General features: G+C 39.6%; 5 protein-coding genes across 7 annotated transcripts in view; 2 read left to right on the top strand and 3 right to left on the bottom strand.

Moving 5' to 3' along the window:
- Positions 1-10,621: 10,621 nt before the first annotated feature.
- LOC105034116 (uncharacterized) lies at positions 10,622-26,276 on the bottom strand. The gene is made up of 6 exons (XM_010909147.4): positions 25,983-26,276; positions 25,687-25,877; positions 25,542-25,587; positions 14,127-14,209; positions 13,926-14,042; positions 10,622-10,873 (listed from the first exon to the last, which is right to left on the bottom strand). Exons 1-6 carry the CDS (start codon positions 26,164-26,166, stop codon positions 10,802-10,804), a joined length of 693 nt encoding a protein of 230 aa, XP_010907449.1. The 5' UTR covers positions 26,167-26,276; the 3' UTR covers positions 10,622-10,801.
- A 5,897-nt stretch (positions 26,277-32,173) lies between these two features.
- LOC105034117 (cyclin-dependent kinases regulatory subunit 1) lies at positions 32,174-42,174 on the bottom strand. Its single transcript, XM_073245934.1, is given in 5 exon segments — positions 32,174-32,595; positions 32,736-32,785; positions 32,788-32,795; positions 32,910-32,997; positions 42,059-42,174. Coding segments are annotated over 4 exon segments (276 nt in total). The 5' UTR covers positions 32,963-32,997; positions 42,059-42,174; the 3' UTR covers positions 32,174-32,430.
- LOC140852557 (cyclin-dependent kinases regulatory subunit 1) lies at positions 41,163-42,196 on the bottom strand. Its single transcript, XM_073245933.1, has 4 exons — positions 42,059-42,196; positions 41,884-41,971; positions 41,699-41,759; positions 41,163-41,557 (listed from the first exon to the last, which is right to left on the bottom strand). The coding sequence occupies exons 2-4, from the start codon at positions 41,934-41,936 to the stop codon at positions 41,393-41,395; spliced, it is 279 nt and encodes a 92-aa protein (XP_073102034.1). The 5' UTR covers positions 41,937-41,971; positions 42,059-42,196; the 3' UTR covers positions 41,163-41,392.
- A 5,085-nt stretch (positions 42,197-47,281) lies between these two features.
- On the top strand, positions 47,282-57,863 carry LOC105034118 (ubiquitin carboxyl-terminal hydrolase 2). The gene is given in 7 exon segments (XM_010909152.4): positions 47,282-47,408; positions 48,910-48,959; positions 53,500-53,546; positions 56,589-56,635; positions 56,729-56,831; positions 56,916-57,102; positions 57,105-57,863. Coding segments are annotated over 6 exon segments (1,002 nt in total). The 5' UTR covers positions 47,282-47,408; positions 48,910-48,928; the 3' UTR covers positions 57,692-57,863.
- Positions 57,864-59,295: 1,432 nt separating this feature from the next.
- LOC105034119 (protein BTR1) overlaps positions 59,296-72,089 on the top strand; it is an 18,128-nt gene continuing 5,334 nt past the window's right edge. Inside the window, exons 1-5 of one of the 3 annotated variants that reach the window (XM_073245548.1) lie at positions 59,296-59,671; positions 66,588-66,826; positions 66,914-67,014; positions 68,547-68,740; positions 69,323-69,381. In XM_073245548.1, the coding sequence (XP_073101649.1) occupies positions 59,587-59,671; positions 66,588-66,826; positions 66,914-67,014; positions 68,547-68,740; positions 69,323-69,381 (678 nt within the window). In that variant the 5' untranslated portion in view covers positions 59,296-59,586. Of the gene's footprint in view, positions 59,672-66,587; positions 66,827-66,913; positions 67,015-68,546; positions 68,741-69,268; positions 69,382-72,089 lie in introns of all 3 variants that reach the window. The other 2 variants (XM_010909155.4, XM_010909154.4) reach the window with 2 other exon arrangements.

Consider the following 72,089-nt stretch of genomic DNA (forward strand, 5'->3'; position numbering starts at 1 on the left):
CTTTATCGCTTTATCTTATTTCTTTATTATATCCTTGCAATACTGCTTTAGGTAATTAATATTGATTTAAAGCCATTGTTTTGTTCTTCATAAGTTATCTGTTGGGCTTAAAATTTTTAGAAACCCAATTCACCCCCCCCTCTTGGGTTGCATAGCTGGGCAACATGCGACCCACGTGGGCAGGCGGTCCAGGCGGGCGCACGGCCCAGTCGGGCGTGCGGCCCAAGCGCGTGCAGGCCCGCGTGCGGGAGCAGGCCGACCCAGGCCCAGCGGCCTGCTAGCCCTTTGCCCCGGTCCACCGTGGATCGGGCGGTCCACGACTGGGCCTGTGGACCTCGCGGGCATTTCCCACGCATTTCGCACGGTCCACGATACTATTTCATGAACCGATCGCGATCGGAGGGTGTGGGTTGATCTATTTTTTGATCCGACGGTTCAGAACCTGATTTGGGTTGATTAAGGACTCTTAAACCTAATCTAATTAGGTTTTAAACCCTACTTAAGCCTTTAAAAAGGCCTGTGACAACAGAGAGAGGAGGGGGTTCGGATTTTTTGTGCCGTACGAAGCCCGTACGGAACCCAAGAGAAGAGAGAGGCAGAAGCGCTGAGAGAGAAGGAGCAGAAGGCTCCTGAACAGCGATCGTCAGGCACTTCAGGGGTTCAGGAGGTCTTCCAAGAGAGAGAGTGAGCTTTTGTGAGGAAAACTTCAGGTGAGAGAGAATTGGGTGTACAAGGGTGAGGTCTCCTCTTGTAAATTTTTTTTTTCATAGTGAAGTTTGCATGCCCCGTGGAGATGAGCCCTTTTGTGGCTGATCCACGTATTTTGATTATTTTTCTCTTTATTTTATTTCTTCTTTCTTCCTACTGCATCGTGTGGTACTGAAAGGATCTTGAGAGGTGGTGTCCTGGCCAGGCATCCACCCTACATAGCGAGTCAGAGGATGATGTTCTGATGATATTTGATGAGGTATCTATTTTTTTTCAACAGTAGATTTTAGATTCTACATGCATCTATCATGTATGTTGCTGAGATGAGCTGTTTGACTCCCTGGAGAGCAGAGAAAATATTGTTCATTTGTCGAATCAATTGAGCTGAGCAATCAGGGGCATCGAAACGGTCAGCTCTAGGACACATAATGGTGCAGTGAGGAGATTGGGGGAGGTTTGATACATATCCGATTTTAGAGAAAATCTTATCTCACTAAGTAGACTGAATTCAACTAACTACAGGTGGAGAGCTGATACAGGAATCCTAAAAATTTTGCATGACGATAAAGTGATATTGGAGGGGAAGAAGAGGATGAGAAGACATTACTATCTGATGGAGAGTCCAGTGCAAGGTAGAGCTTTAGGAGCCAAGGAGAATCCAGAGCGAGATAGAGCTCCATATGGAGATGGATCAGGCATGAGATACAAGACTCAAGAGGATGAGAGGCAATATCACAAGGTGAAGTTTCTATTGTCATAGGAGACTATCTCGAACAGATTTTAGGTTAGGAGGAGTATAACCAATGATAGAGATGGGATCGAGTAGTCTGCCTCAACTCTCATGTTTGCCTATCCATTATCAGCAGGCATTTATCCCAGGATATGGGGGCGAGAAGATCCAAAAGCTTTCAAAGTTAGAAGGAGACTGAATATTGAGTCGAGATGAAGATTGTTGAGAAAAATATCTTAAGATTCAATCTATAATAAGCTCGAAATGAGGTCTAGGATGACGAATGAAGTTCAACAAGCCCAAGAACAGCCCAAACAGAGTCCAAACGGAAGAAATACGTGCGAGAGAAGGTTAGGCTGCAGGAGGGGGCCTACGGGCAGTGCAGGCCAGCAACAGAGCGGGCCAGGCCCAACCGCGCTGGCGCATGCGGGCCGATCATGGACCCGACCCAGGTGCGGCCCGCAGCTCTTCATGCAGTCCATCAAAGATCGTCGATCCATGGGAGGAATGGAGCGAGTGATCGTTTCCCTTATGGTTCTCGCGGTCCATGGTGGATCAGAGAACATTTCCCAGTATTTCTTAAGGCGATGGTGCGATTAGACGGACAAGCATCGATCTAGGAGGTGATCCAATGGCCAGGGAAGGTTTCGATCTTGATCTAAAGGCTGGAAAGCTTGATCGGGTGTGATCAAGCAGCTAAGAAGGCTTGCGTCATGGATCGGACGGTTCAGATGTTTATGGAGTCCGATCTGGAGTTTGATTCCGATACAGTCTAACTTTTGGGGCCTTTAAAATTCTAAGGGCGAAACAGAGAGCAGCTCGATGGTAGCAATCAGCAGAGACCTTGGAGCAGGCAGAGGCTGAGCAGTAAAGTAAGCCATGAGGGGCCTTGGCAGCCATTGGGAGAATGTCTGGTGAGTGCCAAAGGTGTGCAGCAAACAGAGCAGATGCAAGCAAAGCATCAAGATAGAGCAAAGCGTCAGGTAGAGTAGCTGCAAAGGCATGATGTGGTGGTTTGCTCCACAGAAAGCATCCAGGGACGTCGAGGATCCTAATATTGGCAGGCCTATGAGAGGGTCTCCTTGAGAGATTTGAGAGAGCTTTTGTGAGAATAGCTTCTAGTTGAGAGAGATTTGTGTATTGAGAATTGAGAGTATGAGGATCTTCTTTTGTACTTATTTTTTTCTTTCATAGTGAGCTTGCATATTCTGTAGAAGTAGTACTTGGGCTATTCCATGTACTTGATTGTGTTCTTATTTTTATTTTTTTTTTCTTTCTGCTGCAATGGATGGTACCAGATCTGCAACAAGTGATATCAGAGCAAGTGATATCGCGATATTATTGAAGTTCCTTTGATCGAAACTGACTTTACAAGGGTTTCTTTGATCGAAATCATCTTTGTTGAAGTTTCTTTGATCAGAACTAATCTTACTGAGGTTTCTTTATTTGGAACTAAAGTTTTTTTATTCAGAATCAAAATTTCTCTGATTGAAACCATCCTTGCTAAAGTTTCTTTGAACAAAACTAACCTTACTAAGGTTTCTTTATTCGAAACCAAATTTTATTTATTCAGAACTAAAGTTTTTTTGATCGAAACTACTCTTGTTGAAGTTCCTTTGATCGAAACTGATCTTACAAGGGTTTCTTTAATCGAAATCATTCTTGCCAAAATTTTTTTGATCAAAACTGACCTTATAGGAGTTTCTTTGATCGAAATCATCCTTACTGAAGTTCTTTTGATCAGAACTGACCTTACTAAGGTTTCTTTATTTGGAGCCAAAGTTTTTTTGTTTAAAATCAAAGTTTTTTTGATCAAAATTATTCTTGTTGAAGTTTCTTTGATCGAAACTGACCTTATAGGGGTTCCTTTGATTGACCTTTGATTGAAACCATCTTTGCTGAAGTTTTTTTGATTGAAACTGATCTTACTGAGATTTCTTTGTTCGAAATCGAAGTTTTTTTATTCGAAATCGAAGTTTCTCTGATCAGAACCATTCTTGCTGAAATTTTTTTGATCGAAACTGACCTTACTGAGGCTCCTTTGTTCAGAACCAAAGTTTCTTTGATCAGAACTATTCTTATTGAACTTTTTTTTATCAGAACTGACCTTACAGGGGTTCCTTTGATCGGAACCATCCTTGCTGAAGTTTTTTTGATCGAAACTGACCTTACTGAGGTTTCTTTATTTAGAACCAAAGTTCTTTTGTTCGAAACTGTCCTTACTGAAATTAATTATCCTTGCTAAATTTCTTTCATCAAAACCATTTTCATTGAAGTTTCTTCACTTGGAATAGTTCTACTTAATTTCCTAAGGTCGGAACTAAGTTCGTAGCAAAGCTCAGAGTCCTTTAAGTCAAAATAGATTCATCTAAATTCTCAAGGTCGGAATTGAATTAGATATCCTTTTGGTTAGGATAACTATGAGTTCTTTGGATCAAAACTAGTCCTTACGTATTGAATAAAAATATGCAAGCATAATCCATTAAAAATAATGAAAATATAGATGGTACGAAGAAGTACAAACTTCATTCATTTTTTTAAAATTCTTTACAATGACTTCGAAAGGTCCAAGTACAAAAAGAAAAGAAAATAAAAAAGTCTAAGGGGCAGCATCTGGTATGGAAGCATTTATTGTGGGTGCATCGGTTGCAGTGGGCTTCCAAACTTCATCCAAAAAGTCCAAATCTAATTCTGGGTACTAGGCGACAATCCTGTGCCAAACCAACTATTTCCCACTGATGCAAGTGTCAGTGGCAAACTTGACTTTCTCGTCATGATATTCCTCTGACGTTCGAAAGTCCTCGACAGCCTTGGAGGCAACGGCCCTGATCCGTGCCTCAGCATCGCTCTCCACCTCTACTATCTTCTTCTCTGCTGCCTCGACTATAGTTTTATTCTTCTTCAGTAGGACCTCAAGCTCCTTTATTCTCGCAGCCCGTGCTTCTTGGATGCTTAGCAGTCGAGAGTTTTCCTCTACCATCCCTCTCAGGGCCACTTCAGCATCTTTAGCTCTCCTTACAGTAGCGTCAAGCCTCATGGAGGCTTCTCTAGCCTCCTTATTTACCTTGTTCTTTGTCACCTTGAGTGTTTCGGCATCAGTTTTGTGCTTTCTCGCCTCCATCGAAAGCTCACGAGAGTGCTCTATGTACCCATTCAGATAATGAGCGAGTTGTTGAAAAATCTCTTATCAATAATGTAACAAGTGTATGTTTAGAATAAATAAAACTACAGGAGCTTCAGCTTATTCAGATAAAGCACTCCACAACTCCTTTCCTTACCGTCCCACGTGATTCGACCAGCAATTCATTTGCATCGATTGGGAGAGCATCTCGATAAATAATTCATGTGCCAACTTGTAATCTCTCAAGGCTGAAGCCTCAAGCTCCAAACCAGTCGATGCAATCCTAGAAGTCCTAGCTGCCTCGGCTGGTTCGTCTTCTAAGAAAAAGTCAACAACTTGGAGGGCCAGCAGGCTCAGAATTATTTCTTCAGGAGCTCGACCTGTTTGGCTTCTTCGATTTCCATCAGAAGCCAAAGAAGTCGAGCCAAACCAAACCCTTATAGCTCTGAAGTCAGCGGTGCAGAGAGATTTGGGTCCCTTTGACCCAGAAGTCGGTGGTGTGGGGGGACTTCTAATTCTGATGCGAGTGCTCCAGCCACCCGTTGGCCTTGCTGCCCTTTTTTGGTGGGCCTTCTACTCCAACTTCTTCGATAAATTTGGATCTATTTCTGCAACCAAAGCAACTAAGTGGTCAGCATAAAAGCAAAGTATGAATCAAAGAATACATGACCCTGAGGTAGGCGACCCGTGCGCACCTTGGGGATCGACCTAGCTGATGCCGACATTAAACAATGTCTACTCTGATAGAAGCTCCTTCAGCATTGAGACCTTAAAGCTGCACAAGGTTTCCAGCTCTTACCTCAGATGCTGATCTAATGAGGGCTCCCTCAGCATGGCTTCTTGGGGTTTATCCCAATCAACGAACCCCCAATCCTCGTCTGACATCTGAGAGGTGAATAGAAAGCGCTCTTTCCAGTCGTGGACAGTGAAAGGAGCATCCCAGATCAACGAATGAGCATCTTTCTTTTTTCGAAGTGTCACATACCACCACCCACATGATCTGAGATGTTTCTTGAAGGTAAAGAAGGAACAAAAAAGTATGATGCTAGGATCAATCCCAACCAATACGTACACTGTGGTAAAATCGCAGATATGTCATCATGAATTCAAAACTACCGAACATGATGACATCTCAAGAAATCAAAAAAAAAAAGCTACAGAGAAAGGATGAATGGGAAGCCTCAGTCCAACCTAGAAGTATTCCTCATAGAGGCTCATCCAGTCTGGGGGAGGTTGGCAAACTTGATCATTCGGCCCCGAGATTTCTAGTAGGAACTCCAAAGGGATTTGAAACTACTCATGGAGCAATACCGCATCCATCTCCGTTCGTTCATATTGGAATGCCAGTTAGGCAAAATCAAAATCTCTAGAAGAACCCATTCCCCTTGCAGAAAGAAACTCTGGAAGTGAAAGATGAAGAAGAAGAAGAACCTACACAAAAGAAAACAAGGATGATTGGAAACTCTAGAAACCTGTGTCCAATCTCGTCTGGGGTTTAAATAAATCTAAGTTCAAAAAATCTCCTAATGATACTTCTTCTCAAAGCATTGATTACTGGAGGTGTGAACCGACGAGGTTTGAATGGATGCTTGATGCATGGCAACCACTGATTGGGTACAACTCCTACCACTGATATGGTAGTTAATGCTAGCGACAGGCAAATCATCCCTGCCCATTTTCAAAGAGACGTGCAGGGACGTGCGATGGTACCTGTCATGTGGAGGTGATTTGAATTCTGATCCTTTCAAAACCTACACAATAGATGATACTTCGGTATAATTCATATAGCTCAGATTATAGCTCAAATTATGGCTCAAATCATGCCTTAACAGTTAAATGCTTAGCTAATGTAGATCGAAATTCAGCCAATACAGCTTGGAATATGATTCACATTTATCCATTCAAACACAGCAAACACCAATGATAAAAATAAATTTATTCATTTGCATGAAAATTTGATTACAAAGCTTGGATTACAAAAAAAAAAAAGAAAGATACATATCATTGCCTTGGAGCACTATTAAGGCGACTTGCTTCGAAACAGCTTTTCTCAGTGCCAATAGTCCTTCTGTCTGGGTGGCCGCATCAACTTTATTCATCTCAATAATGCATTGGGATACTTTTGTGAATCTCTCTATGCTATCTTCCATCACAGCCTTCAGACTTTCATCCAAAAAGTTGGCTTGTAGAAGCTCGGCACTGTCAGCAAGAAGGTGCACCCGGGCCATTATCTTGCACCTTTCGAAGCCTGTGGAAATGCTATCTTGCAGCCTGGCTTATAATTTTGGCTCCTCTTCTCGCCAACCGATCTATCCTTTTGAAAGCGTTCGTAGTTAGAAGCTCCTGATTTGAGAGCAGCGATAGAGGAGAGCCTTGCCTTCTCTTTCTTCCTTCAACTTCTCCTTCAAATGCTCCATTTTTGACAGAGCCTCCTAAGATTCAGTCTGAGGTGCAGACAGCTCCTGAGTCACTTGAATCCCCTTGGAAGCAGAGCCTTCACCCCTCTGAGGTGTCTTCTCTCTGTAGTTGCTCTATCTAAGGTTGTGGCCCTCTTAGTTGAGCTCCTGCTGAGACGTTAGGATTTGACACCTCAAGATTCGATCTACACTGAGCCCACAATGAGGTCTACGATGACGAATAGAGTCCAACGAGTCTAAGATCAATCCAAACAGAGTCCAAATGGAAAGTTACGTATGGAAGAAGTTCGGAGGAGGTGGCATGGCCCATAAGGCGGCGAAGGCCGACGGCGGGCCAGTGGAGGCTGCGGCGGTGCGAGCACGTGCGTGGCATGCAGCCCATCGCAATGACGTGCGGGTGTGCGGTCCAGGCCCAGGCAGGCGCACACAGGGCACATTCATGCGGTCCATTGTGGACCGTCGATCCACAGAAGGAGGCGTGGACCGCAAGAACATTTCCCTCACATTCCTCGTAGTCCACCATAAATCAAAGGTAGGTTCCCTACATTTTCTATTATTTTTGCACGATCTGACAATGGTTGGGGGCTTGCAAGCTCGATCCAATGCTTCAGAGGCATGTTTGGGTGATCTGAGGAGTCCTAATTTGCATTGGAGTCGGAATTGGATCGATCTGAGGTCTTTAAAGAGACCCTGTGGCAACAGAGAGCGGTATGGTAGCAGTGGGCGATCGGTAGGATCCTGTGCATGAAATTGAGGGTGGTTTAGCAGCAACAGATCCTGAAGAGAGCTCCGGCAGAGAGAAAAAGCAAGGAAGCTTCAAGCAGACTGTCAGGCAACGGACAGCGATCGCTTCAGGGATTCAGGGGATCTTCCTAGAGAGAGCTTTTGTGAAGGCGAGCTTCTTGTGAGGAGAGATTGGATGTACAAGGATTGAGAGTGTGATTTTCTCTTGTAATTTTTTTTTTTCTCATAGTAAACTTGCATGCTCCATGGAGACTAGCCTTTTGGCTGATCCACGTATTTGATTGTTTCTATTTTATTTCTTCTTTCTTTCTACTACGATACATGATATCGAAAAGATCCTGTGAGGTGGTATCCTGCCAGACATCTCCAATAGAGGCTCCTTTGAGGATGAACCTCGAAGGGGTAAAATCTTGACTCTTTTTTCCTTTGAGTGTCCTCCTTAGGCACTATATATCATTCGGGCTCAACAGTAGTTTCTCTCAGCGCCAGACCTCTGCCTCTCAAGATCTTCGATCTTTGTTTTAACCCTCCTTATTCGTCATCTCGACGATTGATCATCTCTTGAGCTTCTCAAAGGGTCTTTTTAAAAAGATCGACTTCTTTGATCAACTCGATATTAGTCGATTTTTCCTACTCCAAAAGGTAGTCCAGCCAATCTATCTTTTCCTTCATTGCTGTAAGCTCCAATACCGAAACCTCCAAGGTGGAACCGACGAAGCTGGCCAAATAATGCCCTATCTGTATAAAATTTACACAAAGCCATGTGAGATTAAATGCTGCAAGTTGGAGGAGATCAAAAGAAGGGATCCAAAGATTCCCTACCTGAGTAAGAGACCTCAGGGCCCCAATCATCCGATGTTGAGCCCTTGTCTGTCCAAGTATTGTTTCTCACCAGATAAAAAAAACTTTTCAGAAACTCCATTGCGGTCTTGAGATTCTCTATTATGGGCGGAGCAGAAGGCGCTGGTTGTGAAGGGCTCGCTTGGAAAATAGCTGGGGGAAGGAATTGGGTAGGAATCGCCTGCTCCAAAGATCCCCAGTATCCGCTGTCGTCGTCAGAATTTTTTCTGGATGACCGACCACATCTATTGCCTATGTCTCCTCCACTGGGGTCTCCTTTGTTGAAATCTCCTCTGATAGAGCTTTTATCGTGGCCTCCAATGATGAAACTGTGGACTCGGCAACCAAAGGGCGATTCTCATTTTTCGTGACCGCGGTAGCTGATTCGGTGGTCGGAACCTTGTCTTCGCCACCTACTGGAGCAGAGGACCAACGAATGAAACTTTAGCCTACGTTCTTCGGGCTGATGCCAGTTTAAGCTTCATCCGGAGTTTCGAATTCATCCTGCTCTGAGAGTCGCAATGAGAATCTGAAGCAAAAGGGGTTGCAATCGCCTTCCCAATGCACTCGAAAAGCAAATTTAAAAGAGAGCGAAGGAAAAGACAAAGAGCTACCACTGGAAAAGCTAAATTTTTTAGAAGACTGCCAGCTGAGTGATCCCATCGTTCGTGATCATTTACAACAATCCTGCCTGTCAGGCTGACGTCATCAATCTTAAATGCTAGAGATACATGTGAAAACGTGAGAGCATATATCCAGATCCGAAGTACGACTTTAGAAGTACTCCTTTCGCCTGATTCTCAGATAAAGAGTAAGAGGTAGTGTTACAGTGGTATTATAGATACCTCGGATCAGTGTGCTATCATAATACCTCAAATCAGTAAGCTATCTTCAAGATTGCCGACCCAAACACCAAACTGAGGTACATAGAACTGAACTATTTGCATCCAATCTAATTTGCGGCCCATCTGACACATGAGCTTCCTCCATTATCTCGATCAGCCAATTTTCTGACATATGCATTAGCTATCCACCCTAAATAGATAAACTCATATATAACTAACTCTTCATAATCCGCAGGAGCAGATAAGGAGTAGAATATCTGACCCATAACGGCACGTCCAACAGCCCAATAACCTCGAAACTGTACATTTCCATAATTATTCAACCATATTCTCTATTAATTACCAAAGTCCCGAAGATTCAATATATAATCCATCTCATAGAATCACTTACAGCTTCTACTGTTCTCCGATTTCTGATTTGAATGTCAGATCCTCGCCAAAACAAAACTATCGATCCAAATTTTATTTTGTACGTCACTTCAACACCCCTGCACAAGATCCGATTGCTCACCTTCTAACTTCGACGGAAACCAGCAGCAATAAATAGGATCGAAGTTTCAATCTCAAACACTGAATTTATGACAAAACATTTCAAGGAAAAGTCAGCCCTCACTTGGTCCTGCTTGTTATATGGGACATGTTACCACGTTCCATGAATAATGCTAGAGGTGTCAAGTGTCACGCACACGAAAAGTCCTACTGTAGGAATTCATTGAACTCTAATTCACCAGAAAGATACTCCTAACATATAGCAAATGCACTCTCCACCTCTGTTTAGTTTTGCAATGGCAAAGTCACTGGTGACTGCATATTGTCCTGCTACCGTGGAAGAAACTGAAGATATATTACAGGCTGTACAAACTACCTATCAATAGCTGGGATGATAATGCCTGTCATTGCAGAAAGCACTTCATTGAAGCAGGCATTGAGGTTGTTGTCAATAAAAGAATCGAACAGAATCCCAGCCAACAATAGAGCTGAGCTTCTATCTAGCCTTATCACAGTGCAGCTTCCAAAGTGACCGGGCACCAATTGAAATAAATGCCAGCCCTTAAAAAATATGGGTCATCTTATTGGACAGTTCATGGCTAGTCAAGTAATTACAGCTCAGTCCACGGTAGTAGCTTTGATTTGCTGATTTTGGGAAAGACTCATTTCTCAAAAAAAAAAAAAAAAATTAAATTAAATAAAATTAAAAAAAATCTGGAAATTCTCATGTCCAAAGCAAAGCCCTGAAAACTGAGTACTTGCATGTTGTTCCAATTTCAGTTGGAGGTCATTAAAACATATAGATAACCAACTAGATAAAGAGAATATGGACACTGAAGCCCAACCAAACAAGAGCAAATTAATTCTACAGAGAAGAGGTTCGTGCCACCATTTTCTTCTGGCTGCTTCAAAGTTCACCTGTTCCCAGAGGCTGCCTTGAGGTGTCGCCTGAAGCCCAAGCTTGGTAGTCCTTAACAAGCTGAAAGCAGTTCAGTATCACCATTAGATTTCTAGCACACTAAAACAAAGATGAGTGGAAGTATGTTGCAGAAACTTCAGTACCAGCATCACTTTATGGTTTAGACACCTGGTATATTGAGAACCATTATATGAAATAGAAAGTTCAACTATAACCGAGGAGCTATCAAGGCAGCAGAAACTGATTTTAACGAATATATGGACAAATTTTCCTTCAGTAATTGCTAGGTCATACAGAAGGATATAATCTAAATAACAACAAAAGGATTTCTCAAAGAAGGAATACAATATCATGCAAAAGATTCAAAACAATATGAAGAAAATAGACAAGTTCTGAGTCTTTCATATTTATGGATTTGTGTTCTAGGTGACATGGATGGGTTGCTCTATCTCATTTAGCAATAGTGATTTTTCTTAATAATGATATGCTGCAGTTATAATTGTTTAACATTCAGGCAAATTGTGTCCTAAAATTTCCAATAATAAGTGTACGATCTACTTAATCACCAATGATATCATATGCAGATCTGAAAGCAGTGCATCTTGGTAACTACTGAAGGTAATCGTGTCCTAAAATCATCACTGAAACAAATTATCACATGATCACATCATTAGAAAGATATAATGTTAGATTAATTACACAGTTGAGTGAAACCATGCAAAGATAGAGCAATCTAATGATAAAAAATGATAAAGGATGGTGTTGGTGCAGTAAAGAAGAGTACTTGATTTTGATATTCATCTACATCACAGTGTATAAACAGTGCACCAATGGAAAGAAGAGTTGCACAAAAGTGTCTTTTCACCACAGAAATAGCAGTCCTAACATCACAATGATTGCAGGAGGGTGTAAAAGGGGCAGAACTAGATATGTACCTTCAAGGGCTTAGAAAGATATTACACATAATCATCGTCTAACACCAGCAATCTGGTGAGAAAGGAAGAACATACCATGATCCAAAGATTTCAGATTATGATATTTATTTTGACTATTCTATTAATGCTCATCATTATTATTAATATTATGAAAGAAGTGTGTGTATTTTTTTTATTCTAATTTTACTGAGAAGTGCCAATGTGGATCACAATATCATGAAGATCAGGGTCATACTATAAATCATAGAGGGGGCTGGATCACATCAGATCGGAGATTCTAAGATTTCTTCCAATTTCATCAAGCAATAATTAAAAAATGTAAAACTATATGATAAGAAACATGACAAAACATTCATGCAAATGAATAATAAAAAGACATCATGATCTCAGGACGTAAGAAGTTCACTTTTCAGCAAACATAAGCTCATAAAGAATTTGCCCAAGATACAAAAGCATTATTTAATTATTCAATATAGCTATATGCCACCATATAAGTTCATATAGCATCTTAATTTGACCCAGAAAATGTACACATGCACATATGCTTGCAAAACAAAGAAAACAATACACAATATGTTCCCACCATCACCGCCACCACCATCATCATCAAAACTGAGACATGAAATTGCCTTACATGCACATATGCTTGCAAAACAAAGAAAACAATACACAATATGTTCCCACTATCACCACCACCACCACCACCATCATCAAAACTGAGACATGAAATTGCCTCCTTTGGTTGAATGATAATTTCTTCATCATCTACTATTTGAAATGTAATGCAGCAACTTGACAAAGAGTTTTCTTGCCTTTAAGCTAATTAATTTTACTTTTAACATAACCAACAAAGCATGTTTTGCCCCTCCAAACGTGCTAATTATCTTTTGACCTAGAATATGTTAGAAGGAATTGGATTTTTAACCGCAGTAGAAGAGTAGCAAAAATTAACCCTAAGTCTCAAGTCCAAAAGAAATAAATCTTTTCATTACTCTTAAAGGTTGAAAACTCTAAGGAGATAGCTAATCTTATGTTTTGGGAGCTTAACAATAATCAGGTGGTTATTGTAGAAGTCAAGATAAATTTGTAAAAGTCAAGAGATGAATGGAACTTAAATGATGGCACTCTAAATGCTTTATTATGTAACTCTCTGACCTTTTTTTGGATCTTATAATCCAAAGGATTGTACAATCCCAAATCCGGCTCTTAAAGAACATAATGTGGATCTTACAATACAAACTCATCCCACCCAGGGATCCTATCTGCACCATTAATGGCAATTTTTGATCCAGATGGTGGATTGTAAGGTCCATAAAACAATAATGGATTACGTCGTTTCAAAAAGTGTGGCAAATGTGAAACATTACCTCCACATCATATTCTTATTTGTCCGGCATGGTATATACCATGGACAACAGACTGATACAGTGTGATATTAATCCTTGATTTATTCAAAAGGGAGGTTTTGAGGACGGGTAAAAGAACGAAACTTTCTAAACAGAATGGGAAATGACAAGGAAAGTAGCATCATAACTCTTGTTTGGTTTTCCATAGTGGCACATCATAGGTATCACTTTGAGTGCTTACTAAAATCTCTTTTGGCTGATCCTTTTACATCTCCCGCAGGTATTTTTAATTGGTTTTTTTCAGTAAATTCCTGATGTCATTTCTTAATTATTTACTATGTTGTATACTTTAAGAGGCTTTATGATCTTCAGAAAACGAGTGGTTCGTTCACCAGAAAAAAAAAAAAAAAAAAAAGAAACAAAAAAGAAAAGAAGCCATTTTCCTACCTGACGGATTTGCCCTTTCCAATAGGGAAAGTCTTGTAAAGGCTAAAACTTATCAACCTATTTCAATGAAGCAAAATGTTTTGGCCCCTTTATCTTATTGATGTCACTGAATTCAGGAAAAGGCATGCAGAAGTCCTCTTTTTGTTTGGTTTGTTTCCTTTTTTCTTTTTCCCCACATTTCTTACGTGTTTGCAGAACCATGGTGATTCTTGGATGTGACTAGAGCTAGAAGCAATGGCATGAAACGAATAGAAAACTATTGGACAAACATCACATTTCTTCAGACAATATATAGAGCTAAACTTCTAGTTAGTGGCTTATGCCGTGTTCTTTTAAGAACCATAAGAGGATGTGCAAAAAGCAATTAACAGAACTTCAACTGACCTGCCTCAAAAATCGTGGAAGCATTATTCTTAACAACTGCTCAAGCACCTGGGTACCAGTGGATTCAATGGCTTCCACAGGTATAGCTCGAAATGCAAAAGGAATTTCAATAAAGACCTGAGCATCATGGCATTTATAAAACAAGTTCAGAGTATAAATCTCGATGATGCATAATGTTAACAGTCACAGCGATTGGGCAACCTCAATAGTTGTATCTGTTGTAAGCTGCTGCATTCCCGAGTTTTGCATACCACCATTGCAGGAAACTCTATTCACCATCGAAGCTGCATTTCCCATACCAAATCAATGTCAAAGGAGTCCTGAAAAAGCATTGAATGGTTCAACTCAGATTTAAAGCTTACAAACTTTATTCAGAACATGATAAATCAAACACAAAAAAGAAATGCTCAGATTCACGTCAATTGGCCAGTAGGATATTTCAAAAACAAATTATCTCTAACATTTGACTTCTGACTTCCTTTAAATATGAAGACAAATAAACAACATTATCTTATAGTCTAAGTCGCTCTTAAAGCAAAATATCACCCTTAAACTCAACCAGAAACTTCTAATATTACTAAATCATTTATGTAATAATGCCTAAGTTGCCATAAAAATATCACCCTTATTGTCGATAGAGTTCTCGAACAGAAAGCTTCAGTCGCCATCCAATAGACTTAAGCTTACCCCTTCTGATCCTTACCTTTAATTTGCACTTTTTCTTCTCTTCAATCTTTTCGCATGACCATGTAGAATCGTAGATATTCTCAATCTAATTGGGTTAACATAGATATTCAATTGGATCAAGAGAGACATCAATGATATAAAGAAACCATATGCAATTTACCAGAATAAAACTTCCAGTTTAAGTATTTCAATAATGATAAAGTCAATGACCATTTTGAAAAAATGTGTCTGGGCATATACATAACTAGCTGTTTTTTTCTTTCTTTCTTTCTTTCTTCTTCTTTTTTTTTTTTTTTTTTGTTGCTATATGCAGCAACTACAGCACAACCCACAATAAAGAAAGTAACAATAAGAAACATGTCATTCAATAACTATGAGCTTCAGCATGTAGCCTAAATAATACATATACTATAAGGGGCTCTTTAAAACTATAGCTGCTGTAAGCAAGAACAAAATTAGGAGAGAGACTGATTACACCTACCACATTATGGCAGTTCATAGAAATGATGATAGGAACCATGGGTGCATGAGAAATATTTATAGAAAAACTATCTGGGTGAATAAGCAAACTAATATTCTCATCCTCAACAAGATAAGGAGTTATTCTATCCAAATGAGCCAAAGTAAAATAATATTGTTACATATTCACAGCTGCAGTAGAACTAGTACAACCATAAAAAAACCTAAAATGATAGATGAAGTGAGAGCTAAACAATAGCGCATGTATAGAGGAGGCACAACAAACTAACAAAAAAAAAAAAAACTAAAAGCAAGAGATCAAGTGAGAGCTAAAAAACAGAGCATGAATAGAGGAGGCACAACAAACTAATGTTTTACAGCAAAATGATGAAATGCAGGAGCATCACTAGACCCACTGTAAATCAGCTTGAACACCTCGATAAGGGTCTGGACTTTAGAAAAGGTTTGGCGGCAAGATCTACCACATTTGATATAGAATTGTGCATCGAAATTTCCGAAGGCCATAACTTCCTCATATGGTGTCCAACTTTTGTGCTATTTTCTTGAATTGGGTAATTCTGCAAGATCTACAAGGGTGCGACTTACCCAAGAGGTTCATGGCACTGTGTTGAAATAGGAAATATGATGATATTTGCACCTCGACATAGGCCGGTCCAAGTAAAAGCTTTCTGTTCGTGTAAGATTTTGACTAGATGTACGGGAGGAATTAGGCAACACGGTTAAAAAAAAGGGGTTGATGTAGGAGTCGGGATCTAGATCAAAATGATTTTTAGATTTAACATATTTTTCTTGCTAGTCACTTACTATTTTATAAAAAATTTATCTTATAACTAGAAGAGGAATCCATCAAAATAGGGGCTCAGTCCTCACTAGTATAAAATGAGGTTGCATAAATCAGCTATATCATATGAAAAGCCAAAAGAGTCTAGAGCCCTACTTGTGCCACTCTGTTATTTTATTAGTTATTTTTCTTGAAAGGTTCGAAATGAGCAGATTGGAAGAATGCTTCCTCCTCTCTCTAATCAGATCAAGAAATTCCCACCATTGTCTTTGAAATGCAGCTCAGCTGGCTGACCAGCTGGTTCAATGCAACAAGAGCCTGTCTATTCAGCAATATGGTTGCTGATGCAGCAATTTATTCAGCCTAGATATGCTAAATTATCCAACTTATCATGAATTATCATCACCAATAAAGTCCTCAGTAATCCAACCAACTAATCACAATTGCATCTCATTTATAGCTAAAAGGATTAGCCTATCAATTTAGACCACCAATCCAAGCCCAACCTACTAAACCATTGCTCAGCCAATCTTCAATCTGTAATGTGACCCTTCAACTTCCAAGCTTGGTTACTCCTTTCGATCACTCCCTAGAAAATGAAAAATTTAACTATCACCGACTTTCTTCCTAGTTAAATTAGATATGGACTTCAACATTCGGATAAATGAAGATAGTTTGGTTTTCTCATGCATCTGATTAGCCTAATAGATTTTGACTGCACTGCACCTCCATAAATAGTGAAAAGAAAGGTAAGATGCATTTTGTGGTACTGTGATTTTAATAGTTTTCAGCTTTAGCTGAAGTGGAGCGGAGTCATCCTTGTGAACAAATGATTGAGTGATCAGCCAAACTCTAATCCAGGAAGGCCCAAGCATTTTCTGGATTAACTTTAAATCACATCCAATTGTTATGCACTAATAAGCAGGTCTGCATATAGCATACCATGAAGTTCCAACTTTGTAGAGATTATCTTAATTATTTTGTAGGACAAAAGGCACGAACACTCGAATGGAATCTTGAAACTTGATTTAATTGTAAAATGTATGCTGTCTTAACAACACATCATTGAAGATTTATTAGTTGAAATTATATTTGATCATGCTTTCATGATCCTGTTTCAGAATCAACAGGATCAAATTTAATGTCTTATATAATTGGGATTTGACATGCCTATTAAGTGTGGTTGAACATATCATCCAGCCTAAGCCATCATGATAGTTGATTTTGCTAATCAACCTGCTTTTATAACGTCTGACTCTGACATCCAGTTCATGCTGTTATTGGCTTGCACTGCTCAGTCTCATACAGATTTTTTACTTGGTTAACACTATCGGTCAAATGGATTATTCTGATGCTACCAGTTCTATTTGATGCTTCTTGCAGCAATCAGACTTTGTATGTTCTAATATTTATCATATGAACAACGAAGAAGCATCGATACAAACAAGGATATCAATACAACATAATATGGATACGCTAAGTTGTTAATATGGTAAATATTGGAAAGTATGATGCAACAATGAATAAATATATAATACACACTAACAAAGAATAGAGGTTTTGAAATTAACATAGTCCCTAGTTTATATGCTAGCATTTACATCTATAAAATCTATCATTCAATTATTTAAATAGACCATGTTATGGGCAGGAAATCCTTTCCTTAGACAAAGTTGACGCACTAAGGAGCTGAGCACTCAGCTCATAGAAGCAACCGACTTAAGGGTCAGCTACCGATCTGAATACTGGCCGCCAGCCAACACGTCGACTACAGGCCTTTGTCCCCTCCGGCCCCGGCGTCGACTACCAATCTCAATTTTGGCCACTGTCACGGCCATCATTCTAAAACGGTTGGCTGGGGATGCCTGCACACCTATTGTTATAGATATACCACCAGTACCCAACTTGGATAAGCCAACCAACCACCTCAACCCATGAGCCCCATGTTAGCCCCGAACCCCACATTGGCTACCGACCTACCTATAAGTTCCCAATTCTTCATCAGCATCATCACCCTTAGACCGCTAAACCCTGTTCATGTTACTGACCTCCTATCTCGGTCGTCGGTCCTGATGTCAACGCCCGACCCCCTCATGGAGCGCCCAACTGCTGACCTACCCATTAGACCACCAAAATTGTCCCTGATATTGGCCGCGACTTGGGCGTTCACCCCAGCTTCGCTACCCTACGACGCACAACGGGCCCCCGAGGTCCACTTGCTTCTTAGTTCGATCGCCGCGCCTAGCGATGTACACAAGAGGCCTCTGTGCAACCGTCAAATCAAGCCATTAAAGGCCACGACTAGCCATGACGATTCCAGGAACCCCCACACAGCCCGATCACATCACCCATTAAGGGTAGTGGCTCGCCATGATGTTCACGAGAGACCCTTATGTGGCCCAATCACATCAACTCATTAATGGAATGCGGCCAGCCACGCACCGGATTGAGTCACATCAACAATCCGGCCCATTAGGGACATTGATAGAAACGACCGACCACGTGCCAAATAAGGTGCCGCCACCTGTTGGATTTGCAAAAATCAAGGGCACACCCTACGGGGGGCCAAGTGACCTCCTGTAATTATTTCCTTCCACGGCTCTATAAATTAGGGAAATGAGGGACCCTCAAAGGTATGCCAAAAAGAACTCTCACACGCTCTTTCTCCTCTATTTCAGATTTCTAACTTGAGCGTCAGAGGGTTCCATCGAAGCCACCGTCGGCCAAAGACTTCTTTTGCAGGTCCAACCGTCATCATCTTTGCCGGACCTCAATCTATTCCAACCACTCCAACGCAAGCCAGAAATCTGCAGTGATAGATTGACACTAGAGGAAGGTCCGCAGCTCGGGTTCCGGGAGAGAGCACACCACACCGGTCCACTACCCCCTGACAGGGGTATGACTGAACCATCTATTTATTCACCCCATTCACCCCACGCCAGCTGGCGGAATCGAAGCAATCGTCGTGGACAACAGGATTCCAATGGAATCACCACTCGACCCACCGGATTCGAGCGCGGGTAGGTGCCACCCTATGTCTGCGATAAACTACAGAACGACAACCAACGTATCGGCCCACCCCTCCGATGGAATCGCCACTTCAGGTGTCAATGCAACAAGCATGGCCGATTTACCGTCGGAATCACGAATGTGGTGACCGACCGATAAGGCATGGGTGAAGCGAGCGGCAAACCGTGCTGAAAACCAAACAAAGGAGGAACCTTCGAACGCAAAACCCTGGAGACCTCCAAGTGTGTCGTAAGCGAAAATCTTTAAATTATCTAATTTTATTAATAGAGATTATTCTACTAAGTTCTTACAGACAAGATACAAGCCGAAAAGACTATGAGTGGTAGAGAAACTAACTCCCTCTTAGAGACCCTACAATGGCCGTTTAAGTGCTCCTTATCAGCAGATGGGTCAAATCCAATCCATCGAAGTATCTCTCGTACACCAGCGAGTAGAAATCGAAGCCGCATAGCACTCTTCAGGAGTAGCTAGGTCGAATCACAGCCGAAGACATCGATAAAAGGAGGAAGGATAATTCCCCATCAGCACCACGCTCGAAGCCTGGGAACAAGGAGCGATCCCGCTGCAAGGGTGGAATCCCATTAATACCACCGACCACCAGTTTAATGACGAATCCGAGCCATGTCCCTAGGTTCTCAAAGACATTTATGTGAGAGGACCACCACTTGGAGGAGACTACGGTCTTGAAAAAAGATATTGGCAATGGCGTAACCGATCCTTCCCCTGGGGGCCTACCCACCTCCAGGATATTCCCCGGAGGCGCACGAATGACTGCTTGGCTAGTGGGTAAGAAGCCCTCTCCGAAAAAGTGGAAGGCCCCTCCCTCGAGTGCGATGCCAAAGCAACTTCGATGGCCACCAGCCCGCCTTCCTCACCAGATTGATAGATATTTCCAACACCTCCTATGCCAAAATGCACACTCAGTGCTTGCTTAGGACATTCAATATTCGAGCGAGCAGTGATGAAAATCCCCCCAACTGGGAAAGAACGCCGATCAACCTCCAGCGGAGAGGGAAATGGCACCCCCTCATCATGAGAAGTCTTGAGTGGATGTCAATCTTGGGAAGTGAAAGTCTGATTTATAAAGGCCAGACTGGATGCCCCAATTACTCTCTGCCGACCATGTTATTAATGCCACCTTAAAGGCCGTGCTTTGTGATGGTCAAACCCTCAAAGCACCTGTCCGGAGGGCATCGGCATTAAATGTTATATCTCCCCAGGCCCCAATAGGGCATAACTTTTTCCAAAAAGATCTTCACGCCACCCAATACCTTGGATGTCGAGACCAGCAAAACCTCCAGCTACGATTAAGGCTGGCACTTCGAGGGCCTATGTACCGTCAGGTGCAGCAATGAAAGCCAATTCCTTAGGGATTCCTACTGCGCCGGGGGGTTGGCGACTTTGGCTAGATGACCCTTTGGACAGGCTCCCAGACAACACCAGGGCATCGAATTGAAGTGGCAGGTGAACACTTCATTCAGAAAAAAGAAATTGATACAAGGCGACCTCAGCCAGAATTTGTCACCAGAATTAGAAGGAAGGTACAAGCACCACCGCCATCCAAACTGTACATGGGGTTGATGCAATGAAAGACAGAGCTCACCAACGTCGGTCCCCTAACCTACAAGGGCGTGCTCGCCTCGAAGTAGCGCCCTCGATGATGGACAGGAGGCTGTGCTAGGAGAGGGGGCAGAATCACCCTCAAGGGAGGTCCAAGACCTCCCTGTGGGATTGCGATCCTCAGATTATCCCCGACTGCCACCACCGTAGCTCAACGAATGGGGCAGCATGCCTTCCCAATACCACCCATTCCAGACAGAAGCACCAGCCGACGTGATTCTTTAAAGATGACTCTATCGGACAAGGGAACTAGAAACCCTTGTCGACCGAAGCTCGGCCACAACAGCTCCATGACAATAACCAAGGCAACATGGTGAATGGTCCTGGCCCCTAAGCGAAGCTCAATTTAAAGAAAAATCGAGGTTGATTGTCCCCAATTGCTCTTTCAAATGGTAGGGAATGCACCCCCAAGGCGACGTCTCAAAGATCGCACCCTAAAAATTGGAAGCCTGATGGAACTTCTCAATGAACCATCGATATTGAAGCCCCAAGTAATGAATATTGCCTCGTAGTGCACAGTTGACGAGGTACATCTTAACAGGACAGGCCTCCCTAAAAAGATGTGCAACATAGCGTCAAATGCGACCACAAGATATAAATATATACAGACCCTAATGATGGGGTCGATAGACTAATCCCGGGGCAATATTTTGGCCAAAAAGCAAAGCCCCCGAGATGTTACCCAACAGTGCTGAAGGCAAGGGTGCCAAGATGCCGTCCTGGACAAGATCCAAGGATAGCCAAAACAAGGCTCGAAGACCCTTCAAAAAAAAGAGAGAAGAGGGGGGGAAGAAAATAAGAGACTCACAAAAGAAAAAAAGTTCTCTTTATTGATTAAAAAATATTTACATGATGGTACCCCAAATGACATCGGGAAGATGAACAAACATTAAAAAGGATGAAGACTTAGTCTTCATGTGAAGAAAAGGCCCCTGCCTCTTCATCGCTATTACCGGATGAAGGCGTCGGAGGTCCAACTTCGATGCCGTATGCCCCAAGCGGGCCTTGCAATCTTGGAATCCTTAGATGAAGGCGGCAACAGAGGCATCAACGAGTTGCTCCTTGAACTCCAACAAGATCTTGTACTCCTCGATGCAATGAAACTTGACCTCGGCGAAGGCCTGTAGCACCACAGGCCCTACCCCACGCACGGAAGGTGGGACATTCCTATTCGGTCTGGTTGGACCTCCTGATGGATGGGGGAAGTAGGAGCTTGCCCTGGGAAGAAGGACTCGGGCTGGATCCCTTTTGCCTTCTTAAAAGAAGGCTCTCTGCGAGGCCCCCTACGGGACATGGCTATCTTCTTTTTGACGGCCTTCTTCACAGTCCGCGACGACAGATCCATGAATATAAAGCGACGAAAATAAGGAATGCTCACTGACAAATGCATTTGGCGAAGAGGCCTACTTATGTACGAGTCAAGCAACACGCACCCCATCTTTGACCAATCAAGTTACGCCACTTGCCAAAATCTAAAACGCCAAACGTCGCAGCTCATAATAACGCCTTGTCCCTTCGAAGTTTTGAGGAGCAGATTCATGAAGACACTTTGAGACTCGTCCATCTGCCACATGGCAAGTCAGATGGATTTAAAGCAACTCCCAAGACAAGTCCCTTGGAAACCCCCATTTTCTCCTAAAAAGTAGCATGTAGATAAGGCTAGAAGGAGCTAGACAGAGTCCGAGGACCCTAGATAAGTTTGAAATCCCTATAATTAGAAGCTCCTAAGCTCTTGTACGTTGCTCTATTCCTTTCCTTTCTTGCAGGGCCATAGGTCCTTGAGCGATTAAGCTGAGGCAAAGATTAAGACAAAAGCTGAACCCTCAAGGGTCAATCTCCTAAAGCCGAGCCCTCCAACTCTGAAGCACTCCCTCTCAGGAGGCATCTACCACAAGATGGGATAAAATCGTGCGCCCAAGCGATCCCCAAAGACGGCCCATTCAACCACCAAAGCTGCGGGATCATCAGGAGATTGTACAGCTAAAGCGGACAATACCTCTGATCGAATTGCTCCAACATCCCTCTCCGAGAGGCACCTTTTAGGTCACCTCATTAGGGCAAAACCGTGCGGGGATTGTAGAAAGTGACCCCAGAGCGAACAATACCTCACAACAGAGGCCGGAGGGGGGAATTACCAAGCTAGTTGAGTTCAGAGTCCCTTGTCCACAACAGATGCTAGCTTGTCTGCAAGCATAAGCTATGGTCTCAGCCCAACTCGGCCGCAAGCATAAGCTACGATCTCGATCCGAATCGACCGCAAGCATAAGCTATGGCCTCGCCGCAACTCGACTGCAAGCATAAGCTATGACCTCGCTCCAGACCAGCCGCAAGCATAAGTTACGGCCTCACCACAAGCATAAGCTACGGCCTCTCCCCAGCTCAATCACAAGTATAAGCTATGGTCAGCTCGACCACAAGCATAAGCTACGATCTCGGCTCAGACCAGCCGCAAGCATAAGCTACGACCTCGATATCGACTCAGATCGGCCGCCAACTCAAGCTATGACCTCGATTCGGCTGTGAGCGAAAGCTGCATCCTTAGGCTACTATAGTGAAGCCCCCCTTTTTATCCCATATCGACTGTGAACACTCCCACTTATAAGAGATGGCCACTCACCCTACCCAGGGAGGCACCTTTTCTAGGAACAAAGCCATGCGGCCCACTGCCAAAAGCGGGGCCCAAATGGACAATACCTCCTATAGGCCAGTGGGAGACTCGGCTATTCCCTCTGTGAGGATGATGCAAATGCTCTAAAACCGCATCAATGGTCGGTTGGACTAGCCCCTGAATCCATCGATGCTTTCGTTAAGAGTCGGATAAAAAGGACCTCGCAACACCGAAGTTGTGGAATGCGCACGGACTAAAATGACTAACCCCATTTCGCCCCCTCAACGAGCATGGCCACAGCATCCAAGTCAAATAGTGATAGCAAAAGGAATCCCCAGAGGCTCAAAACATTAATGCCGACCTGAGCAAAGACCACCTAAGGACTCATCCCACATACCTAGAGCTATCCCAAGGATAAGGCGAAGGATGCTATCCTCAGAAAATCATTTAAAGAACTGGCATCGGCTAGCAAAAGCTGATATACTCCCTTCATCCAACCTAATTCTGACTCAGATTCATGAGTAGAAAGGCATATGTTATGGGCAAGAAATCCTTTCATTAGACAAAGCCAACGCACTAAGGAGCTGAGCCCTCGACTTATAGAAGCGACCGACCTAAGGGCCGGCTATTGATCCGAATACTACCCACCGCCTAGCACGTCGGCTACAGACCTTTGTCCTCTCCAGCCCCAACGTTGACTACCAATCTCAATTCTAGCCACTATCTTGGCCATCATTCTAAAATGATTGGCTAAGGATGCCGGCACAACTATTGTTATGGATATAACACCAATACCCAACTTGGATAAGCCGACCACCCATCTCGGCCCATGAACCCCATGTCAGCCCCGATTTCCACACTGGCTACCGATCTACCTATGGGTTCCTCGATTCTTCACCAACATCATCACCCTTGGACCACCGAACCTTGTTCATGTTACCGACTTCCTATCTCGGTCGTCGGTCCTAATATCGATGCCCAACCCCCTCATGGAGCGTCCAACTGCTAACCTACCCAGTAGACCACCAAAATGGTCCCCGATATTGGCCCCGACTTGGGCATTCAACCCAGCTTCGCTACCCTGTGGGCACAACCGGCCCCCAAGGTCCCCTTCTTAGTTTGACCACCATGCGTGACGACATACATAGGAGGCTTCAGTGCAACCATCAAATCGAGCCATTAAAGGTCACGACTAGCCATGACGATTCCAGAGAACCCCCACGCAGCCCGTTCACATCACCCATTAAGGGTAGTGGCTCGCCATGACGTCTGTGAGAGACCCCTATGTGGCCAAGTTACATCAACTCATTAAAGAAATGCGGCTAGTCATGCATAGGATTGAATCACATCAACCATCCGGCCCATTGGGGACATCAATAAAAAAGACCGATCATGTGCCAACGTGCCGCCACCTGCTGGGTTTGCGAAAATCAAGGACATGCCCCACAGGGGGCCAAGTGACCTCCCATAATCATTTCCTCCGATGGCTCTATAAATTAGAGAAATGAGGGACCCCCAAAGGTACGCAAAAAAGAACTCTCACGCACTCTTTTCCCTCTGTTCCAAATTTCTAACTTGAACGTTGGAGGGTCCCCACCGGAGCCACCCCCGGCCAGGGACTTCTTTTGTAGGTTCGATCACTGTCATCTTTGTCGGATCTCGATCTATTCCAGACACTCCGACCCAAGCCAAGAATCTGTAGTGACAGACCACAATCTATTCTTCATGCAGTAATATATATCAACATATCAAACCCAAAATTCAATATTCATCATTAAAAGGTCAATAATTATTGAAAATTTAAAGAAATTAAATAAAGCTCCTTCCCTCATCCCTATAGATATTAGAGGAGAATATTAAGTGTATTCAGGAAGTATGCAAAATCTCAAAAAATATGATCTTAAAACAAGTACCTAACCTCTATCCTAAAAGTATCTGAGAGGCATCTATCTGAAGGAGGTATTTGGTTGGGGAGAATGGGGGTCTGAAATCGAAATCGGAATGGATGACTCCCATTCCAACCATTTGGTTAAGAGGAGTCCCATTTCGATTTCGATTCTAGGATGGAGTAAGAATGGCTTAATCTATATAGAACTCAATCCTTACTCTCCTCTGTGGATTCAAATTTTCATTCCTATTCCGATTCCGATTCCAGTCACGAACAAAATGCTTTGGAGGATTTGATCATTCCGATTCCGATTCCAAGCTATTTCGATTTCTATTCCCATTCTGATTTTGGTTACAAACCAAACACCCCTGAAATGTATATGATACGGACCCGATGCAACTTGATTTACACTGTACTCCAAACACGGGCATTCACAAATAAATTTATTCTAAAACCGATCCAGATAAAAGAAAGAAAAGAAAACATTCAACAAGAAGAGACGTCATCCTGTCATCATCATACCTGAGAATTTCTCATTCTGAGCTTCCACAAGCGGCGAACCCTCCAACTGCCACCCATGCCAAACAATGAGAACTACAATCCCAGAGAGAGTGAAGAAAAAAGAAAACAAGCAAACAAGAAGAAGAAGACTAGAAATTTCAATTACCTTGCAGGACAAGAGCCTGATGCAGCAGCCATTCGGCTCCTCGTCGACCCGGACAACGAGAACAGGACAGATCTCGAAGGCGAAGAACTTGATGCGGTACACGTAGCAGCGGAAGGTGTTATCATCCACGCGCTCGATCCGCTCCGCGTCCAGCACCGAGTACTGGCTTGCCGGCAGGCTCATGTACTCCACTGCAAGGGTTTTTTTTTTATTTTTTCCTCTCTCTCTATTTTACTTTCCCAGAAGAAGAGTGTAAAGAAAGGAAGGAAGCCAGAAGGTTCAGAGGAATTAATTACAGAGAGGGCGCTGGAGCTGTTGGACGGAGGTGGAGTCGGAGCGCTTGGCGATGAAGCGAGCTTTGGGGGCGGAGGAGACGGCGGAGGCGCGTATCGAGCCGGGGCGGTGGGAGATCCGGTGGCGTTTAATGGATATGAGAGGGGTAGGGTTCAGGCGCACCGGAGAATAAGAGTGGAGCGCCATTAAGAAGAAGAGCAGAGGAGGTGCGACAGAGAGAGGAGTGAAGGCTGGTTACGGAAGGGTGGATAGGGATCAGAGGAAATGAATTTAAGTGTCGGTTGTGGTGCAGCGGAACAGCTATGGCAGCAGGCAAGCAGGAGGAATCTTGGATCCGAGACATAAAGTGGGGCCCGCCAGATGCTTAGATTGGGGCATAGATGAATGCCATGCACGATATTTGTGGACGCCATACACTATGTCCTGTTTGATAGCCATCCCCTTCCATAATTAAATGACTGACGGCTATTGAAGACTCTAGCTCTTCATGGTGCAAATTGGCTACCGCAAAAGATTCTACCTCCTTTGATTAAATTTAACAAAAATATTATCGGCTGCGAGTCGGTCGAGTGGCAAGTAGCCAAGTCACAGAGAGAGAGAGAGCGAGGCTGGAAAAAGGGTGAAGGTGCCACATGCGCGGTCTAATTTCGTATCATATATATATCAGACTCATGCGGCTGATCCGAATGACATCATTCGAGCAGCCACCTACCATTCTAATGAATGGATTAAAGTCCTTAATTCTCCTAAATTAAGAGATGCTGGAATCTAGAGTTTCCACTTCTGAAGAGTTTTAGGGCTCATCAGCATGACGTTCGTGTCTAATGGAGACCCCCACAACCAGCTTGCTAAAATTCAATTTTGATGGTTATGAACATTCTTGCAGCGCTGGAGCTGGATTCGTAATTCGGAACCACGGAGATCAAATTCTTCTTCCTGCTTGGATTCCTATTTATACTAATTCGGTCCCAATTGTAGAGATGTTGGCCGTCTGGCGTGGTTTGAAATCTGCAACCGGCTTCCAGCAAAACAAAATCATCCTCAAAGGTACTCAAAGACCATTGTTTTCTGGATTACCGGCGGCCACTCATCTCATCATCCTGCTTTGAAGAGTATCAAAAGCACCTTTCTTCAGAGAGGCCAATTAAGTTGCAGACTTTCTGGCTACCAATGCTGGCGATTGTTAGCATGAATTCATGTGGACTGATGGGTTCCCGTCTGGTCTTTGTGGTCTTGCTCTTGCTGATGCCTGAGGCACCCCTATTCCTTTTCTCGGTATCCTTCTTGTAACCAAATAAAAAATCCGGATGTAATGAGGCGCAAATTTGCAATTTTACCTCATTCATCGCAGTACAAAGTTTAAGCCTTGAAAAAATTTATCCGGTAAAGAGGAAGATTCATAATTTGCAGAAGAGGGAAAACAAAAAAAAAAATAGAAGCCCAAAGAGTTAAGCTGGAGAGAGAGAGAGAGAGAGAGAGAATTTGAGAAGTATAAAAAAAATTCATAATAAAAGACTTGAGAGTTGTGATGAAGCAGCAATGAGGCCACATTAACAGAAAGTTGAGTGCTGATCGACATCAACTGAAGCCTCCTTGGATTTTCGAAGGAATATATTTTCTTGACCCTGAAGCACAATCATATCATACACTTTTTTTTTTGGTAAAGAATCACATCATACACTTATTTGATGCCCAGTGCTCGTAACAGCGAGGGACCAGCTGGTTCATCAAACAGAATATGAGCTATATATATCCTTTGTTGAGTATAGATCACAGCTAATTAAATGATCTGAATGCAGCTGCCAAACCAAATTAAAAGAACTAAACACATGACCATAAAATATCCAAGCGACCCTTGCAGGAAGCGATTCTTTAGAATGCAGCTAAAAATAAGATTACTACCGGCATATATGGGATGACATATACTAGAACTTTCCAATAGAAACAGAAGAATCCCCGTTGCTATTATGTGATTTACCAAAGGTACTATGACACTGACTGTACTTATAATCATCTACATGATCAGACAGAATCCTGTAATTTATTTTATTCAATGACTCAAGACCCATTAGGCACAAAAAATCTACTTAATTTTGCCATAGAGGACAGTATGAAATTTCAACGGCTGGAATGACTGCTTGTTTGTTGAACAGGCTGATGGATGCATAATTTCAAAAAATAAAAAAAAAAAAAAATAAAGTAAGTTAGATCTCCCTCTAAATTTGAAGTAATTACAGATTTTCACTAAACGTTTTGAAAATATACAATCTGCTACCTAACTTTTACTATATACATGACGCATAACCCGCTACAAATATTTTTCTATTAAATAAATTACTAGTTTATTTGATATTTTTATAAACATCATCACTATCTAATCTATTTAAGTCTTAAAAATATTTTATAATTTTTTTTTAATTTTTAAATTTTAATTTTTTATATTTGACCGAGGTTATATGTATATTTTCGAAATATTACGTGGGATCATGTAATTATCTCAAATCTCGAGAGGAATCAAGATAATTTACTCATTAAAAAAAATACTTTGGTTGTCATATTTATATGTTTTATTCATTACTGACGATATGGTTAATCATTTTTTGAGAGAAACAAGGAGGAAGCAAGATACTTCCTCCTCGATAATATTATTATATGATTAATCAGTCGAAGATCCGCACATTGTGCAGGACCGAATGTATGAAAATAATTTTTCTTCTAAATCTGATTAGATTTTAAAAAAAATTATATCTAAATAATAAAATAATATTTATTTAAACTTTTAGGACCACTTCATATTCTCAACTACCTATATAAATAAGTTTTAATTATAAAAATATAATAATATAATTTAATACGAAGAGTATTCTTTCTAGATGGTATAACAAAACTCATTTGAGAAGCTGAGTTGGCAACACTCCAATATTTTTCATAAAATATTATTATTATTATTATTATTATTATTATTTTATATATATATATATATATATATATATATATATATATATATATATATATATATATATATGATAAGAGCATTAAGCTAAAGGTTTAAACATCCTAGAAAGACATAACAACGTGCATGAAACAGTCATGTCAAGGTGCACCCAAAGCACTTAATAAGACAAAATGGATCTATACATTGCGTGAGTTGCTATGCTTAAGGGTCCGCGATTACCGATGTTTTTCACCATCCAAGAGAAAGTATTGACACGGGGCAGGTTTCAGCTCGCAGTCAAATATTTACGGAGCCCTGTACTCGCCTTAAAGCAACTGAAATGTTCCCATTGTCAGCTCCATGTAACCAACTGTCAATGGTGAAAGCAGTTTTATTGGCCAACTCCCTAGCCACCAAAGCATGAAATTCAAACCTCTGTGCGTCGCGCTCCCTCCAGAGATACCAATTTCCGATAGCGAAAAAGCTTTCCATAGCCGGGAAGACTGGAGTAATAGATTTGTGTTTCCTTCAGCTCGTCCAAACTTCTTCGTATCTCTTTAGGAGCGGGTTATGCTGAAGCCTTGGAGCAATGTTAGCCAAAATTCCTTTGAAAACTTGCACCGCAAAAAAATATGATCTGTAGTCTCTTTGTCATTACCACCTAACAAGTATTGATCTACGACTCTCAACCCCGTTTGTTGAGATTTGAGGTTGTAAGAATCTTGTTGAAGTAGCAGAACCATGCGAACAATTTAACCTTTTCCGGCACAGGTAATCGCCAGAAAAAGTTACCTAGAGGCCAGAAAAAATTTAACAGTTGTTGACGGAGAATATGCCAGATTTGTTCTATTTCCAGAGCACATGATCTGCATTACCATTAACTGGGCAAGAATATACAATTAAGGTGAAGTCATGGAATTCTCTGGATGCCATGGAGCTGAGAGAGGCTGCCGGAATGCCTCCAGAATCATCTGGCTGGGTGATGACGGGCCTCTTAAAAGCTTGAGGAAGCCGGCAACAGAGATTATGGGATCTTTGGCCAAAATATATAAGTGAGGAAAAGCAACTTATAGTGGTATGTTCCGATCCCAGGCATCATGCCGAAACGAGACAAGATCGCCATTTCCCAGCTTTGGGTGGAAAAATTGCTTGAACAAGTCAAAATCTCAACAATGGTTAATTGTAAGTCATTTTTTATATTAATGTATATGTTTTTGTAGTGACAAAAAATATGCCGAATAAGGGACATTGGGATATTTCCCCATCCTACCAACAACAATCCCCCAAACTTGGGGATGTGTCAAAAGGAAGGCGGAGATGAGCCTAAATTCACGTGCTGCTCAAACTCAACTTGAATCTAATTTAACTCGGCTCAACTATTATCAAGTTAAATAGATTGAATAATTTTTTGAATCTAGCTCGAGTAATCTAATCGAGTATATATATTTTAATAATATTATATTTTATTTATAATATATATTATTAATTTAATATTTTAAAATATAATATTTATATTTTTTAATCTAAGCTAAATCCTAACTTTTCAATTATATTTTTTAGTTGTGACAAGCTTAAATTCAAACTCAAACTCAAGCTTAATTATAGTCTAATTACTATTCTAAGCCGGCTTGATTTAAGTATTATTTTCACTGATCGAACAAATTCGAGCTTAGATATTAAATCTTGATCAATCTCAAATTGAGTATTGAATAAGAGTATTTTAAATTAAATTAAATTTGAACCTTTAGCTACTCGACTCGGCTTAAGTCCGTCACACTTTTACTCGAAAGATTTAGATATTAAAATAAAGTAGTATGGATATTATCCATTCGGATCCGTTTTGTATTCGAATCAATCCGAATAGAACAGAAATTTAAGAATCTGACTAATATCCGTATCTTATCCATATTCAAAGAAAAATGAATATGAATATGAATAGATAACTATTAAATTATATCCCAATATCCGAATCTATATATAATCTTATATAATTTAATATAATAATTATTAATTTTAAAAATTATACAATCACATAAACATATTATTAACTTGATTTATTATTTATTTAGTAATAACTTTAATTCTATAATCATAAATTTTAATTATCTAAATAATATCCATAATTCTATCTATACTTCGTATTGAATTATATCTATATCTATTTAAATAAATATAGATATAAATTTTTACATCTGAATTATATCCGTATCTGTATTTATATTTTTCAGATAAAATAAATATGAATATAGATATGGTGATATTCAATCCGTATCCAATCTATTTTTTAGCCCTATTAAATATCCCTATAAGTAGGATCAATGTGTATATGACTCAATATGACATATATTAAGAAAAAAAAACAAAAGGCTTGAACGCTCTACTTGCTGCTAAACAAACCAGCTTGAACCAACAAATATGCTCAAAATTAATTTAGAGGAGCCAAAAATCACTCCAACACAATCCAGAGTGACCTTGATAGAGCATAAATATATTTCAAATATATTTATACAAATAAATATTGAGCCATCAAATTAAAATTTTGATTAGCAATTTCAAAAGTTTTTGAATCAATTAAATGTTAATGCCATCTTGAACTAAGCTTTTCCAGCTTGAATTTAATTTCAAACAAATCTTAATTAGCTCCAAGCTTAATCAACATCAGCCCAATTATAATCATAGCTTGGACTGTCAATTATGCGAATAAAATGATAGCTATGGTAACGTTGGTAACAGGCAAGGGTGTTCCCACAAATTGTAATTTAAATTTGCCAATGTCGTAATTTATTTGTGAGATTAGAGTTCAAATATTACACAATCCCAAAAATTTGATATGAAACTAATCATGTCATAGAAATATACCTAAAAAAAAATTCAACACAAATCCAAACCAGACCCAACCCCAGAAAGCTTTCAGAACAACTGATCTATTCAACAGAGGGCGTGATTCAGAGATCCCTTTCATTCACTGACTTCATGAGGAGATTGATCTAAACTGGTTCACATAATCCCAGCTAGGTTCTTGTGATACAGGACATATACCAACGCTCCCGATCACTAAAACACTTCTTTTTCCAAAAAAAAAAAACAATTATAGAAGCATTTCTCGAAGCTTCCTTCACATGAAATCCTTTTCACGCCTGTTTCTTTCTAGACATCTGACTGATTATTTTTCACGAGAAACACCATCATCGTTATCCTCCATAGAATTAAATTTTCAGGGGAAAAAAAAAAAAAACTTAACTTTAAAGTTCCACCAAATAATAAAAATAGGAAAATCGACATATTTTAAATGGAAAACAACCATGTAACATTTTTGCTTCGCAAGCAGGGCAGTCCCGAGTTACGGACATCCATAGTCACGGACAGCCACTGTGGCGGTCACAGAGATTAACATTTCCACAAACAGAAGACGAGCAACGGAAGGGAAGAAATGAGATGGAAAGTGGAGGAGGAATAGATCCTAAGGAAAAGGAGGAGCGATCCGAGGAAGGGGAGGGGATGAGGCGACTTGGTCTTCACTTGGGTATCATCTGGGCGGCGGCGGCGGTGGCGGCCTGGTTCTCCTGCTGCTGCTGGTAGTTGAGGGGCCTCCGGAAGAGCATGATGTGCGGCTCCGGGCGGTGGATCGCGTAGTGCACCCAACCCCGGCTCTGCTGCACGCCGATCGCTCGCCACTCGTTCTGATCGATTCCACCCACAAAACCAACCATTGGCAAGATCAGTGCCACTTGATCCATCTCTTCCAACAGATTTCGGAAAAAAAAAAAGGGGGAAAAAACAAAAGAATCCAACAATCGGGTGGGGATTGGATTTGGATTACCTCGGAGAGGAGGCGGTTCTTGGGGAGCAACTTCGCCACTTCAGGAGGAGAACCACGTGCCTGCGATCAAAGAACGGCATGGATCGAGAAGATTAGGAGAAAGAAATGGATCTCTGGAACCTCTGGGGTTTAGTGGTACTAGAAAGAAGAGATAAAGGAGGAGATCGGGGGGACCTGTATTCATAGGTATCGTCGAAGTACTTCTCCGAATACTGGATTTGGCCCATTTCTCCTTTCCTCTCTTCTCCTCGATCAAATCTCTCTGGAAAAATTAAGAAAAAAAAACGAGAAATCAAATCGAATCCATCGTTCTTCAATCAAAATCAAAATAAGAAAGTAAAAAAAATGGAATTAAGAACAGGAAGGAGGCGCCCAAACCCTAGAGCGAGGGACGGAAACAGGCGTTTCAGAGAGCCGAGTGAGGGAGAGAAAGGAACCGCGCCTTCTAACGGGAGTAGGGCTCGGATTTTTTCCTCATCTGTGAATAGGGATGGGATATTTAAGGGCTGTGATTTGACGTTGAGGGGTACGTGGGTGGCCGATTTCGGGGGAAAAAAATAGCAAGCGGCATTTTGAAATTTGAAGTCATGTTACCGTGGCGACTCCGCTAACGGTAAACAATTCGTTGGGCGGATGAGTGCTACAGCTTCACCCAACTCTAAATCGAATGGTTTAGGTTGAGCCATAAGAACCATACCCTAATACATCCCCAATAACTTGAATCCATATTGGACCTAAACTCAGAACTCCGAGTGGATGGATCTGATTTGGGTCCATACTGTAGACCTGAAGTAGATTTGGGTTCATGTGTAGGTCCAATTAGAAAGTTCAACTCAAATAAATCTACTTAAAGAAATAATCAAACAGGATGTGCATTGGAATAATCATAATTTTCTATTTCTCTACTTGTAGGCGTTGCACATATGGAATACTAGAGTTGAGGCCAAAATCCTGTCTGATGGTGGCTTGATGATCTGGAGATGGAGAGGATGCTAGTCAGTCGGCTGTAATAAAAGTTGGAGCATAATCTATTATAAAGAATCGTGAATCTGCATACAAAAAGAAAAAAACTCATCAATTTACTCCAATCGGATTCTCATATGCTTAAATCAAATAGGATATTAGGAACAACAAGAGAAAAAAAAGATTAGGGTGGGTGTAAAACAATCTATGTCTCTCTTTTTCTCTAGTATATCAGGGCTCAGGGCTCTTGAGCCCTTTTTATACATGAATAGATCCTATCTCATCAGAGTAAAAACTCTTTAGACTCCACATTTTAGTAAGAAACTACTTTCTATCAATTCAGGAATAAGGATCCCATTCAAATTGGTCTCTCAGTGACTTAGGCTTCTTTATATAGAATGGTCTACAGGGTAGGGTGGTCCAGATAGCCTGGTCTTGTTTGTTGGTCGGCTGGTCTGGTTGGCCTTCTTCTAGTTCTAGTTGATTTGGTTTGGGTCAGCATGCTTCGAGTAGCATGTTTTGGTCAGCCTACAAGAGACTAGCCCCTCCGACCTTACAAGTCCTTTGACCCCATTTATATAAAGAAAGGAGCGTGAATCCATTATAACTGGAGAAAGAAAGCAAGGGATGAGGCATAACTACCCATCCTTTATAAGCCACAACCTCCTTTATGTAGATTCCATTAATTATGGAGTTGTAACTATCCAGAATTCAAATTTATCTAAAATTACTTACAACATATCAATCTTTGATAGGCAAGTTGGACATAGTTCGTATCACTTGCCACCCACTTCTTGAGCATGAGTTGTTTTCTCTAGCTTGGATGAAGAAAATAGATTAGTCAATTATAAGCGATCGAATGTGCAACCTCGACTGTTCCAAGCCATTGAACTCTTTTTGTTTTGATGGCTGTAGAGTTGGCTTATGTATTGAGAGTCATTTTGGTCGGCTCTACGATTTGTATGAGGTCGGCTCATCGACCTATGTGAAGTCACTCGTCAACCTGTTATAGGTTGGCCCTTGCTCTTGCAAGAGATTAGATTATCTTGTCAAGACAAATCTAGATCCTCTCGATGTATAAAAATTTAATCAAAAGTCAACTAATACAATTGTGCAAAGAGGTGTTGGAGATCGGCTCGTTGAGGTTGTTGTCCTTTAAGATTGACTTGAGAGATGATATGGCTTGAGATCAGCTATAAATAGGGGTGTGCATGAATTCATTTGGATCAATTTAGGATCTATCTTCAAATCGAATCAACTTGATTCGGTTTCCTAAAATGGAAATAAAAGCCGAACCGACCACATAGAAAAATCGATTCAAACCGATTCGACAAATTGGTTTAGTTCGGTTTGGTTTACCGAGTTGCGAGCAATTGGACTTCTATCAAATAGACAGCTTATGAAATAGACTAAATAGATTACTATCTATTTTAAGTTCTAGAGAAAGTCATTGTGCACCGTGTGTAGTGCAATAAAAATAACATGGAGTGCACCATCCAACTATCCTGAAACACGTAACCATCACTTTCTAACGCACATTTAATAGTGCATTTAATGTCTAGAGTTCTATTTTTTCATTTAAAATTTTAAATAATAAAAATATCCCTTCTATTCTAAAAAAATTATGATATTTTATGACCATATTATGACATCCTGCGATCAACTTATGACTTTCTGTACATAGAAAATCATAATTTTTTTTTCAAAAGCCATAAAAAGGGAAGGACATTTTCATCATTGAAAATTTTATAAATTTTCAATGATGAAAATGTCCCTCTCTTTCTTATGATATTGTGTGGCAAATTATGAATAAAAAGTTATAATTTGATTGCAGAATGTCATAATATTATCACAGGATATCATAATTTTTCAAAAAAGCGGAATATTTTCATCACTCAAAATTTCAAATGAGAAAACAAAACTATAGGCATTAAATGCGCGTTGGAAAATGATGATTACGTAGCCCAATCAGATAGAATGGTGTATTTTTTCTACACCGCATGTGGTGTATAAAAAATTACTCTAAGTTCTAACCATGCTAAATAGACAGCTTATGAGATGAGCTAATAGACATCTTATGGATGGGCTAGATGGGTTAAATGAAATAAAATTACAATCTCCTTTGAAAAAATAGATTGTTTATATATATATAGTTATTAGGTATTTCAAAATTTAAATGAAAACCACACCCTATTTTTTTATTTCAAAATTTTTAAATCAAAATCGAACCAAATATAAAATTTCGATCCAACCAAACTGAAGTTAGCGGTTCAGATTAGTTTTGTCATTAGATCGGTTTCGTTGCACACCTCTAGCCTTTGTTTGCCTAGTTTTGCCTCTATAACTATTTTTTTTTTGCATCTATTCCTCTAGTCCATTATTGCATACTCATGATTATTAATAAATCTAGTACCTCCCAATCTATTTTTACTACTTTGGATGAAATCAATGCGTCAACTGACTCTATTGCATGCAAAACCACAAAATATGTCAAACTTGATGACCGAGATAAAAATCCAAGCAGGAACAATAAAACAATGGCAAGTAGACCAGACTACAATATATCTTATAGGCCTCAAATAGGTATATGCATCTATAATATGTATAAATTAATTATTTGTAATCCAATCATCTTGAATGATTTGGAATGCCAAGATCTAGCTTCCACGGCTCACAACCTCTCTAGATCCCAAGCCCTGAGCTATCTAGGTATGAAGGTGGCTTCCATCGTATACAAAAGTCCTAGCTTAAGCTAAGCTGAGGTGACAACTATAAGGCCAACTGTAAAACAATGGATCCGACGGGTTCCCCAAAGGCCCCCTATCAAAATTTGCATGGCTTGGCTCAAATGCCAAATCACCAAATTACAGACAAAAATGTTCGACGAGTCTCCCAAGAGACTATCGATAAGGTCGTATTGAGCACCACAAGTGAAGACAAACTTCTTAAAAAGCCACCAATCCATTACCAGCTAAGAGCTTATAAAGATCTAGTCAAGACTAAGCTCAGATGAGAGGAAATATGCCCAACTTGATCAACCAGGTGCTAACTATTTAAAAAATCCAATTAATAAAAAATTTCGAAGAGCTAAACAATCCACCTTTTCAAGCACCAAGATGAAGAACTGAAGATCTGAAAGGCCAATAAAACCTATCTTTTCAAGGAGGGAAACCAAGCATCAAGATAAAGTGTCGAAGCCTCGAGGGCTACATAACCCATCTTCTCAAGTGAGGAGAATCAGGCAAAAGGATAAAGAGCCAAGCTCCAAACAAATGATCAAAGATCCAGATCCCAAATGATCCATTTTTTCAGAAAAAGAGATCAGGTGCCGGGATGACAAGCCAAGCTCTAACCAAACATTTGAAGGGCAACATAATCCATCTCTTCAGAAGAGGGAACAAGGCATAAAGATCGAAAGCTGAACTATGAACAACAGTAGAAGCCCAGCAAGCCAAACAACCCACCTCTTCAGGCAAGGGAATAAGGCATGGGGATGAGGAGTGACCTCAACATCAACAGGACGATAAGCCCAATGAGGTATGAGCAAAACCAGCAAGCTCAACCTCAAGGGCCACGAGCAAAACTAGCTAATAAATGAGGGGCAAGCACCTCGTAGCTTAGGGTGTGCAGTAAAATCGATCCAAATTGCTAATTTCAATTTTATTTGATTAGATTTTTTTAGATTCAGTTTGATTTTAATTTAAAAATTTTAAAAATCAAATAAGAAGGCTCGATTTTAGTTTAAATTTTGAAAAATTCATTTAGACTGATCCGATCTATACACACACACAAATAAATAATAAATCATAAGCTGCCTATTTTCTCAAGCTTGTAGTTCTATCTATTGAGCTCATCCATAAGCTATCTATTCAGCTCATCCATAAACTGCCTATTTAGTATGGTTAGAACTTAAAATAACTCATTAAGCCTATTTATAAGCTATCCATTTAACAGAAACAAAGAGATCATAACTAGAGTTGGAACTAGGGCGGACCGGGTCCTACCCTGCCTGAGTCTGATCCGAAATAATTTTTCGGACTTCAAGTCGGGCTTAGGCCCGATTTTTTTGAAAAAATACAAACCCGAGCCCGCCCAAGCTTGGGCCCAAGATCGGCCCAAACCCAATTGGGCCGGCCCGCATCCAAACCCGAATCAAGCATGATTGGTGCTTGTTGCGGGGAATCGAGGAAGGGAGGGGATTAGCGGGGGAGGGGGTGGTCGAAGGCGAGGGAGAGGAGGGGGAGCAGAGGAGGGGAGGTCTGCGAGGATTCCTCCGTGAGACCCTCCAGCCTTGAGACGAAGATCATGTTCGTCCAGCTCCTGACGTCGAATTCTGAGACGAGATCCAAGACAAACCATCTCTACAGTCGACGGTTAGAGGAGCCCCCACTTCATTGCATCAGCACCATCTGCGGCGATGGAGCACGGTGAGTGAAGGAGCTCGCAGGTCAGCACAATGCCAAGTTCTCGCCCTCACCCCTGGCTTCGCCTTCTATTGCTCGACCCCAAACCTCTCTCCACCACCACTTCCCCATCCCGAGATGGATAGCTTCCTCACCAACCGACTACCGAGGCAGCAGCGCTTCCCAACGGCTTCGTCGAGAGCTCCTGTGATTTGCTGGCGCCCCACACCACAACCATCGATGCTAACTACAAAGTGCCGCTGATCGTTCTCAAATGTCCCAACGAGCTATAAAACTGGTCACTGCCACCCCTCGCTGTGGAGATATCCTAGTTCGCCGGCATTGGAGTGGGGGCCGGAGAGAATTCCAAAATTTGCCCCAATTTTTTGTTGGAGAGGGACATCCAAGTAGCATGGGGCCAAGCCGAACTTTGGCCTGACTTTGGGCCAAAGATCTGCCGAGTCCGGCTCGAAAGCAAAATGGACCTTATTTTTTTGGTCCGATCCCATCTGAATAGTTTCAAGCCGAGTCTGAAGTTTGACCCGACAGGCTTCGAACCGACTCGAGCCCACTTCCACCCTAGCCATAACCTAATAAATTGAACTGAACTAATTTTTTTTGGATTGGTTTGAAATGATTTTTTTTTTATATGGACAGTTCGATTAAGATTTCGATTTTATAAGACCAACTCAAATCGATTTGGATTGAATATCAATCCTAAATCGATCCGAACTAAACCATACACACTCTTAACCATAGGCTCCATCCTTGCCATAAGAATTTGAATGATCGAAACCACTGACAAGTTCTCATCTACTAAATGCTAAATAGCACCTTGCTGAACCAATAGAAAATTGTTATTAGAGCTTTTAGAAACCAACTAGCTACAAGCACATGATCTCATTCTTGTGGGTGTCAATTTGTCATAAGGGCGAGCCATGGCCAACCAAATTGGTGTAGGAATATTAATGGCACGTATAATCTACAAGGTTTACTTAAGAGGGGGAAGCATTTAGAATTTTTTATGGATAGTCAGGAATCCAAATAAAATGGTGATTCAGTTTGCACTTGATCCCTCGCATATAAAGCTGCATCAAATGCTTCCCTCAGTAGCTCTCTTGGTCACCAATGCTTCCCTCAGTAACTCTCTTGGTCACCGGGATCATTGGCTGGTTCCTGATCTTTGCAACCCTTTCATCTTGCTCATTAGCGTCCCCTGCGGCGAGGTGTTCTGAAACCATATCTTGCACTTCTGAAGGTCTTCGTTAACCAGCAGATTTGGGAACAAAAAACCTATCTACCAAATATAAAAAGAAGGCTCTTATTGACTTCACAATCTGGGACGGGGACGATGCTAACTTGAACCACTATCAACATTTATTTTTATATTCAAATTTATTTACATAAAAATTTAAATATTTAATTAAGACTCATATTCATATGTATATTCATCCAAAAAAAAAATAGATATGCATATGAATAATTATCTGATCTATATTAAAATATTTAATTTTTAAAAAAATATATAATTATATTAATATAATATTAATTTCATTACTATCTATTAAATGATATATTTGATTTTATGATCATAAAACTTAGCTATCCAACTTAAATCCATATTTGTATCTATAATTTTACCATCTAGTTTATATCTAGAGCTATCAATTTGAGTTGGACCCATCAGATTGACCCACTCCGTCATATAAATGGAGCAGATTGAATCCATATTTTAACAACTCATTCAGAAGCGGATTAAATGACCCATCCTGTTTGAATTGACGGGTCGAGATGGATCGGAGTAAACTGGTCCGTCTTTTTTTTTTTTTAGTATTGAAATTACCGACCTCCATCTATTAAAAAAAAAATTATCCAACCCTCAAATCTGAGAAAGAGAGGAGACATTGAGAGACTACCACTGCCGCATTCGAACGCCGTCGGCCCGTCGCCCAATTTCGTTCATCCGACGATGGCAAGCTCCTTCGAACCTCCGTGCTCCTCGATGCCTGCATAGTGGCACTCACCCCCCCCCTTCCTTACCCCACTCCCCAACGAGTGTGTTCTGAGCCCCGCAAGCCGCGAACTCCTCCGCGCTCCTCGACACCCGTATTTCAATGCATTCTGGATCCCCGTGAGCCGCAAACTCCTCCACACTCCTCGACACCCGCATTTCAATGCCCCCCACCACCCTGGCACCCCCTCTCCCTGCCTTGATGCCCGCATCCCGACCCCTGCGAGCTCCTTCACACTCTCCAATGCTCATATCCTGACCCCTCTCCTCCCCTACTCCCCATCGAGCTCCTCCCGACGCCGCAATCCCATCCCCCCACTCTCCCCCCTTCCCCTGCTCCCCCACGAGGTCCTCTGCCTCGGCATTCGCACCTCGATCCCTGCAACTTCTCCTGCAACCGCACACACCCATCCTCTACTCGACATCCACCCCATCCACTGCCCCCTACCCAGATGCCCACACCCCATCCCACCCTCTATGCCCCTTTCCCATAATGCTCCCCACATGCCACGACCGCTGCACTCACATCCCCCCCCCTCCCCTCCCACGTAGGCTCCCTTTATAATTTTTTTTAAAAAATTTTTTTGATGAATTAACCATTTAACCCACGATCCATGATAGATCGAATCGAGTTGAAATCTTTCCAACCCACCGATTAAACTGCCAGTCCATCCCACCCCATTTAGAGATGAATTGATGTAGATCAAGATAAGTCGGAGCAAATTGATCCTCGACTGCTCTATTTGTATCCATATCCATTTAAAATAAATATACACATAAATTTTTATATTTAATTAATATTATATTAATTTAATAAAATAAATATAAATATATAAATATCTGATCCAATTTTAATTTTATTTTTAAAATATTAAAAAAAATTAATAAAATATTATAGTAGAATTTCTGAAAGCCTCAAGTCCTTTTCACGTCTATTTCTTTTATTTTTTTCACGATAAATGCCATCATCATCCATAGAATTAAATTCTCACAAAAAAAACAACTTAATTGTGACGTCTGCCAAGTAATAAAAATAGGAAAATCGACATATTTTAAATGGAAACCAAGCATGTAGTATTTTTGCTTCACAAGCAACAAGGCAGTCCCGAGTTACGGACATCACAGTCAGTCCACTGTGGCAGTCACAGAGATTAACATTTCCACAAACATAAGACGAGCAACGGAAGGGAAGAAACCATATGGAAGATAGGAGGAGGAATAAATCCTAAGGAAAAGGAGGAGCGATCCGAGGAAGGGGAGGGGATGAGGCAACTTGGTCTTCACTTGTGTATCATCTGGGTGGCGGCGGCGGCGGTGGCCTGGTTCTCCTGCTGCTGCTGGTAGTTGAGGGGCCTCCGGAAGAGCATGATGTGCGGCTCCGGGCGGTGGATCGCGTAGTGCACCCAACCCCGGCTCTGCTGCACCCCAATCGCTCGCCACTCGTTCTGATCGATCGATTCCACCAACAAAACCAACCATTGGCAAGATCAGTACCGCTTGATCCATCTCTGCCAATAGATTCCGAAGAAAAAAGGGAAAAAGATAAAAGAATCCTACGATCGGGGTGGAGATTAGATTTGGATTACCTCGGAGAGGAGGCGGTTCTTGGGAAGCAACTTCGCCACTTCAGGAGGGAGAACCACGTGCCTGGGATCAAAGAACGGCATGGATCGAGAAGATTAGGAGAAAGAAATGGATCTTTTGGGACCTCTAGGGTTTTCCTGGTACTACAATGAAGAGATAAAGGAGGAGATCGGGGTGAAGAGAGGACCTGTATTCATAGGTATCGTCGAAGTACTTCTCCGAATACTGGATCTGGCCCATTTCTCCCTTCCTCTTTTCTCCTCGATCAAATCTCTCTGAAAAAAAGAAGCAAAAAGCGAGAAATCAGATCGAAACCATCGTTCTTCAATCAAAGTCATCGAAATTAAAAAAAGTGGAATTACCAGCACGAAAGGAGGCGCCCAAACCCTAGAGCGAGAGACGGAAGCTAGCGTCTCAGAGAGACGAGGGGGAGAGTAGAGGAACCGCTTCGGTAGTGGGGCTCGGGGTTTTCCCTGGTCTGTGATAGGGATGGGATATTTAAGGGCTGTGATTTGACGTTGAGGGGCCCTGTTTTGGGAAAAAAAAAATAGCGAGCGGCATTTTGAAATTTGAAGTCTCGAAGCGGAGTGGCCAGGTTACAGTGTACCTGCTACACACGGAGACTTCTCTGCTAACGGTAAATTATTAATTGGTCGGATGGGTCTGCTACAATGTGACTCCAATTCAAATCGAATGGACTTGGTTGAACCATATAACCATATTATAATTCATCCCAAAGAACTTGAACCCATATTGGACCTACACTGAGATCTCTTAGGTTTCATTGATTACTGAGAATTATATCATTAATAACTGACCGATCTAAAATTATCCAAGCTTGAAATATTTATCAATGAAATATAAAATAATTTTTTAAAAAATAAATCTGAATAATAATTATTTGATGGATAATTATATAAAATTTATTGACTCAAATTTAGAAAAAATACAGAAACATCTCCTCAAATTTAATTCAATTTTATTTTTTTTTTTATTTTAAAAAGTATTAAACTGACTCTTCTAGTTATCGATATATTTTAATATACTCCAGTCATTTATTTTCGGTGATAGAATAATATCACATGACCGTCACATGATACCATTTTTTATAAAATAATAAAAATATCCTTATCTCCATCTCTTCCCTCTTCCTTCTCTCCGATTGATCCTCTCTTTCTCCATCATCAGCATTCTTTTTTTCTCTTATGCTTTCTCCTCGCCCCTTCTTTCTCATCTATTTTTCCTCCTTCATGATGGCTTCCTCCATCTCCATTTCATCCATTATTGATGATACCTCTTCTCCCTCCACTCCTTCTCACACACTTCTCCTTCTCCTCCTCCTCCTCCTCCAAACTTACCTATGAGGTCTTCCTCTTCATGGTGGCTCCTTCCAGCTCAACCATTCTTTATTGGTGACCTATCCATCCCCCTCCTCCCTTTCATCCTTGTCGATTTTCTTCCTCCTCCTCCTCATCCTCCAAGTCACCTATGAACTATCCCTCTTCCCTTCCCTTCTCCTAACTCATTTCTCCTTCTCATTCTCTTCCTCTTCAAGCCCAATGAACCATCCCTCTCCTTCTCCTCTCTCCTCCTCCCATCCATGACCATCCCCCCTTCCTCCTCCACCCTTCTCCTCCTCCTCCTTCAATCCCACTCATAAAGCCTTCAATGCCGTTCTTTTCCTCTACATCGACCTCCATGACTCACTCACCTCCTTCGTAGTGGCTTCCTCTATCTTCACCTCTTTCTCACAGTGATCCCTTCTATTTAAGCAAGAGTATTTCGTCCATTGAGAGAAAGCTAATATCGTTAATTGCTAAGTGAATGATTGAATTATATTAGAATATAAGAAGAATCAGTTTGATATTTTTTTAAAGTACAAGGAGTGCGGGTGAAATTAGATTGAAGTCGAGAAGGTATTTCTAAATTTTTTTTTAAATTTTAAAAAAATACTTAATATAAAGTCAAGTAAAATAGGGCTGGAGTTGGATTCGAACCGATCTGAGGGCGGACCAACTTTCGGCCAGGCTTCAGACTAAGTCTACAACAATTCAGGCTAGACTTGGGCTTAAAAAAGAGTCCGTTTGTCTTTTGGGCCGGCTCAGACATACCTTTAGCCGACTTAGGCCCAATCAAACTGAAATATCTGGTCCATATTATTATCTTTCCATCTTCTATTTTTCCTCATTGTCACCATTCCAGTATGATCCACAATGATAGGAGAAAAGCCGGCGGCACGGAGGTGGGTGGAGATGGAGACTCAGGGGGCGGAGAGAAGAATGGAGTCCGAGAGAGGTGGCTCGAAGGCGGCGGAGATGGGGGACTCTGGGATGGAGAGGAGGATGGAGTCTAGGAGGGAGGCTGCTTGGAGGCGGGCGAGGCTGATGAGGAGCTTGTCGAGGAGGGAGCCGATGGGGTTAGAGAGGGAGGCGAGGGTGTGGAAGGGATGGCAGAAGAAGTCGGCAATGCGATGGAAGCTGTGAGCATGGAGGGGTGGCGGAAGGGGTTGGGGACGCGATAGAAGCGGCGAGCATGGTAGATGAGGTAGGAAGCAACAGTGAGGTGGGTTGCGGTGGTGAGGATGACAAGACAGGCACCATGATGATGACTGGGCTAAGCACTCACAGTGAAGGGGAGGATGGCTCGATCGATGACTATGACGCACTGCTCACGATGGTTGCTACCGCCCCATCTCCACTACAATGATGTTTCCCACTCCAACGATGGCCTTTCTCTATCCGATCCAACGACGACAGTGCCCTCAATATGAGGGAGAATGGGAGGAGATATAGGGTTTGGATGGAGTAAACAAGGAAGGAAAGAGCAGGGGAGGAGAGTCATGGGGTGGATCAGGCTCGAGCTTGATTTTGGCCCAGTCTGATTGGGTTCGGACTGAGTTCGAACCTTAAATCTTAAAATATTTTTAGAACTAAGCTCGCCTGAAATTTGAAAAAATATTTCAGATCGGGCTCGGATAGGAATATGGCCTGGCCCAATATTTTCAGTCCTAAGTATAAACATCTAAGCATATTCTAACATATGATTGCTCTTGTTTTTTCTATCCCATGAAGTTATGTAATAAATTTCACATATCAATATTTTAGAGATTGAAAGGTAGATAAATAACAATAATATTATATATCAATAAATTAAAAATTGTTAAGGCCTAGTCCGTCGGATGGGCCTAAAAACCTCAAAATCAGATTTAACTCAAAAATTTCAATGGGTCCACCTTTGGAATATATGCCTAAGCCATTCATTAATGGGTTGAGATTGAGTTTGGGTTTGGGATCGGCTTAGTTTTACATTAGATATGAAGTTTGTGGGGTTTGAATAATAACTATTATAAAGTTGGGGTAAAAGAAGGCCAAGAGCGGGTAAAGAATGTCCCTATGTTGAAGCCTTTTGGCAAGATGAAGGATAAGATAGAGAAGATTGTAGGGAAGATAGAGATTGATGCAGGGTTGTCCTGTAATGAAAGGACAATCTTTGGCCTCTATTATAATATTCTTTTTTTTTTTTTTTGAAATTTTGATACATTGGTTGAATGAGTCTTAAATTAAGAAGATAATCAAATGATTCTTGCTTAAGTAATGCTTCTTTTTCGATAAAAAATATATATTTTTTTATAAAATCAAAAATATATTTATTGAATGTAAAAGACTTCTAGCTTCTTTGTTTCTTATTATACTATTGGTCAATATAAAACAACGTATGTTGAGAAAGAAAAGTGTTAATATGGATGATAAATATTTTTAATAATATCAGTAAATTTTGCACAAATTTGAGAATCGGGTGGAAGTCATAATGGATTTATGATGTTAATTTGCTTGTTGAGAAAGATGATAAAAACCAAGGGCATAGATGGTGAAGGTGGAATGAAGAAGAGGAGAGGATGGTAGGGGGGATTAATTGGTTTTTTTTGCCCCTCTTTTTTTTATTATTTTAGTTTTGATGCGGAAACAACGTCACAATTTAGTCATGGATGCCTTAAAATTTTTGTTTGCATATGGACGCTCGTAGGATTAGATTGGTGTAGTGGAACATGCCTGCTTACCGTCACTATTTAGGTTATCTTAGTCAATTCAACTAGATAAATTCAATTGGTGCCAAGTGAGCTCCGGACTGTGTCCGAACCTAGTTTCAGGCCAGTTTGGGCATACACTTGGCTTGCCTCATTCCAACCCTACATGAGACTGATCGATCGATAGAGGGTGCCACATTTTGTCATAAGAGTTCTTACTCGTCACAATTCATAAGTAGGGATGGTAATTATACCCAACCCATCGAATATATGATCCACTCCGATTTGTTTAAACCCTAAGACAGGTATGGAATATAAATAAAATACCCAAAATAGATTCGAGCCAGGTGCAAGTAAAGGTATACTCCAAATCCAAACCATATAACCTTAATTTAAAACCCCTATTCCAAAGTCAAATTATTTTAAAATATTTGTATGATAAGTTTCTTATCTGACTTGATCCGATCCATTGTGTTTACTTAATCTAATCTGCATCATCTAGTTTATCCAACACAACTTGACTAAAGGTGAGTGCAAGATAGATATGAATACGAGATTTTTAGTTATGAAATGGATATTGTTGCTGCAAGGCTCCGAAAAGAGGTGAGCAAGGTCGGTTTGAACCGAGTTGGAGAGCTGTTGAGGATCGAGTTGGTATAGATCACGAATGAATCTGTAAAAATAAGTTTTAAAATTGTAGGGTACTCTCCGATTTAGAATCTTCCGATGCTTAAGTCAGTCGGACTTTGAGAACAGATTGTGGAAATGGAGAAGCAGAAAGCAAGATGAGTTTAAAAGTGGAATGAAGTGAAGAGAACTCTGATTTTCTTCAGCAGAAAATTTGGTAGATTTTGTCTCTATGAGTTCAGACTTACCTCTTGGAAAATATCCTGTCTCCCTTATATAAAAGGAGCTCGCTTAAGCCTTAAGAAAGTTTGTTAGGCCGTTAGAGATTTGTGAGGCCGTTAGGTTGTTATAGTGTAGAGATCGTGAGGCGGTTACCTATATGACGATGAATTGAAATATAGCTGAAAGGCAGTTATTGCTGAGTTGGATTACAGCTGTCGGATAACCATCTGTATCTCTGGTGGCACGTAAGTAATAGACTGATATGGAATAGCTGATATCGATGACTATCTGAACTGGACATCATACTTTTAATGTTAATAATGATGTCGATGGAGTACCGAAGTAAGATGACGCAGATTGGATACAAACAGAGATGAGCGTCCCGTCTATCAGCAGTTTTGGATTAAGTCGACTAACAGATAGTGCTGAAGCGGCAGATCGATCATAGGCTAATGTAATCACGAAAGAACTATTGACTCAAATAATAATCTACTGTTATGTATCTAAATGACGATGACATCAGATAATATATACCAACAGGCGTAAATATTGACTAATCCGATCCACGTATGCCTTGTTGCCATCCCTATTCGACTCGTTAGTCCGTCTGCGTAGGTGATGGGTGGGTTTGCTCCTGGACCGGGTTAATTTAGCTCGGATAATTTATCCTCAATGTCCTGTCTGTCCCGTAATTTATACTAACATGGGTCTCCCTCATCCTTTCCCAACGCCTTCTCTCCATGCATTATAAAGAGCCCTAACGCGGTGGAAAAAAGGGCGAGAAAAAAGCGGTCGACTCCGCCGGAGGTGGACTCGAGGCTCTACCAGTCGGTGATCAGGTAAGCAGTAGTGGTTTCCTACTCTCTTCCTTTTCTTCTTCCCCATACATTTGCCCCTCTATTATTATTATTTTTGCTTTTTTATTTGTATTAGACAAATAAGTTTTCTTCAGTTATATTTGAAAAAATCAAGGACATGTTATTCGCCGATATTGCGTTTTTTTCTTGCACTTGCCTCTGAGAAATGTCTTGAAGGGGTTTTGTTAATTCAGCTAATCTAGTAGCATCGTTGAAGCGAATAAGATTCTTCGAGAAGAAAAATAATTATCAGTGTAAGGTTTGATAAAGAAATTTTATGAACAATTTACTGAAGAAAATGATCTGCAGTGATTAGAAAACAGATTAAAGATTCCTGCTTTTAATCCCATTGAAGATGTTGAAGGCTTAATAAGTTTCTAAAAAAGAGAACCTTTTTGAATAAGTTGTACCCTTCCGAAGAATTTTCTTGATGTGCTTTCTCGAAGCGTGCAATTCTGCTGTGAGAACAGATTGTACGGCTTTCTCAAGTTTAGACAGTATTGAATTTAAGAATAAACTTGTACAATCAAACCTACTCCTATTTCTACCACGACTTCTCGAAACAAATTTGAAGTTGATGTTGGTATTAACCAATGTAGGAACTCATGATTCAACTCTCTATGGACGAAGGCATATAAAAGGATCCACTAGTGCATCGATGAGTTTGAAAGAAGAGTTAGATTTTTGCACTAAAGCAGAAAACAAACTGGTGGCAAGTTTTGCTGCTGGCTTTCTATTCTTTCAACCTCGCCTTTTCTTGATTGTCCCCATCGATTGGTGTCATATTGGCCAAGTTCTTGGGGCATGCTCTAGGCATTTTGCAGCACTTATGTTTGACTGGTTGAACTTACTGGGGCAGCTTGGGAAGGTCTAAAGGTTTCCAAATAGGCTTTCGATCATCCAATATTTAGATTGAAGGTTGTTCTTTTTACTGTGGTGTCTTTCTTCCATCGGCCTCATGATAATCATAGATCAGACAACCCTATGACAATATGAGCACTACTGTCAACTCATGTGATTCATTCACAGCCTCCCATGAATGCAGAAAGGGGAATTAACCAGCAGAATGTCTGTCTGGTTGTGGAATTTCAGTAAGAGCTAATGAGAATGGGATTTGAATATTTCTCTGTTATCTAGAATTTTGGCAAGCATTTGGCTGTAATGGGTGTTTATCTTCTTGTCATTGTAGGAGGGGCTTAGCCTTTCCTTGCTAGGAAAAGAATACTAGATAATTTCAAGTGATGTATGGCCATCCAATTGAAATTATTTGGTTTCACCACTTTGCTAGATTATCCATCTTACTTAATCGTGGCATGACCATGGTTTTTCTCTTTAGTTATTGTTGTGAGCTTTGGCAATTTGTCACTCTTCTTTTCTATTTATCTTTTCATATGCCATCTAATTTAATTTCTTTGATATTCATTAATTATTATTGTATTTTATGATCCATAATTGAGCATGATTCATGACTTCCTCTTTGCAGTGCTTAAAGATTTATCAGCATGTCTTGGTGCACTATTGAATCTGATCCTGGTAGGTTGCACATATCAACTTTACTTTTGATAGTGATGGCTTATTTTTGAGTCTTCTAATTATTTTGTAAATTTGAATTCAGGCAGCAATGCTTTCTAAGATTTGGAGCTGTTATTTTCCTTCTGGCAATATTTCTTTTTTCATATCTTTTTCCAAATGATGTGTAATTGCAACGTTGAAATGTTAAATAGAAATCCTAAGTAGAGCCCTGTTTGTAATGGCAAAAATGTGCCACTCGATGAAAACAAGAAACTGCACAGGTTTTTTTTTTGGTCAGCAAATAGTGTTAAAATTGTGAGGTAGACAGGTGGAATCTTAATTTTGTCATGAGGTTGAAATACATCTCTATTGTTGCCAGTGTCAAAGCCAATTTCTAGCTAGGAGATCCTATAGTATGATCGTTTTTTTAATCCTATATAATTATACAGATGAAAAATATATAATAGAATTATAATCAAATAGATGAAGCATCGAGGTGCCTTGAGGGTGTTATGTGATTGATGTATGCTATGAAGCTTGAAGGGAACACTTTGTGAGATGGCAAAACAGCCCATAATGTTACATTGCTTATATATTTGTGCAATAAAATAGATCCAAACTTAAGATGACTATGGCTGAGAAAAGAATGTGGTGATGGATTGTTGCAAAATTAGGACAGATGGAGTAAAGAATGAGTAGTTTAAGGAAGTCAGGGACTTCACCAATTAGATAGCAAAGTTATAATCTAACTAACGTGAAACGAGCATGTGACTTATAGATCTAAGGAAAATGAAGTGTTCCTGGTCGTTAGGATATCAAGTATTTAAAATTATATGGATGGGAGTTGAGAATAATGGATTGGAAAAGCTTGCTTAGAATGGATGTAACCATGAGTGATTGGTGAAGGTTTCATATTCTGAAAGATGTTTCTGAGTAGTTCAGATTAAGCTTGAAGTTCATTGTTTTCATTATTCTCTTGTATGGCTACTTATCGTGTGATATTAGCCGGTTATATCTATGTTCAAGATTCTAATCAAGTATCTTAATGGTGAGCTGGGAAGGGGGGTTTTGGAAGCCCCATTGTGCTTGCTATGCATTTGCTCAATGCATCTCGATCAATCCAAAATGATATTGTATAACACATTTAGAGGTCGGGATTTTCGTAATTTCTTTTAACCCCCAATGGCCGGAAATAGATGTACAATCATAATAGCAATTGTTCTCAGTGAATCTATGACTCTAGGACTGAATTAGGCAATAACATAAAAGATATTCAAGCAAAGCACGTTTCTTTTAATTGATACATTAAAGTATAGTTTGGGGGGATCTTTAAACCATATCATAGTGTCTCATGTATTCATGGATAACATAATAAATGCTTTTGACTAATGGTAATGTTTGCTTAAAAGTAGTCTCAAAAACATGCTTACATGAAAATTGTAGACATAAATATATCCTTGATTAGATGGTAGCTGATGTCCTTATTATATATTAGAAAGTTTATAATCATAAATCATAATCATTGTTGGTCCCAAAGTGTAGGTAAAGGTGGTTCTTGAAATAAGGTTGACATGAAATCCTAGAAAACCTCAAACTATGAAATATATCCTACTATGATTTATGATTTGGGAGTTCCTTAAGCATTGCGCAACAGTTTAATTTCATTGTGTTGTGTAATCAGTACGGCTTACTTGGGCACCCCCATGTAGTGCTTCAATTACTTATTCCAATACATATGAGAAGTGAAGGATTGTATAGATTGTCCCTAGCAAATGATGGCATGCATCTGCAACTGACAATGCAAATAAATATGCAACAGATGCCTAGATTTAGGATAGTTAAGAAACAATGTGTTGTCTTGGTGCTTGATTGGAGTCATGAAAGAGGAATGAGGCTACTAATGAAATGCATTACCGCAGGTCAAAATAAAATGTGTGCAGAAGAAGACTTGGAATGCATGGGTTTAAATTGAAGACATGAATATGAAAAGGTGCAAAGGAGATTACTTGCACATTTATAAGAGAGTAAATGGGAGGAAATCTTAAGGATATTGGTGATATCTACAACTTGATATGGCTGGAAGCGTAATAGGAGACAATAGTTAAAGATGCAAAAGGGACAAAATCTATAGTTGTGAAAGGGTCAAATACTTCAACTAATAGCTTATTGCTGTTAGGCATGGAAATTGTTGATGCAATGCTTGTGCACCATCAGCACAAGTAATTCAAGAAGGATATGATGGGCTATTGCAAGGTACTCTGAAAAGAGAAAGGATATTTGTAGGCTATGACTTCTTTGGTTCTTTAGGGAGCAGTAAGGATCGGAGAGGTTTTGATCAACACTAAAATGGGAAAAGAATAGTAGAGGTCAAGGATTGCTATACTGACATTGGGGCCTGTACTGGTTGCCTAGCGGCATGGTTTCGTATGCCCCTGTGCAGGTCCATGGCATGCCCGAGCCACATGCCCCAGACTAGGCAGTTTGGGGTGGCATGATGAACCTTGGCAGAGGGTACGTGGATAAGTTTCCAGCAATTGACTTACAACTGGAGATTAAGATGCATTTTGTTGAAGAGAAACGAGAACATGGTTTTACTTTGAAGAGTAAATAGAGCATGTTAGAAATATGATATCTTCAAACACAAAAAAGATGTATCATGTAAAGAACATACGGTGATACAAATAGAAAATCATTTTGCACAATATTGCTTAATATAAATGAATATGCATGCTAGATCTTGAAAAAGAGAAATGAAATTGTAACATGCTTTATAATGAGGTGGGAACAATGTAACATTCTTCAGAAAAAAAAAATACAGGAGAAGAATTAGAACTTGAGAATAGAACCTACTATAGAGATGAAGAGTTCATGGAGAATTTGATGGCATATCTTTTAATATGGTTGGAAGAGTTCATGGAGACCTAGAGATGAAGAAGAACATATTAAGAAATTCGATGCTCGAAGAGTACGTTGGAGAACTTGATCTAAAAAACAGTCTTCCTTGTGTAAATGGCAAAAGTAAATGATGCTGGGGACTTTGAATGATTTTAATAGTAAGTAATGATGCAAAAACCTAGTAAGATTGAATACTTGTAATATGATAGATGAGATGCACAATGGAAAGCAAAATTCTTATCACAATGGACCTACACCAAAGACCTGTATTAAGCTCATACTCTTGTGGCCTTGTAACAAACAACTCAACTACTGGTATCTAGGAGTTTTCATGGTTTATGTTATTTGAAAATTTTATGGTGTTATTTAGATAAGGTCCTGACCGGTTGCCAAACTAGAATTATGGAGGAAAACTTTTGCAGGCTGTGGATCTGAAATATGGTAGAACTAGAATTAACTATGTGGAATGCATTTTACTGGCAATGAAGATGAACTAGTGCCCTAACAGAATGCCTTTTTATGCAGCCACAACTAACTAGTACTTTATCACAACTTATATTTAAATTATCTTTGGTCGCCCCTGCTTCTTTCCTTGCCATTGGATGCCAAACCAAGCACATCCATCCCACAAGCTTTTTACATGTGCCCATATGATCTTGATTCTCCACCACTTGTTCTTGATTAGTGCAAACCATATGCTTCCACTGGTTTGTTCATCTTTCATCTCGTTCTTCACAGTTTCACCTGAATTCCTTCTTTGAGAATCTCCTTTTATGTGACTGGATCCTGATCCTCTTTATAGCCCAAGATCTGGACCACACGATGTTGGAGACCTTACTATTGTCTCATTCAACCTCTACATAGTCAAGAGGTTTATGGTTATCAAAGTACCATGCAAAGACAACTAATTCTGACAATGTTATACTTTTTCTAGTTCTGTCTCTTTCTTTGCCTATGTTTACTGGTTGCATTCACTGATGGTGGATGATCAATATCACCAAGTTGGCAACTGATTATAAAGAAAAGAGGTGTAGGATATGAAATAAATTTTGCTCAGGTCATGCTCTGACTTCTTAGGATGTTTGGATGAAACTATACTGAAACAGTTAAAGGATTATCATAAATGGAGTTTTATAGTTCTCTAGGCATAGGTTCTCTATTCACCTGAATGATTCAATTATAGATAAAATTCAAATACTATGATGTAAATCTGTTGTATGGCACCATATCTGCAATTGCTTGTTTCCCAAATTCAGCTCTAATATTATAGTCATTTTCGATGACCTTGTTGGCTTACTGTGTAGCATACAGTTGCAGCCTGATTTTTACTGACAAATGCTATGGGAGTTGTTATTTCAGTTTTTAAAATCTGCGGACTGTATCATCATAAGTTAATGGAAAAGTCATATATTGTGGTGAGAGTAGCATGACAAGCATGCGGCGTGATAGGAATATCACGATGTTCTGCTTTTGAGAGATTAAAAATTAAAAAAGATGCAGTCACCTAAGTAACAAAGTAAATGATATTCAGATGCATTTTGACATAGTCCATTAAAATGCTGCAATTTTGAAATCTTATTAGTTAAACTTTTGCATAATATCTCAATTATATGAGTAAGTGGTGGTCTCATTTTGTTTTAATTAACAAGTCTATTACATTTTCCAGGTGTTTTTACTGAACTGATACAACAGATGCAAGTAAAAGGTGTTCAGGCAAGTCTGTTACACCCTCTGCGTTAGATTCTTTGGTTTTAAATTATTTAAACATTGGTGTTTGATTATCTAATAGTGCTTGATTGGACATAAATATTTTGCATCATAGTTAGTTATTAACATCAAGAACTGATCCTTGTTACTGATCTTACAGTATATGCATCATGGTAATGATGTCCTTTAGTTGTGATGTCCTTTAGTTGTTAGTTTCAGTTACTTTAGGGCCCATTCTTTTGTGGGTAAATCATGGGAAAGTTGGTCAACTTTCCCATTGACCAACTTAGCTATGTTCTCATGTTTCTTTAGGTGGATAAATCATTTTCCCATGAATAACATTTGCCCATGAAATGAGGGGAAGTGAGGTGGGTAACCAAGAAAATAACCTTTTTATTTCATTCATAATATATCCCTAACCCCATAATAATAATAATATAATAATATATAATACTATCTTATATAATATAATATAATAGATTATTATATATAATAATATTTATATAATAAAGGGTAATATGGGAAATATAGATAAATTTTAGCAACTTATTCAGAAAAGTAGTAATGCAAAAGAACATGGGTAACAGATTCTCGAATCATTTTCTAATGCATAAAAGAACATGGATAAATTATTTTTCTATTTAAATGTTGCCCGAAAAATAGTTATCAAGAAAAATACAGATTCCTAGATAAGTTTTTTATCCTCAAAAGAGCGGACCCTTATGGTTAATGTTATATATTTTTGTAATTAATCCAAAAGCGTGGACCTTGTTAGTAGTTATTTGCTCATCATGCATGGAGTGTGTGGCAAGCTTTATTTTATCTGTTTTTTTGTTCCTTTTAGCCTTATAAAAATGATTAAAGATCAAATGGTGATCTTTAAGATGCCAATTTTTATCTGATTGTTTGATTACAATATTGTTGTTCGGTCCCCAATAATGTATATATTACTTATTTGAGAGCCTAGGAGTACTGCCTGACTGTGCTGACTTGAGATCATATTACAATCTTAGTGTGTGGAATTTGTTAATCTTATACAGGTCTGATTATTAGGATTATCAACAGGTTTTAAAAAAATGGCTGGTGGATATTTCGTAAAACTAGGTTTCAATGCATGGCATAAAATGGAGTACACTTGTGGATGGAGTTCTGTACGACAAGGGGCATTTGTGTAATTTAACTACGACATTACTTTTGTTATCATCACTCATTTAATGCATGGTAAATTAGAAAATGTCCTTTCTTAAAATGGATCTGAATTATGGGAATGCCATGCAGGTAACCTGCATGCTGTATATGTATATATGTATGTATGTATGTGAATTTAGACACATCTATTAACTTTGCTGTATGTATTCAAGTATGATTGGGTCCTGCTCGGGACCTTTTAAGACTGGCTCTGATTTGACACTGATGACTAACTTCGAATACAGTTATTGATTTCTTGCCAAGGAAACTTTGAACAACTCACAGGACGAACAGGGAACCTTGGAAGGCTGCCAGGATAAATGGGTTGAATCTGGAAGGCCAGCCTACCATTGTTATTGCAGATTAAGCTCCTGCAGATGTAGCAAGTGCTCTGAGAACCTGCTAGGTTGAGAAAGAGTCTTTTGAAAATAATTTTAACTATAAATAATAGATGTGTTAACTCCTCGACATAACTAAATCATGTCAAACAAGTGAAAGAGAGCAATGCCCTTGAAGAGAGGGCAAACTAGAAACATGTGTCTGGTACTTTGTGGAAAGAATCAGGATATCGAAATTATTTAAGTTATGCAAAAAATATTATTCTGGAAAGTTACATTATATTTGCTTGTAAGGATATCTTAGAAACCATACTGAGTACATACACCATTCCATCATTTTTGTATTAAAAATTGTGGGCACAAGTAAATATCAGATTCTTGATCTCTGACCATTTTTCCTTGCTAACCATCTGTAGATCTATAGCTATATTCCTTAACATCTGCTTTGGTTCTTAACATATTCTTTTTTTTCTCCTGTAAAAATTTCTAATGTAATGATTGTTAACAATGAATGATTTTTTGTTGTCTTCAAGTGTGTGAGTTTCAGGCAGGAAATGAGTTCAGTGGTAGTGATGTTTGTATGAAAAAGTGATAGAGTTAGGGTTGATGTTGAAAGATGTAATGTGTTGAGGAGAAATCTGATTATCCTTGCTAGAACCTTACACATGTCATGCATCTGAAAGGCTCCATGTTTTGGACCCACATGGTCCTGTGCTTAGAGTGAGTCGCAGGGGGGAAAGAAGTGGCTCCATGGAACACAAAAATTGGGCGTGGAGGGGCAGTTTTGGAATGGGAAAAGTGGAATCAAACTCACAGAGGTGGAGATGTGGAAGTAATTTGGAGTCTGGAGCGTGAATGGAGAGCGTGGATAAAAAGCAAGGTGGAGACATGTGGGCCCGACCCCCAGCTGTTTGTGTTATGCATACTAGCAATTTTCTGAGCTTTGTTCCCTTGAAAAACTAGTTTGGCTATGACTATGAATCATGAAGCATATACATGGATCCTTGGAATAATCAAGCAGATGATCAACATTTACATGGTTGGTTGCTTGTGGTTTTTCGGTTATCTTTGAGTCAAATGTCCTATATATTTTTCAACCTCAGTTTTTTGTCCTTTTCCTTTTAAACTATAAAGCCTCAAGCATATTAGTGGGTTTAGTTCTTTGGCAATAGCTGTTGCAACTCTTTCAACATGGTTTAGTTTCTTTGCATCGGAAGCTTAATTTTGAAATTCTTTTGTCATTGAGCTTTCAACATGGCTAGACATAAACACTCCGGCATAAGAATTGTCAAGTATGTGATCCTCTCTAGGTTTATGATTGTTGAACTTTTAGTGGCTGTCTTTGTGTTCATTTTGATCATTACTTGATTTATCACTGCAACATGTTTGCCATGGACGCTTCCTGATCCCTTATGAACTTCACAACTTTGATGGCTGCCATCTGTTTTCTGATTTTATATTATACGTAAACTTGATTCAGATGTAGTTATTTGTTCATATGTTTTTTTTTTTGGACTATTAGGTGGAGGAATTGTATTCACTAGACCTCGACTCCCTGAACAATTTACGGTTTGTAACCCTTCCAGTGCCATGTTATTTTTGTTTATTATAACTTTATTTGTTCTCTCCATCCAGTTGGTTGAATTGCTGCAAATTTTGCAGGCCGGTCTATGGGCTGATATTCCTTTTCAAATGGCGACCTGGTGAAAAAGATGAACGGGTCGTAATAAAGGATCCAAACCCAAATCTATTTTTTGCCAGCCAGGTTAGCAGCATTAGTCATTAGCTGCAATTTTGCTATCTGCTAATTACATCCTTGTGTTATTTAGCTGATTTAATGTGCCTGCAGGTTATTAACAATGCTTGTGCAACCCAAGCAATCCTTTCTGTTCTGATGAACTGTCCAGAAATAGATATAGGCCCAGAATTGTCGATGTTAAAAGAATTCACCAAGAATTTCCCACCGGAACTCAAAGGCCTGGCTATCAACAACAGTGAAGCTATACGAGCAGCACACAACAGCTTTGCAAGACCGAGCCTTTTGTCCCTGAAGAGCAGAAAGCTGCAGGGAAAGATGATGATGTATACCATTTCATAAGTTATATACCTGTGGATGGCGTTCTGTATGAGCTTGATGGGCTGAAAGAAGGCCCTATCAGCCTTGGGCAATGCCCTGGTGGACAAGGAGACATGGATTGGCTACGGATGGTGCAACCAGTGATCCAGGAACGGATTGATCGATACTCTCAAAATGAGATAAGGTTTAACCTTTTGGCGATTATAAAGAACAGGAAGGAGATGTATACAGCTGAACTGAAGGAGCTCCAGAAGAAGAGGGAGCATCTTCTGCAGCAATTGAATGATCATATGATTACAGGTAACAAGCAAAGTTCTGCTGTTGAGGCAATAAATAAAGCACTTGCGGAGGTGGCCTCTGGGATAGAAAGTGCAACCGAGAAGATAATAATGGAGGAGGAGAAGTTCAAGAAATGGAAAACAGAAAACATACGGAGGAAGCACAATTACATTCCATTCTTATTCAACTTTTTGAAGATTCTTGCAGAGAAGAAACAATTGAAACCTCTGATTGAGAAGGCGAAGCAAAAATCATGTAGTCCTAGATGAAGATTTTGTGATCCGGGATTCTCCAAATGACAAAATGTTACTAATGGATGCTACGAAAGTTGTACCAGTCTCTCCTTTTTTCTGTTGGGCAGTCTTATGGGAAAGGTTGAGATTGCAGGATATTCTTGTTAGAATGTTTATTTATCCACTCAGAGAACTAAATCACTTGTTATCCCTGGCACATTTAGGTCTATGAACTTAAGCCAATCCAAGTGGATTCTAGGAGTTTCTGAAACTGTTATAAATATATACCAGCTACTTAATGAATCCCCGCCAAAACCGTTGCGACGGCCATTGTTTGGTATGGCAATTCTTTCATTTGGAGCCCCATCCACAAGCAGTACCTTTCAAGATGTTTTGCATGGTCATGAATGCAATGGTTGTCCTGTCTGCTTTGCATCTCGTTCAATTTCTTGAAATAATAAATCACAAATAAAAATAGCTTACTGTCAGGTAGGCCATATAGATTATTATCATGTACTGATATTTTTTGAAGAGGACTATTGCCGTCAAAGGTCATTTTATTTTATTTTATTTTTCAGTGAAATGGCCTTGATCTGACATATTTTTAGGGGATGGTAGCAGTGTGAACCAAGTTTTGGTTCTGGTGGACCTGGCAAATATCGAGCGAATTAGTAAAATGCCATTGCCAATGAATATAAAATGCTCAGGGGCGATGGTTACGTCTATGCATAGTTGTTTGGGCCACCAAACTGGCAACTAGTAATCAACCATTTTCCATGATTTGCAGTAATTCTATATTGCGCCAACTCTCTTGTGCCGTGAGGGCAATGAATTTACTGATCCGTCTGGTGATATCAACCATCTTGAGCCATGAGGTAATGGATCTCTTACATGCACAAAGTGGTCTTCATGTGCGGTACTATGATGAATTGGATGAGGTCAAGGGGTTTGTTGACAACATACATTGATTTTATCAACAAAGATTTTATCACTTAAATTTCCCTTGTTTACCGTGGAATTGTAGTTCAGATGGCACCATCTCTTATCATTTGGATAAAAGGATAGGTATTTGATTTTGATTGGCATTCGTATATCAGCAAGTCTTGGTTTTGCAAGTGGTAGCTTGGCCTGCTTGTAGTCTAGGCTTTGGTCTTGATGAGTTAAAGTAATGTAGCGTGTGGAGATGGTACTTTTTTTATTAGAGAAGGGTTCATTTTGTACAAATCATCATTGGATTATGCAATGGCTATTCGAATTTGTGCAGATGAATGAATGAAAAGATACGGAGAGCTTTAAGAGTTGTATAAACCAATGGCTGGTGTTATAAAAAGAGATCAATTATTTTTTCGTATGGAAGATACAATCCAAACTCATAGGGTTGTCTCTTTTCCATCTTGCTAGAAAAAAATTTGATCGCCTAGACACATCAAAAATGGCTGCTTGGAGATATGTGTGGATGGAGAATTTAGAATGCTTTGAGATTTATGCTGGATGTGACCTAATAATTTATAAAAAATTAATTAATTTTTTGTGTGAAAGATACAACCTGAACCTAAGGGGATTATCCCTTCTTGATGTGCCCATTGTTTATTCTCCATGCGGTTCTTAAAACCTGGGGATGGAAATCATTCTCATGCTTGAAATTTTTGCCCGCAAGAGCAAACACACCCGAAACCGGACCTGAAGCCCGGCCATAACACTTTGGGGCCACGGCGGGGCCCGCGCCCTGCTGCAACCCTTTCTCGGTTGATAGTTTGCTTCCTCTTTCTAAATAGTTTCCATTAAAAAACCCGAGAGGCTTCCAGTTTGCGCGGTTTCTCGGCAGTATTCGCTCCTGCGAAGGCGAGGCTATATATAAATCGAGAACCTTCGCCAAACCCCACAGATGGGGTGATCTCTCTCTTTGTCTGCGTACGAGAAAACCTTCCGCCATGGAATGTCTCGACACCCCCGCCGTCTCCTCTCCTGAAGCCCCGCCGGTGCGACCCCGTCCTCGCCCAAAAACCCCCTCCCCAGGTGAGGCAAACTCTGATCCTCTCTTCTTAGTGATCATTTTCTATTCCGGAGGATCTTGAAATCTTTAAAGTTTTTGAGTTGGAAACCTTTTATCGGATCTTAGATTCTATTCCTGAATCATCTGTAGTTACTGTTGTTATGACGAATGCGTTGTTGATAATGTTGGAGATGGTGTTTAGAGATTGATGGGGTGTGGTGGATTTTCTTGGAAATTGAAGGGGAATCCTATTTTTGTTGTAAGAAGATCTGGATGCTAGTCGGAATATTGAGGAGAGGATAAAATATGGTGCTTTCTTCACTCTCCTACAGTGCAGTATGTTGGCTCTGAGGGGAATTGATTCAATTTATCTCTTTGTTCTAACTATTTACCAGAAAATTCTACAGTGAAATAATTTTTTAATTCGGAAAATAAAGGATTGGTAAGGGGTAAACCAGGGTAAAACAAGAATGGTTATCTCCTCAAGAAATCAATGCTAGTTGTTTGCACAAATTGAGCAGTTATGTGAATTGAGCAACTAGATTTCATTGTATGCAATAGTTCTAAGTCAGGAAAAATATGTCTTGCATTATGATTCTTGAAGCCATTTTTATACTTAAAATTTGGAAGGCCCAATAAGTCTAAAAAAATGTTTGTTCTTTATGAACTCCTTATTGTAATTGAGTTGATATCCATTGGAATTTTTTTGGGGACTTTTAGTTCTACTGGTATTCCTAGAAACTCCTAGTTCAATTTAAGCATTTTTTCAGTTTCTGCTTATGATTAGAAATAGTCATTTATTGATATCAATTAGGTTTTAGTTCCTTTCTGCATTTATAGTTTCAGATATCAAAGGGTTGATAGGGTGTGGAATAGTGTTACCAAGTCAAAGTTCGGCAGAACATCTTAACATAAGGAGTTCAACTTTAAGTTGGTTAAGGAATAGTTGTTGAATGAAAAAGGTGGGGTTTTGGTTGTGAGTAGTCCTTTTATTGTGACTTGTCTTTTTATAGTCCTCTGCTAGTTATTTATTAGATCAGAAAAGTCCAAACTTATTTGCTTTCACTGTAATCTGCACAGCTTGACGACATTTGTAATTCTAATATTTTTATTGATTAAAATATTTCTCTTATGCGGGGTATCTGCATATCCCATCTATACCGCCACCTTCACTCTCTATTTTAGGGATTAATTTAGGAATGTTCTTGATGCAATGGGAATTTAGGTGATCAAATGCCTATTCTAGTTTTCTGGCCAAGAGTATTACAAGAAGTTAAAGCTACAGATAACAAATTGAGCTCCTTCTGTATTGGGACAGTGTTGTGGTATCCAGCGAGGTATAGAAAAATTGAAATATTCTGGTGAAGGCATTTTCTTCACATAAAGATGTCACGTGTAGAAAAAGGATTAACATATTTTAGATAAAGAATGTAGTTTTCTTTAATAGAAATCAAGATGTTGGTGGCAAACCAATTGATTTTTGTTAAATCACGTAAAACACAAATAGGACTATAGAGCTTTATTTGATGACTACTAATGGGTAGGAATTGAAGGAAAAATGACTGACCACATAGTTGCGCATCTTCACTTCTTGTTTGCACAGAACAACTGCCATTTTCTACATTAATTCACCTAGAAAACCACATCTTGATGCTGTATTGTGTATTCTTCTATATCTAAAAAGTGCTTAATTTTCGTATCGTCAATATAAACAAGTGCTCATTCATATATTGGGCATGTTCATCATTTGATTGAGTATATACCATGGTCTTTGTGGTTGTATTGGTTGAAATCTAATAAATCTGGAGAAGAGACAAAACATAGAAGATCTAGTGTAGAAGTTCAATGTCATGTTATATGTGGAATCATGTGCCTGGATATTTCAAATTAAAACAAGTTTTTTGATCAAATAAATAGATCATATATTGGTAGGCAAGTTGTTGGATGCAATATTTCTTGAAAGAACGCAACATATTGAAGTAGGCTCATTGGATATTGAAGAGGTTGGAGATTATCGTGTAGATAATACCATACATGAAATCAAAAGATCAACTTGTTGATGCATTCTGGTTTGGAAACATCTTAAGCTTTGCTACTTCAATACCTATCTGATAGGTGGGTGGGTAAGGTTTCAAGCAAAGTTTGCCATCTCGATATTGGATCCCGTACCAATATCATGTTATTATAATGTTAGTATATGATTCGATATGGTACGAGATAGTATATCGAGTGTCCGTACAATATGAGATAGTATATTGGTATGAGATTGGGGGGATGGTATGGTACGGATGTACCAGTGTTGTGCAAGGTTCCAGTGCACATTTGGTGAGACTCAGGGAGAGGTTGGTAGCCGAAAAGGACTCGGTGAGATTCTAAAAGAGGATGGTAGCCGAGGGGGTTTGGTGAGACTCAGGCTGGGATTGGTAGTAGAAGGTGGCTGATGTATTGGCAACAATTATGGGAGTCGACAAGGAGGGTCGACTGATGCCTGGTTGGTAAGATTAAATGGATCTAACCGCCCAGCCTGCTGATTGAGGGTGATCTAGCTTGATGCGGGTCAACTCAGGTGTGAAGCTCCTGTGCCTAGTGGATAAAGGCTAATAAACTCCACCTCCTAATGGATATTTGCATTTTGAAAAGTTGGTTAGGGACTACGGTCCTAACATGTGGTATCAGAGCGAGGTTGCAGGTTCGAAATCCGGTAGGCCCTTAGATTATTAAAAAAAAATATCGCTGGGAAGAGAAATTATTGTGCAAGGTTTCAGCTCACATTTGGTAAGAACCAGAGAGAGGTTGGTAGCCGAAAAAGACTCGATGAGACTCTGGGAGAGGATGGTAGCCGAGGGGGTTCGGTGAGGTAGCCAAAGAGGATTCGGTGAGACTCTAGAAGAGGATAGTAGCCAAGAAAGTTTGGTGAGACTCAGGCTGGGGTTGGTCGCCGAAGGTGGTTGATGTATTGACAACAATTATGGGAGTTGACAAGGAGGATCGACTGGTGCCTGGTTGGTAAGATTAAATGGGTCTAACCGTTCAGTTTGCTGATTGAAAGTGATCTAGCTTGATGTGGGTCAACTCAGGTGTGAAGCCCCTGTGTCTAGTGGATAAAGGCTAATAAACCCCACCTCCCAATGGGCATTTGTCTTTTGGAAAGTTGGTTAGGGGCTACGGTCCTAACATCAAAAGGTTCGGTCCGATACGATGCTCTATGATTTCGAGCAAGATTCATCATCTCAGTACTTGATTTTGTACATATACCATCATGTTACAGTGTTGATACATGGTTTGGTATGATAAGGTTCAACGTATCGAGACACCATGTATCAATACTAGAAATCAATCAAGTACCACTGGGATGAGACAGCATAAATGGTACCATATTGTTCAAGCAGATTTCTGGCATTGGTGCAGTGTCTCGGTACATGACAGAGTTCTATGCTGTCTATTGGTACCTAGTATTGTACTATTTCAGCAAAAAACCAATGCGGGGTTCAGTGTTGGTGTTAGAAATCTTCTTGGTGGATATTAATGATTAATAGCTGATTGTAGTTTTTGTTTGCCATTGAAGGTTTGACTTGCTCAGTAAATATTCTGAGCTTTGCTGCTTTGATATCAACCCACTTGGTTAGCGAGCCTTAAAGATTAATAGCTAATTATTGAAATTATAATTTAGTTTTTTTTTTCATGTCAGGTCTTATATTTAAAGTCTAAAATGATTAATATCGCTGCATGTGGTGGCATCTCTACCACTTGTGGAGGGAACTATAATATTTTAATAGGCAGATTACATATATAATAACTGTCCATCCCTCTTCTCTCTCCCCCTGACATCCCTACTCCCTTCTTGTTTCTTGCGTTTTTCTTTATTTTTCCTTCCTACATGCCATTAAGAAATTGTGTCTTGTTCTCTCCTCCGTAAAGAGACTGAGGGGTTTTAATTTACTTTTTCTATATATGGGATTTTTAATCTCAATGAGAAACATGAATATTTGGATTATAATATGCTGAAACACCTACAGGATGCCAACAGGCCTAGTTGGAAAAGTCAGTAGGTAGTGATACCACTGGCTTGGGTTTGCATCCTGCCCTAACCCAATTTTGGCCATGCTTCCTCCAATTCTAGTTCCCAAGTACATGCTGAAACACCTAATATAGTCTTTAAAGTAAAAAGATAGACAGCTCAAAAATAGGACAAGAACGAGCATGTTGGATTGACGGACCACAACCCACCAATGATGTTCCTATTATATGTTCGAGTGAAGATGATCAATGATTCAATAGGATGGTAGATGTGATGCTTAAAGAAGAAAATAATTGTTATTTGTGTTAAAAGGGATTACTAAGGGTGGCAATTTATGACCCAATCTATCAATTTGATCCGTGAACGATCCGCTTTAAGCGGTTTTGGGTTTGACATAAACAGATTTAGATTCTAAACAGGTTAACCCATCGAGACTTATTTATTAAATGGGTTGAGTTCAGGTTTAAACCTTTGACCTGTTTAATTCATTTAATAATTAGGTCGGATCATAATCCGACCCATTTAACCTATTTAAAACTGCTTAACCTATTTTTGACCTGTTTAACCCAACCCATTTAGTCTATTCAGCTCATTTAACCCATTTAACCTGACTTCACCTATTTAATAAATCGGTTATGTGGGTCGGATTGGATTAGCTGTTTTATAACCTGGTAGAATTTAGATTTGAATTTTTGACCTATTTAATAAATAGGTCGGATTTGAGTTGACAGGTTTTTGATCTGGCCTGTATCTGATTTGACTTGACCCATACCCGATTGCCACCTCTAGGGATTAGAAGTGCTGTGAGATTTTGATAATGCAACAAATATAAATATAAAGCAAGTTGCAATGGAACTGTAAATTCATAACGAGAGGTTAGTTGTGAAGAAGTAGAGATATTATTTTCCTAATGACTAGTAGGAAAAAAGGCGACATTTCTTGAAGCAAAATAATATCGGTAATTTCTTTTTCCATGGTATGATCTATTGAAGGTGCTTAAAGCTTTTGTTTAGCAATGTATAACATAGATGTACTTGTGCATTAGAAACTATACAATCCCTTGAGGTGGTACCTTGTGCAGACTTGCATGCTTACCAATATTTGCAGCTTTGGCTCATGGTTTGCTGAATTGTGCCAAATCAGCCGGGTCAGAGTATACCAAATCCCCCATTTTGTTTCGAATATGGGAGCTCATTTTTAATTTGTCTATTTTGAAGTTAAAGAAGTGCTCCCCAGTTTCGAACGAAATAGGGAAATCCTTGTCGGCATCTCTCTCTTCCGGCCTCCCTCTCTCTCTTCCCCCCTCTCCTGTTTCCCTCCCTTCCTCTTCCTCTTGTCTTCTCTCTCTTTTCCTCTCTCTCTTCTTCTCTCTCCCCCCTCCCTCTCTGGCTCTCCCTTTGTTGGGATGCCTTAGAACGGCATGGTATGGAGCCTTATCATAGCGTGCTAGTCATAGACTAGTATAGATCATGGTACCGGTTCGATAAACCTTGCTTTAGTTAACTGGAGAAGCTTAATCCTTTCATTGGTCAAAGAGAGAACTGGGTAATAGGAAAAAGATAAAAAAGAAAGGTCTTTGTTGCATATATGCCCCTATTAGATATATATTATTGTATATTTACATTTCAAAAATCACTATTTGCATATGTAGATGTGGACTAGAATCTTGGTTGACCAGATTTCACATCAAATTTGATTGGCCAATAGAGACATGACATTGATTGAAGCTATTTGATGTGATCTACTACTTCTAACGTTCCTAGATATAAAAAGTTATATACATTTTAAGTAACACAAAACAGTGCATGTGCTTTGACCACCTGATACATAGGCTTAGGGTCTTCAAATTATGTGATAATTAGTGTATATGTAGTTCAGAGATAATAGATCTTATAACGGCTCAGATCATTAGTGTCATGTCTCTGTCATCCGATTAGGATCAACTGAATTTATCCTAAAATCCTGTTAATAGGATTCTAGTACACCCCTCTCTCTCTCTCTGCACGCACGCACTTGTATGTATGGTGTTTAAAAATAACGATTCCAAATGTAAAATAACATTATTATCCTTTTATACGAGTACCTCTGAAAAATGAAAAAAAAATATAACTCATGAAAGTACAAATTTAATATTAATTTTTAAAGGATTTTTGTGCAAAATGTTTAAAATATCATTTTATATTTAAATTGTTATTTATTAGCACCATAAGCTGAAAATCTAATTGGAGGAGCATTGTTGCAAAGCAAGGATGATTTGATAGGTACGTATATGCAAATACTGATTTTTGTAGGATAAAAATGCAATAAGTCATTTTTCAAGACTATAAAGGGTGTCATACTGCACGAGTCTTCTGCTATTGCAAGGTCTGGGGAGGGTCAGATGTATATAGCCTGAATCCACATGTCGAGAGGTTGTTTTTGTGTTCCAACCCTTTGTCATCTTGGTCATAATGGAGCAACCTTACTGCTGCACCATGTGCAGAAGTATATATGCAATAATTCCAAAAAGAAAAATACTTTCTGTTTGCAATTTTTATCCGACATCTCAAAAATTGCATATCAATTCACTCAAAAGTACGTGACATATATCCTGTTTAAAGTAAATTTTAATAGAATGACATGTAATGGGGCTGCTAAAACATTTATTTCAATAATGCATGTGGCATTTAATTATTTTAGAATGACTGCTATTGTTTATCAACTTCTAGTGGTTTTTAGTCTCAAGGATAAGTATATGAAATTGACTTTTACTCTATGAAAATAACTTGACCTTTTCGTGGTTACCATTTCGCTTTTTAAGAAGTATGGAATTAACTGATTCAGTTGGTTCATTCAATACTTTACTTTGCCTTTTGTATGGCTTTGCCTGCTTAATTTAGGTTTTTTAAGTACATTGTTGACATCATGGCTATTCATGTCAGATAGTAGAGAGACACAAACCTACATTAGGTTCCTTGTTTCAAATATTGCAGCTGGATGCATCATTGGAAAGGGTGGCTCAACAATCACAGAGCTTCAGTCACAGTCTGGAGCTCGTATTCAGTTATCACGTAATCATGAATTCTATCCAGGAACAGCAGATAGGATAATCATGGTTTCTGGTACCACCAGTGAAATAATAAAAGCAATGGAACTTATCCTTGAGAAACTGCTGACAGAGGTAATACTAACATTAGCTTTTGCATAGAATAATGTTTAAAACTGATCAGTACATTTCCTGAAGTGCTCCAATGCCTGGCATAAATAGGCTGAAGAGAGTAATGATGCCGAAGGTAAATCCAAAGTGAGGCTCATTGTGCCACATAGCTCTTGTGGTGGCATAATCGGGAAAGCAGGATCTACCATAAAGTATAAATTTGATCTTTTCATTCTTCATCATAGCAATTACTGAGTGTACTTATATTCTGATGTTCTCTAATTGCGAATATCAACATCTGCAATTCAACCTTGTGAGTTCCTAATGTTCTAGAAGGTGTATTGTCTTCATATTAGTTGTTCTTTGCTTTTGACTACTATCAATTACATTTTGTGACAAATTGACTGCTTTTTTGGGATTTGTTATGCAATGTCATAACTTCTATTATTGATGACTTGTTAACTACTGCACAGTTAGAAGTTGTGATAAAGCAAAATACCATAATGATAGCCACATAACAAAACTTTCTTACTATGTGGTGCAAAATACCATAATGATAGCCACATAACAAAACTTTATTACTATGTGGTGCCTCTGTAAGTTCTTCTTCATCTCAATGTTTACTTCCTTTGATAGCATGATTTTCAAGTCTTGAAAATTTCTACTGAAGTTGGTTCTTCCTTTCATCCATTTCTTTTCTGGTTTTCCCTTTTGCAGTAATTAGAGGCCCTTGCCTTACATACACTTGCTTTGATTCTTTTTGCATTGGCATGTAGCATCATATTCGGAATTTTATCACTTCATCCTCTAGTGCAACTTTTAATGCACCGTCTAGTATACTTGTTTGCAATTTTATTCTTTTTGTTTTCCTACTTATCCACTTCGACGATTTCATCCTTGCATCATTTATCTTTGCATGCTTGAATTTACTGTATAACCCAACATATCACCCATATGACATGCTAGCTTTATTGCTGTCTTATGCACCCTTCCCTTTTTCTCATTGTCATGTGGCGATAACACAACATTCCTGAAGGATTCTTCCTAGGTAAATTGCTTCAGAAATTTACTTGTCCATCCCATTGAATTGTTGCAGTGTATATATCCTTGAAACCAGTGTTTTACAGTTCTCAATGGGCATCTCATCTGTCATTTCATCAAGTTAAAACTCTCCTTACTTGCAATAAATTTGGATCATGGAGTCTTCATTTGAATGCTACATGCTAGTTCGTTGGTGATTCCATGACAAGTATAAAGAGATGAGAACTTAGACTAATCCTCTAACTAGGCCCACCATATCAAGAGAATGACCCATTTGGCCATAATTACCATTCCTTGCTTCCCCATACATTTGTTTAATGATCTTAGGAGAATTTTTTTCTTTGGTAATGCTCTCCAAACTATTACTTATGATATTCCATCATAGAATTTCTTGGATAGGACTATTGGAGTAGCAGGAACACCTTTTCTTTCGGGGGATTTGGCCGCAGATGGGGACTCTTGGTAATGCAGAACATTTTTACTTGATCCTGAAGCGTCTATGCTTGCAAATTGATTTGGCTAAATATGTTTAGTTTGAGCCTAGTTCGTCACAGTCAAATGTTCTCTTCAGACAATAAGCTTTCTGATTAGAAAATATGTTTTCATTTTTCATACTGCTGGAAAATGTTTTTTTTTCCCTCTTAGAATTGATGCTTTTACTGTATGCTGTTATGAGCTTATATGTACAATATGCATTTTGCAGGTCATTTGTTGAAGACTCAGGGGCAGGCATCAAGATATCACCTCAGGATAATAATCATGTTGGGTTGAATGATAGACTCACTACAATAACAGGATCTCTGGAGGAACAAATTCGTGCACTCTTTTTGATTTTGTCAAGGTTATCTGAAGATACTCATTATTCACAGTCCATAATCACTCCATATCCATATGCAGGTGTGATGCGAACTATGATCCTTTTTCCTTGTCAGACAGTCTTGTTACTACCAGTAACTTTACATTTTCTTCCTAGTCGAGTCATACATCTGATACCAAGAAAAGAATATTTTATCACAATTTTTTTAGTAACCTGTTATGCTTCATTATGTTTTCTGCTTGATACATTTTTGGGGTCTCTCATTCAAGTCAATATCATGTTGATGCCACTCACAGTTTGCACTGTGGGAGATTCTGGTATTGGTTGAGTTGTTTAGGTTCTTCTAGATATTTCATTAATTGAATGAAGAATACATTTACGTGAATTATGAAGCTTAGAGGCAGGGTATAACTAAATTGGGGCAGCATAATGTTGATCAATTTGTGAATCTTATTTTTTGTTTCTGTTTTTTGTTGTGATTAGAACTTAATTACCACTGAGAAATTGAAAGTATATTAGAGGATATTCCAACTCTTGATTGAAAGTGTGAAGTTAATCTTCTTTCTCTTCTTCTTCTTCTTCTTCTTCTTCTATATTCCATACTTTAGGTATCAACTTTGCTGGTGCTCATGGTATTCCAATTGGATATGTTATTCCTTCAGTGGCATGCAACCCAATGAGTGGAATGAATGTCTGTGGAGGAAAATACCCAAACAGTAAGGTTAGATGTATTTTCAGTGCATGAAGAGTGAATTGCAGAACTGTCTGTTATAATTGTATTAGAGTTGTTCCTGGCTTCCTGCATTTACTCAGTAATGCAAATATATGGGTTTAATTTTTCTAATTTACATTGTTATATTAACTCCAAGAGTAAGAGATTTATTTAGCTTACACTAGCTTCATATGTTCACATAAATATGCAATTTTTGCACAAGTATGCTTTAAAATTTTAGCAGCTCAAGTTGTTTGCAAACAATTCAGAGGTTTCCACTTTATTATTCTTTAAATTGCATGAGCGACCTCACTCAATAGAGCCTAACGAAACCACTTCTAACTGGCAATTGCAGGGGTTTAGATCTCAGTATCAGGCCCCATCTTGGTTTGCTCTTCGGATGGTGCGGAACCAAGATGGCATGATGTGGTGGGGACGGACTGAAACAAGCATAAACAATTAAAAATGCATCCTGGTCTGTCCTGGTGCATCGTTAGTGTAGGGACCCAAGCAGGTGCGACTTCCCTGTTCCATAGAAAACTATTGTCCTGCAGATGTGCGGGGCCTCACTTTCCCATCAAAAAGGCACGATACCAATCTGTTCCAGCAGGACTCAAATCCTTGGTCAATTGGATACTACATTCTTTTTGGTGCATAAGAAGAATTTAGTGCATGGAGCTATTGTGAAACCGAGGTGGAGAGGGCAGCAACAAGCAAGGAAACAAGTTGGACCTGTAAAACAAATTGAAAGGAAAATATAATATATCATGTGTCTCTTACCTTTGCACAGAGAAAATCATCAAACAAGATATCTCATCAATATTTTAACTTGTAAATGACTCCCATTGATTGGCTGTGCCAAATTATAGAAAGACCTGTAGAGAACAAGGTTACAAGAAGTATATTATTTAGCAACTGAAACTGCACTAAAGGAACGAAACTGATGACAGTTTGTCTCCTATCACTGTAATTTACATGATTTCTTGTTCTATATAACGAGAGTAGAACTTGATAAAGACATTTTGAGGCTCCCTGGCTGACCATTAGACACTGAAGGGAGAATACAGGGGAGCTTTACTGAGATTTGTAACTAGAGAGGACGAGGAAGTACGAATAGAAGGGGAGCAAGAAGTGATTTCTTTTCCATAAAATAGAGAGCTCTCTAACATGATTATTCTTTGTGTATGACACTTGCCTTCCTAGATCTATATGCCCACATGCAGGGTTTTTTCAATGCTGCAAGGATGCAAACATGGGACTCTTAGTGTTATTAACTCTGTAAATGAGATCAATTACCATGACTTTTACCTTTTAAAACTTTCTTTCCCATCGCCAATAGGCTCTGACTCTCATGACCAAGATGGAGAATGAACAAGTAGTTTCAGACCTTTACAAACTCAACTGCCCAACTCCATATCAACTCATTAAGTTCAAAGTGTGGCAACTCATGACCTTTATCTCTACTTCCATTATCCATGAGATCCATTTTTTATATTTTCTGATTCTCTTGACAAAGTTTTCCACATCAAGGGTGCTCTCTATCATTCACTGGAAAACTTAGGCTTCACATGAAATCATTGGATTGCAAACAAGGTTTGGAATCTTGGCCATATCATACCATCTCGATCTCATATTGACTGGTATAATGCATCATACTGTCCCATATCCACATGGGGTGTCATTCTGTCTGGAGAACCGGGAGTAAATACAGGGGTGTACCACATTTGGTGCTGTACTGGTATGTGAATGATGCATGGTCAATGCATGAGTTTTCAAACTTTGGTTCTAAATTATTGTACAAGATAAGCTAAAGAGGAAAAATTAACTAGTTAGAATTTTCACCTAATCATGTTTATTAACTTGATCGAATTTAGTGTTTGAATGCGAAGAGAGCATGATTCAAGAACTCTTAAGTGTTCAAATGGGAGAACATGGTGCTAGGACTTGAACCTTAGTATCCAATCAGAAACTCAAAAGAACATGAACCAAACGAACTTGGAAACCTGGATGACCTTTACTTAGTAATGACCTGGACATATATAGAGAAAAATGGTGCAGTCATTAGCATTCATTATTTGGATAAATAATTAATGTTGTTTGACAATGTCAACTCTCGAGCCTCACTTATCATGAACTAAGATTCATTTACCTAGGATGCTTTCCTCTTATGCAAGCCCAAACAGAAAATTCTTACCTTTATAACTTTTAGAGATAGAGACATGCAAAAATGTGTTTTCTGTGACAGGGCAGCAAGATACTCTGTTCATCAAAACCCTAATTTCCTTGATCTTAAGGTTCATGCATGCCTTTGTTGGCCAATCTTAAGTGGTCCTGTATCAGAGTATTTGATGGAGTAAAAATAGTTTACTTGAGAATTTCTTGTATTTTGGATCTTAAAATTAGATGATTTGTGTTCGTTTTAGAGTCCTTGTTTGGATATGATTGGTGTGCAGAGGTCCTAAATTAAGTATATAGTGGGATGGAATAATTCCAAAGTCATTATGTTTGGACAAGTTCAATTGTCTTTTATTGTGGATTTTCACAGAAATCTAAATTTTGAAATTTCAAAGAAAAGGTTATGGCTGTCAATATGGGAGCTAAATTACTTGGTTATTTAAAGTCATAAATTACTTGCAAAGCAAGTCATCATATAATTATAAGCAAGCCCAGCAGCCAGCTACCGGAGAAGGCATTGCAGTGGATTGTTTATTTGAATG

Source organism: Elaeis guineensis, chromosome 11 (genome assembly GCF_000442705.2).
Source record: "Elaeis guineensis isolate ETL-2024a chromosome 11, EG11, whole genome shotgun sequence".
Lineage (NCBI taxonomy): Eukaryota > Viridiplantae > Streptophyta > Magnoliopsida > Arecales > Arecaceae > Elaeis > Elaeis guineensis.

Bases quoted from the DNA above. Each gene is read 5' to 3' on its own strand.
- LOC105034116 (XM_010909147.4), bottom strand. From the start codon at position 26,166: ATGGCGCTCCACTCTTATTCTCCGGTGCGCCTGAACCCTACCCCTCTC. The intron at 25,878-25,982 runs GTAATTAATTCC...AAACCCTTGCAG, and splicing joins ACAGCTCCAGCGCCCTCTCT to TGGAGTACATGAGCCTGCCG. The intron at 10,874-13,925 runs GTCAGTTGAAGT...AACTGCTTTCAG, and splicing joins TTCCACGATTTTTGAGGCAG to CTTGTTAAGGACTACCAAGC.
- LOC140852557 (XM_073245933.1), bottom strand. From the start codon at position 41,936: ATGGGCCAGATCCAGTATTCGGAGAAGTACTTCGACGATACCTATGAA. The intron at 41,760-41,883 runs GTCCTCTCTTCA...CTTTGATCCCAG, and splicing joins GACGATACCTATGAATACAG to GCACGTGGTTCTCCCTCCTG. The intron at 41,558-41,698 runs GTAATCCAAATC...TCGATCGATCAG, and splicing joins AGAACCGCCTCCTCTCCGAG to AACGAGTGGCGAGCGATTGG.